This window comes from Phoenix dactylifera, chromosome 11 (assembly GCF_051530095.1).
Source record: "Phoenix dactylifera cultivar Ajwa chromosome 11, Ajwa_hap1_PhDact_Kaust_v1.1, whole genome shotgun sequence".
In the NCBI taxonomy this organism is placed as follows: domain Eukaryota; kingdom Viridiplantae; phylum Streptophyta; class Magnoliopsida; order Arecales; family Arecaceae; genus Phoenix; species Phoenix dactylifera.
The window spans coordinates 21424382-21495559 of NC_143200.1; the positions used below are offsets into that span (position 1 = coordinate 21424382).

Sequence of the window (71178 nt, forward strand, 5' to 3'; positions counted from 1 at the left end):
GGAGTTAGGAGACTTGCCTGAAGGAAGAAATGCTATTGGTTTGAAATGGGTATTTAAAACAAAGTATGATGCTGATGGAAGGATACAAAAGCATAAAGCAAGACTTGTGGCAAAGGGGTACTCACGGCAGCAAGGTATTGATTTTGAAAAAATATTTTCTACGGTTGCTCGATTTGAAACGGTGAGAAATATCTTAGCCTTGGCTGCACAATTACCTTGGTCTGTTTATCAATTTGATATTAAATCTACTTTTTTGAATAGTAAATTGGAAGAGGAAGTTTATATTTCTCAACCTGAAGGCTTCATTATTCATGGTAAGGAAGAGAAAGTGTACAAATTGAAAAAGGCACTCTATGGGTAAAAACACGCTCAATGGGCATGATACAACAAAATTGATTTCTACTTTCGAGAGAATGTGTTTGAAAGAAGTGAGACTGAGCTTACTCTTTATTTAAAGAAGCAAGGTAATACTGATTTGCTTATAGTTTGCCTTTATGTTGATGATATAATCTATTTGGGCTCGTCTAATTCCCTTATAGCTGAATTTAAAGCTAGTATGATGAGGGAGTTTGAAATGTCAAATTTAGGTTTGTTGCATTATTTTCTTAGCCCGGAGGTGAAGCAAGGAAAAGATGGAATATTTATTTCACAAAGAAAGTATGCAACATATCTTCTTAAAAATTTAATATGCTGAATTACAAGATGGCAGCTACTCCCATGAATGTAAATGACAAGTTGCAGCTTGAAGACGAGACAGGAAAGGCAGATACAAGAAACTTCAAAAACTTGGTTGGTGGTTTGATTTATTTAACTCATACTAGGCCTCATGTAGAATTCTCTGTCCGTATGGTTTCCAGATTTATGCATAATCCCACAAAGCAACATTTTGGTGCAGCCAAAAGGATCTTGCGTTACATTGTTGGCACTATAGATTATGGAATCTGGTATTCTCATGTTTCTAATTTCAGATTATTTGGCTTTACTTATAGCGATTGCGCAGGGTCATCTGATGATAGAAGAAGCATTTCAGGAAATATTTTCAGTCATGAATCAGGAGCTATCACTTGGAGTTCAAGAAAACAAGCAACAAGTGTATTATCTTCTTTAGAGGCAGAATATGTGGCAGCAACTTCTTCAGCATGTCAAGCTGCATGGCTAAGGAGACTTCTTGCAGATTTTCATCAAGAACCAAGAGAAGCAACTGTAATCTTTTGTGTCAACAAATCAATAATTTCAATGACTAAAGATCCTGCATTCTATGGAAGAACAAAGCATATTAACATTCGGTTCCATTTTATTCGGGACCTAGCTGCAAATGGATTGATATCCTTAAAGTTCTGTAGTACAAATGAGGAAGTGACAGACATATTCACCAAGTCACTCCTTTGTGAGAAGTATGTATACTTCAGATCACAGTTGGTGTGTACAATTTTGAATCAAGGAAGAGTGTTCAAAATTGATAGTTAGTAGAAAGACTTATCTCTCTGTTAGTTGGTTTCTAGGCAAAACTTATATCTTAGTTTATTTTTAGATGGAACTTATCCCTTAGTTTTCTAGTTTATAATTTTTATCTAATTGTTTAGTGTTTCTGTTGGTTGTAAGCCTATAAAGAAGCATTATCAGTTACGGAGTCCGTCGTAAACGATCCTCTATTTCCTCAGTTTCCAAAAGAATAAAATAAGTCTTCCATTTATATTTGTCAACCATCTGTCACTCCTTCCCAACATAGATGGACGTACTGCCTGAAGACCCCATTGGAGTGGAGCGTTGCCCTGTGATAGAAGTCTCTCATTGAATCCATTCTCGTATGTAAAATTGAACACAGTGCCGTTATTTAGGGGCAGCTACTCCCATGAATGTAAATGACAAGTTGCAGCCTAAAGATGGGACAGAAAAGGCAAGTGCAAGAAACTTCAGAAGCTTGGTTGGTGGTTTGATTTATTTAACTCATACTAAGCATGATGTAGCATTCTTTGTTGATATGGTTTTTAGGTTTATGCATAATTCCACAAAACAACATTTTGGTGCCGCTAAAAGGATCTTGCATTACATTGTTAGCACTATGGATTATGGAATCTGGTATTCTCATGTTCCTAATTTCAGATTATTTGGCTTTACTAATAGCGATTGGGCATAGTCACTTGATGATAGAAGAAGCACTTCAGAAAACATTTTCAGTCCTGGATTAAGAGCTATTACTTGGAGTTCAAGAAAATAAGCAACAACTGCATTATCTTCTTCAGAAGCAGAATATGTGGCAGCAACTTCTTCAGCATGTCAAGTTGTATGGCTAAGGGGATTTTTTGCATATCTTCATCAAGAACCAAGAGAAGCAACTGAAATCTTTTATGACAAGAAATCAACAATTTCAATGACTAAAAATCCTGCATTCTATGGAAGAATAAAGCATATTGACATTTGGTTCTATTTCATTCACGACTTAGTTGCAAATGGATTGATAACCTTAAAGTTCTGTAGCGTAAATGAGCAAGTGACAAATATATTCACAAAGTCACTCCCTTATAAGAAGTATGCATACTTCAGATCACAGATTGGTGTGTGTAATTTTGAATCAAGAGAGAGTATTCAAAACTGGTTCAAAATTAATAGTTACTAGAAAGACTTATTTCTCTGTTAGTTGGTTACTAGGTGAAATTTATTTCTTTGCTAGTTTATTTTTAGATGAGACTTATTTCTTAGTTTTCTGGTTTATGATTTTTATCTGATTGTTTAGTGTTTTCGTTGGTTGTAAGTAGGTAAAAAGGCATTATCAGTTTTGAAGTCCGTGCGCTATAAATAATTCTTTGTTTCCTCTGTTTCCAAAAAAAAATAAAAATAAAACAAGTCTTCCGTTCATATTTGTTATCCATTTGTTATCCATCTTTCACTCCTTCTTCCCAACATCGATGGACGTACTGCCTGAAGACCCCATCGGAGTGGAGCGTTGCCCTGTGATAGAAGTCTCTCATTGAATCCATTCTCGGATGTAAAATTGAACACTGCCATTATTTAGGGGAAGGTAGACGAGCTTCGTTCCCTTTCCGACAGTGTCGCTGGCCCGGTTTAAGAATCGTATTCAAGTCCAAAATGGGATGGCAGCGAGATAAAGCACTAGATTACCGTCATTCTAGAAGCTGAGCTCGAACCTTCCAGTGGTGTAAGGCATCGGAGGGCTTGTCTGTAAGGATCCGTGCGGGCGTGTATTTAGTCCCACATCGGTTATTCGCTGGATAGATCTTGGGTATTTATACAGGATCAAGAAACCCAAATAATACCTTCCGTCTAGCCATTTTGGGTGAGATCCTGAGTTGTTACAAATGGTATCAGAGCAGACCCGGCCCATAACTTATGTGGACTAGGGGACACTGCAGCACAGATTCATTGGGGTTGATCACGAACCGTTCGTGGTGTTTGTGATTAGATTTGAATGGATTTGAACCCTTAGCCTGACGAGGACGTCAGGACTTGAATGGGGGAAGTATATGAGGATCCGTGCGAGCGTGTGTTTAGTCCCACATCGGTTATTCGCTTGGTAGATCTTGGGTACTTATACAGGATCAAGGAACCCAAATAATACCTTACGGCTAGCCATTTTGGGTGAGGTCCTGGATTGTTACATTGTCAAAGCTCTACCATCGACCTAAGGCATCAGCGCTTGCAAGCACAAAGATTCTGATACTAAGCATTGCATCCTAGGTGGCATCGGTGGTGCCGGCGTTCCACACCTCCTGCCTTGAGCGAGAAATGCCCTCGGCGGTCAGCTCCATTGGGTGGTCCACATTCAGATGCAAGATCATGGTTCTGTTTGCAATCTTCTCGAAGAGGCTGCTACTGGTTTCGAGGGGATAAAATCCAAAGGGCAACTCCGCTGGAGGGCGAGTGCCAGGAGTTGTTTTGGCATAGGAGAGAGGGAGGAGCCCAAGCTTATACCTGAGCATAAGAAGGGCTGATTGAAGCAAGTAGCAGAAATGGTGGAACTGGGAAGAGGATGCCACAGCGGGAAGTATGATTTGCCGTAGGATTGTTTTCCAGCCGGAGATTTTTAGGACCGTAGCTGGCTCTCAACATTGGAAGAATCTTGGGACACTATGATGTGATTTGACCTTTCTTAATTTTCTCCTGTATTAACTTGGCGTCAAGCCGAAAACGATTTGTGGAATTAGTGGCGGGCAGCCCTGGTATTTGCTCCATCGTTTCTTCATGGCATCTCGACTAGAAACATTAATTAACTAGGTAGACCAGAAATATTAACTACGTACCGTGTGGTCATTTCGTTCGTAGTATGTCATGGACCAAAGTCCTCCAACCATTATATATATATATATATATATATATTATTGAAAGTGGGTGGAAACCATCCAGGGAGAAGTCTTCCGATGAGTCTTCACATCCGAGAGGTCTTTTCACATTCTTTTGCCCGTATTCGGACCTAGACTAAGTCTTCCGTTAGCATCCTAGTTGAAGTATTCATTGAAAGGTTCATATTTGGATCTTGAGCTGCAAATGGTCCATTTTCACCAACTTCTCTTGCCTGTATTTAGATCTAGGCCTTAAAGTCTCCCGTTAGCCATCGAAGTTTCTTTCAGCCGGTGAAGTATTCATGGAGAGGTTTATATTTGGATCTTGAGCTGCAGATGGTCCCCAGTAATGACGTAATCTGTCCCATCGAGAGGTTTCCATACTATCTGGTATCTAGTTTCCTGTTTGAAGGCATATGCTTGAGCCACGTTGGCGAAGTGTGGCCTTTGCATCATGCGATTCAGTATGCTCCAGCTTTGATCGGTCCTAGGAAGCTTTGTTAACTTGAACCTAAAAGATCTTGCTTTCAGATCATCCTCCGGTGTTTTACACCATGGTCGATGATCATGATGCTGCAGCTTCATGCGGATGCATAAGCCTTTCTTCATCTCTTTGTCCTTTGGTTCTAGCCGGATTTGATATTTCAGAACATGAGGCACGCTATGCTGCCATAATTAACAAACTCATACGGTAAAGCATGTTTATGTGCATGGTTCTGTGCTACCAAAAAAAAATGTGCATGGTTCTCACTGAGGAAATGGCTGATGAAGTATGCACGTACTTGTATGTTGAGGAAATAACCTATTTCTTTTTTGTTTGGATGTGTAAAAGTCTTTTCTCCCTTTCCTCGGTTTTACTTTGGATGTGAGAAACTAGAAATAATGTCCTTACCATAAACAATGGTCTCATACATGCACCATGATGGTCCACCTAAGCGTTAGTCTTGGTATTGATGATGCTTTTTTTTCGGTAAATCAGAAAAAAAAACATTATTCTAATACAAATACATCTATGAAGATTAGAACGTAAGATATTCAAAAATAGTTCCCATAATATATATAGTTCTGTTACGGGGGAACTTAGCCGCCACTCCCCACGTGACCGGCACGCGCACCCAGGAAGACTACGGCAGTCCCTTGATCCAGTAATCCGACCCCGAGTCGGATATCTTCGGCTCCGCAGCCTGACCCCGAGTCGGCTGCCCCTTGATCCAGCTGTCCGACCCCAAGTCGGATATCTTCGGCTTCGCAGCCCGACCCCGAGTCGGCTGCCCCTTGATCCAGCAGTCCGACCCCGAGTCGGATGTCTTCAGCTTCGCAGCCCGACCCCGAGTCGGCTGCCCCTTGATCCAGCAGTCCGACCCCGAGTCGGTAATCTCTCGACAACGACAGGCTGTTCCCCTGAAGCACGCCGCGGCCCTCTGCTCCACTACTCCCTGCAACGGTCGTATCCGGCGCTGCTCCACGATCCCCTGTAACAGCCGTACAAAGCGGAGCTCCACTACGCCCTGTCATGGCCGTACCCAGCGCTGCCCCACGACGCCCTGTAACGGCCATATCAGTGGCAGCTCCATCGTGCTACACGATGACCAACCCCCCAGAAGGACCCCCCAGCCTGGTATATATGCGGCTGGGGGGAGAAGGGGGGAGGTAAGAAAAAGGTTTTCCAGAGCATTCTCTTACTTGCTACTGCTATCTCTCCTTCTCCTTCAATCCTCTCTGACTTGATCGTCGGAGGGCCCCCACTACCCCAGTGGTGGTGCGAGGCTTGCTTGCAGGTTTCCCGGTGGAAGGTGGAGCGCAACCAACCCAACTCCAAGGGAACCCCGTTCACACCGCTGTGCCAATCGTTCTCGGTTTGGACCACCAGCAACAGTTGGCGCTAGAGGAAGGGCCGGATCTCAGAGCGATCGTAATGGCACGGCGAGGTGGTCGTGGAGCTTCCAACGCTTCCGGTCGCGGGGCCTCTCGCGCCTCCGGCCGGGAGGCCGCCGCATCTCCAACGCGCTCTCAGCAACACTCCACCGCCCTACCGCCTATTCAAACGGTCGAAGCCGCTCAGTTCGACCAGCTAGCCCAGCAGGTTCGCACCCTCGCGGAGGCGGTGCAGAATCTGCAGGGTGTGATGTCCCGGGCGCCGCAGCGGGCTCAGGAGCCGCTGCTGCCTGAGCGTTCGCCTGCTCTCCTCAACCCGCGCTCCTTCCTCTCCCATGGGGAGGAGCGCCGGCGCGAGAAGGATTCTCGAGCGCGTTCCATGCTGCCGGGACCTTCTCATCGGAGCTGCGCGGGGTACGAGAGGCGGACCCGGGCGCATTCCCAGACCCCCCAGTCCTCGAGGAACCCGCGCTCCAGTCGGTCTCCCTCCTGCCGCTCCTTGTCTCCCGCCCACCGGTCGCGCTCCCTGGACCGGCGGGTGGACGATCTCCACCGACAACTCCAAGTCCTGAAGGGCCATTCCAAAGATCCCTTCGCCGACTTGGAGATCTCCTCCCAGCCGGCGCTAGCCTCGAGGATCCTGCGGACCCCGAATCCGCCGGGGTTCAAGATGCCGGCGATCGAGCCCTATGACGGGGCAGCGGACCCGCGGGATCACGTCGAGAGTTTCAGGACCCTTATGCTCCTCCACGGAGCATCAGATCCTCTCCTCTGCAAGGCTTTCCCAGCAACCCTCCGTGGCCCGGCAAGGGCGTGGTTCGCCGGCCTGGAGGCTAACTCAATCCAGTCCTTCGACCAGTTCACTCGCCTCTTCATCACTCATTTCGCCGTCAGTAGCCGGCGGCGACTGGTCTCCGACTCCCTCTTTGATGTTCGGCAAAATGAGGGAGAAAGCCTGCGGGATTATCTCACTCGCTTCAACAAGGCTACGCTGGAGGTCCGGAACCTGAGCCAGGAGGTAGCTCTTTCAGCCCTGAAGCGCGGCTTCCGGAAGGGCAGACTCACCTTCTCCCTGGACAAACGCCTGCCGAGGAGCTTCCCGGAGCTGTTGTCCCGGGCGAACCAGTATGCGGACGCCGAGGAGGCGGCCGCCCACCGGAGCAAGGAGGCCGCCGAGATCCCTCCAAAGCTTGGGAAGAAAAGGCGAAAAGAGGCACGCCAGAGGAGGAGCCCGACGCCCCAGCGTCGGCGCAGAAGCCCGTCGCCGGCGAGGAACCACGGCGCCCCACGCCCTCGTTCTCCGCCCCGACGTTTCAACCGGTACACCCCTCTCCTGACTCCCCGGGCCCAGATCCTTATGGAGATCAAGGGACGGGAGGACCTCCCGGCCCCGAGACAGATGCGGAAGATCCCTGGGAGGAGGCCCTTCCGGGCGTACTGTGAGTACCACCGGGACCACGGCCACGACACCGAAGACTGCTTCCAGCTTCGGGACGAGATCGAGGCTCTCATCCGCCGGGGGCGTCTCGGACGATATGTGAACGACCGACGTCCCCCCGCGGACCCGCGTCCAGCCGACCCGGCTCCTCCGGAGCCTCGGGAGCAGAATCGACCCGTTGCGGGCGTGATCCACACTATCACTGAGGGCTGCTCACGGCCCGTGAGGAACGCAGGGGGCTCGGCGGAAGCGTCAGGGACGGCCATCGTAAAGAGGCAGAGGGTCGGTAATGTAATCACCTTTTCTGATGAGGATGTAAAGGGGGTTCAGACTCCCCACGATGACGCCATGGTGATCTCCCTCACTATGGCAAACTATGATGTAAGGCGTGTTCTTGTTGATAGTGGAAGCTCAGCTGATATTTTGTTTTACGAGGCCTTCCAAAAAATGAGCTTGACCAGACAATTGTTGCACAAAACATCCACCCCCCTCATCGGATTCACTGGTGACGCTGTCCCGGCCGAAGGAGTCGTTGAGCTGCCTGTGACTGCGGGCGTTGCACCCGCAGAAGCCACGGTGCGACTCGGGTTCTTGGTCGTCCGTGTTCCCTCGGCCTACAACGCTATCCTCGGACGACCTGGACTGAACGCCCTCCGTGCGGTGGTCTCTACGTACCACTTGCTCATGCGGTTCCCCACGGCGGCTGGGATCGGAGAGGTCCGAGGTGACCAACCGACCGCACGGCAATGTTTCCTAGCGACTTTCAAAGGGAAGAAGCCCGTGGAAGCCCTAAGCGTCGAGTCCCTTGATGCCAGAGACGAGGTGGCCTTGCGGCAGGGGGAGCCAGCCGAGGGTGTGGTCGAAGTTCCCCTCGAGGAAGGCCGCCCAGACCGGACGGTCCGGGTCGGCGCCAATCTCGACTCGGGAGCTCGGGCCCGGTTGGTGGAATTCCTCCGAGCCAATGCCGATGTATTTGCCTGGTCGGCGGCCGATGTACCCGGGATCGACCCGAAGGTCATTTCTCACGCCCTCAACGTCGACCCGACCCACCGACCAGTAAAGCAAAAGAAGAGACACTGTGCCCCGGATCGGATCCGGGTGGTCGACCAGGAGGTAGACAAGCTCTTGGAGGCAGGATTCATAAGGGAGGTGAGTTACCCCGAGTGGCTGGCAAATGTCGTACTTGTCCGGAAGGCGAGCGGGAAGTGGAGGATGTGCGTCGACTACACCGACCTGAACAAGGCATGCCCCAAGGATAGCTTTCCGCTTCCGCGGATAGACCAACTGGTCGACGCGACTTCCGGATATCAGCTGCTGTCTTTCATGGACGCCTTCTCCGGCTACAACCAGATAATGATGGCCCCACAGGACGAGGAGAAAACTGCTTTTATAACAGACCGGGGGCTGTACTGCTACAAGGTGATGCCTTTCGGTCTGAAGAATGCTGGCGCCACTTACCAGCGCCTCGTCAACAAAATCTTTAAAGAGCAAATCGGCCGGAACATGGAGGTGTACGTGGACGATATGCTGGTGAAGAGCCGCCATGCAGATCAGCACATCGCGGACCTGGAGGAGACTTTCACCACCTTGCGGAAGTTTCGCATGAAGCTGAACCCAGCGAAGTACGCCTTCGGCGCTTCGGCCGGGAGGTTCCTTGGTTTCATTGTCAACCAGCGGGGTATCGAAGTAAACTCGGACAAAATCAAGGCTATCCAAGGTATGTCCCCCCCGACCAAAGTGAAGGAGGTTCAGGAGCTCGCTGGAAGGGTTGCCGCGCTCGGACGATTTGTGGCAAAATCGGCCGAACGCTGCCAACCATTCTTCAAGGTGTTGAAACGCCCGAAAGACTTCCTCTGGACGGCCGAATGTCAAGCAGCGTTCGACCAACTCAAGGAATATCTGGCGTCTCCTCCCCTGCTGTCCAAGCCGCAAGAAGGGGAGATGCTCTACCTCTATCTGGCGGTCTCCCCAACCGCGGTCAGTGCGGTGCTGGTTCGAGAAGAGGCAAAGCTCCAGAAGCCCGTGTACTACATCAGCCGGGTCCTACGGGATGCCGAGACGCGGTACACGAAGGCTGAAAAGATCGCCTTCGCGCTGCTGACCGCGACCAGGAGGCTTCGCCCCTATTTCCAGGCCCATTCGGTCACTCTCTTAACCGACCAACCATTACGACAGATCCTCAGCAACCCCGAGAATGCGGGACGGCTGGTGAAGTGGGCAGTAGAACTCGGTGAGTTCGACATCCGCTACCAGCCTCGACCCGCCATCAAGGCCCAGGTGCTCGCGGACTTCCTCGCTGAGTGCACGGTGCAGGAGGCGGAACCTAGACCGCCGGAAACGCCCAGCCTCGACCTCCCGATCTGGACGCTTCACATCGATGGGTCGTCGAACCCCGAAGGAGGAGGGGCCGGGCTGGTCCTTACCAGTCCTGATGGAGTGATAGCCGAGTATGCCTTGAGGTTTGGATTTCCAGTGACCAACAACGAGGCGGAGTACGAGGCCCTAGTCGCGGGACTCAAACTCACCAAGGAGCTCGGCATCCGGCGTCTGAAGGTCTTCACCGACTCCCAGCTAGTGGTCGGGCAGGTCCGTGGGGAGTTCGAGGCCCGGAGCCCGACCATGCAGAACTATGTCCGGAAGGTGCAAGCGCTCATTCCCGACCTCGGCAGCGTCGACTTCCAGCAGGTCCCCAGAAGCGAAAACGCCAGGGCCGACAGGTTGTCCCGCTTGGTGGGCGCAGAGGCGCGCAACTTGTCGAGGGCGATCTACCTAGAGACCCTGGATGCGCCGAGCATCGGCGAGGCTGGAGCGGTGATGGCGATTGATTCGGAGCCGTCTTGGATGGATCCGCTCGTCGCCTACCTCGCCGAAGGGATCCTCCCTGAAGACGAAGAGCAAGCTCGGCGACTTGTCAAGAAGTCCGCCCACTACGTACTCTATGAAGGGAGGCTGTATCGGACCTCGTTCACCGCCCCCCTTTTAAGATGCCTCCGCCCCTCGGAGGCGGTCTACGTCCTCGGCGAAGTCCACGAGGGCATCTGCGGATCGCACTTGGGGGCTAGGTCCTTAGCGCACAAGATCATGAGGCAAGGCTATTATTGGCCTACCTTGTTGGAGGACTCGAAGGATCACGTGCGGAAATGCGACGCCTGCCAGTGCCACGCCAACGTCCAGAGAGTCCCTTCTGTCCCCTTGGCCCCGATCACCGCACCCTGGCCCTTCGCACAGTGGGGAATGGATATCCTCGGACCATTCCCCGTCGCTTCAGCCCAGCGGAAATTTTTGATTGTTGCAATCGACTACTTCACCAAGTGGGTAGAAGCAGAGCCGCTGGCCACTATCACGGAGGCGCAAGTCCGGAAGTTCGTGAAGAAGAACATCGTTGTCCGATTTGGGGTACCTCGGGTCCTCATCTCGGATAATGGTCGACAGTTCGACAACAAGCATTTCCGTGACTTCTGCGAGGAGTTCGGGATCGAGCATCGGTTCACATCTGTGTCGCATCCCCAAACCAACGGTGAGACCGAGGTCACAAATCGGACGATCCTCCAAGGAATTAAGGCGCGAATCGGTCGGACAGGGCAAGCTTGGGTCGAAGAACTCGAGAATGTCCTTTGGGCGTATCGGACCACGCATCGGACCCCTACCGGGGAGACGCCATTCAGCCTAACCTATGGCACGGAAGCGGTCGTCCCCGTGGAGCTCGGACTCCCCTCACCTCGGATGGCCGCGCACCGACCCGAGGTCAATTCGGAGCAGTTCCGAGGGAACCTGGACCTCTTGGAAGAAGCAAGGGAAATGGCGCAGGTTCGGATGGCGATGTATCAACGGAGGGTGGCCCGATATTATAACTCCAAGGTCCGACCGAAACTTTTCAGAATCGGAGATCTGGTGCTAAGGCGAGCCAAAGCATCTCAACCCGCGGAAGGTGGGAAGCTGGCGCCGAATTGGGAAGGCCCGTATAGGGTTCGCTGGGTAAACCGACCTGGCTCCTACCAGTTGGAGGCCCTAGATGGTCGAGAAATTCCAAGGAGCTGGAATTCCGCTAACCTGCGGGTGTATTACCAGTAGAACGACAAAACCAGGAAGACAGTTCGAAGAATGTACAACTCTTTTCATTTCAATAATTCTTGGTTACAACGGTGTGTTCGTGTGATTACAAAGAATTCCCAGGGGGGAATTAGGGAGTAAAGAAAGCAAGGAAGAGGTGGAGACTCTGTGGAGCTGAAGATCTGGGATCCCGAACCCTCCATCCGAAGCAGCTGCAATCCCGCCGGGCGTGGGTGCTTCTCCCCGGAGGCGCCATGGACGCCTCACGCAAAAAGACGAAGAGCCAGCGCGGACGAAGAAGAAGTGGACGAAGAAGAAGTTCCCGCTGCCTCCAGAGGAACGCCACCTCCAAGGGATATCCCGGTCCTCCCCAGGTTAGGGGAGAGAAGGAATACAAGGGAAGAAGAGCGCGAGGAGGCGCGATCCCGGATGGAGCGTCTGGCGTAGAGCTCAATCGGGAGGGGGGACTGAAAGGAGGGGGGATGTGATCCCGGATGAAACGCCTAGAGCGGAGTTCCGCCGGGGAGAACCTCCTTGTTGATCCCAGATGAAACGGCTAGTTGGCGGAAGTCGCGAGGGGCGCGCCTCCCGTTCCTCCAGCAGGGGTTTCCCAACCACACGCCGGAGAGGAGGTCCACGATCCATGGCAACCTGAATACCTTCGGCTTGGCAGACTCCGCCGCACCTGCACTTATATTTATAGCCAAACTGAGGCCCCCCGGTCGTTCCGATGCGGGTGGCTCCAATAAAGGCGGGCGCACCGAATCCGGAGCCGTTCCGGCTCTCGAGGCGTATCCTCCCACGATCTCCTAAGCGTCGTTCTCCTTAATTGCATTCTTTGTGCAGGACACTCCGGGCGGCATGTATCCCTCGGTCCACGTATCTCCGCTCGCGCCCAGGCCGCATCCGCCTCGAAGAACGCGCATATCGCGGCCGCTTAACTGACACTCCTTGCAAGCAGCAACTGGCGGTCCGATTTCTCAGGTAACGCTTCAGTTAGCATTTAATGCCCTTCTGGTGTTCCCCAGGCGACGCTTGGAGAGGAGGAGAAACACGATCGTAGCTGGACACGGAGAAATCCCGTCGAGTGACAAGCGACAGGCGCGCGACCAACGAGCGGAATTTTCCTGAGGCCTAACAACCCTCAGATGCCAGGCTAACCCGATGACCATCCCGGGAGCAGACTAGCCTGAAGCCCCGACCGGTCGCCTCGGCTTGCGCCAGCCTTGGCCGACCAACGAGCGGAATTTCCCGAGGCTCGGCCCTCGGATGCCAGGCTAACCCGATGATCATCCCGGGAGCAGACTAGCCTGAAGCCCCGACCGGTCGCCTCGGCTTGCGCCAGCCTTGGCCGACCAACGAGCGGAATTTCCCGAGGCTCGGCCCTCGGATGCCAGGCTAACCCGATGATCATCCCGGGAGCAGACTAGCCTGAAGCCCCGACCGGTCGCCTCGGCTTGCGCCAGCCTTGGCCGACCAACGAGCGGAATTTCTCTGAGGCCTAACAACCCTCAGATGCCAGGCTAACCCGATGACCATCCCGGGAGCAGACTAGCCTGAAGCCCCGACCGGTCGCCTCGGCTTGCGCCAGCCTTGGCCGACCAACGAGCGGAATTTCCCGAGGCTCGGCCCTCGGATGCCAGGCTAACCCGATGACCATCCCGGGAGCAGACTAGCCTGAAGCCCCGACCGGTCGCCTCGGCTTGCGCCAGCCTTGGCCGACCAACGAGCGGAATTTCCCGAGGCTCGGCCCTCGGATGCCAGGCTAACCCGATGATCATCCCGGGAGCAGACTAGCCTGAAGCCCCGACCGGTCGCCTCGGCTTGCGCCAGCCTTGGTCGACCAACGAGCGGAATTTCCCTGAGGCCTAACAACCCTCAGATGCCAGGCTAACCCGATGACCATCCCGGGAGCAGACTAGCCTGAAGCCCCGACCGGTTGCCTCGGCTAGCGCCAGCCTTGGCCGACCAACGAGCGGAATTTTCCGAGGCTCGGCCCTCGGATGCCAGGATAACCCGATGATCATCCCGGGAGCAGACTAGCCTGAAGCCCCGATCGGTCGCCTCGGCTTGCGCCAGCCTTGGCCGACCAACGAGCGGAATTTTCCGAGGCTCGGCCCTCGGATGCCAGGCTAACCCGATGACCATCCCGGGAGCAGACTAGCCTGAAGCCCCGACCGGTCGCCTCGGCTTGCGCCAGCCTTGGCCGACCAACGAGCGGAATTCTCCGAGGCTCGGCCCTCGGATGCCAGGCTAACCCGATGATCATCCCGGGAGCAGACTAGCCTGAAGCCCCGACCGGTCGCCTCGGCTTGCGCCAGCCCTGGCCGACCAACGAGCGGAATTTCCCGAGGCTCGGCCCTCGGATGCCAGGCTAACCCGATGATCATCCCGGGAGCAGACTAGCCTGAAGCCCCGACCGGTCGCCTCGGCTTGCGCCAGCCTTGGCCGACCAACGAGCGGAATTTTCCTGAGGCCTAACCCTCGGATGCCTGGCCTAGCGCCGGACGAATTTCCTGAGGCCTAACCCTCGGATGCCTGGCTTAGCGCCGGAAGAATTTTCTGAGGCCTAACCCTCGGATGCCTGGCCTAGCATCGGAAGAATTTCCTGAGGCCTAACTCTCGGATGCCTGGCTTAGCGCCGGAAGAATTTCCTGAGGCCTAACCCTCGGATGCCTGGCCTAGCGTCGGAAGAATTTTCTGAGGCCTAACCCTCGGATGCCTGGCTTAGCGCCGGAAGAATTTCCTGAGGCCTAACCCTCGGATGCCTGGCTTAGCGCCGGAAGAATTTTCTGAGGCCTAACCCTCGGATGCCTGGCCTAGCGTCGGAAGAATTTCCTGAGGCCTAACCCTCGGATGCCTGGCTTAGCGCCGGAAGAATTTCCTGAGGCCTAACCCTCGGATGCCTGGCTTAGCGCCGGAAGAATCTCCTGGGGCCTAACCCTCGGATGCCTGGCTTAGCGCCGGAAGAATTTCCTGAGGCCTAACCCTCGGATGCCTGGCCTAGCGCCGGAAGAACTTCGAGAGTCAGGAGTCGGCGAGACGCTACCAAGAGTTAAAAAGAGGAAGGATGTCCGCCGAAATCCGCAGACTGCCAGATCAGCGACAACCGCTATACGCCATAAAGGAGGCGGGGAGCTCGAAGCGCGCGCGCCTTTCCGAGGGATGGCGGCAATCTCGAAGCATCACTCCCTTCACCCGTTCCCCTCCTGGTTCCAGGCTCGGAAGTGGGGGGCTACTGTTACGGGGGAACTTAGCCGCCACGCCCCACGTGACCGGCACGCGCACCCAGGAAGACTACGGCAGTCCCTTGATCCAGTAATCCGACCCCGAGTCGGATATCTTCGGCTCCGCAGCCGGACCCCGAGTCGGCTGCCCCTTGATCCAGCAGTCCGACCCCGAGTCGGATGTCTTCGGCTTCGCAGCCCGACCCCGAGTCGGCTGCCCCTTGATCCAGCAGTCCGACCCCGAGTCGGTAATCTCTCGACAACGACAGGCTGTTCTCCTGAAGCACGCCGCGGCCCTCTGCTCCACTACTCCCTGCAACGGTCGTATCCGGCGCTGCTCCACGATCCCCTGTAACAGCCGTACAAAGCGGAGCTCCACTACGCCCTGTCATGGCCGTACCCAGCGCTGCCCCACGACGCCCTGTAACGGCCATGTCAGTGGCAGCTCCATCGTGCTACACGATGACCAACCCCCCAGAAGGACCCCCCAGCCTGGTATATATGCGGCTGGGGGGAGAAGGGGGGAGGTAAGAAAAAGGTTTTCCAGAGCATTCTCTTACTTGCTACTGCTATCTCTCCTTCTCCTTCAATCCTCTCTGACTTGATCGTCGGAGGGCCCCCACTACCCCAGTGGTGGTGCGAGGCTTGCTTGCAGGTTTCCCGGTGGAAGGTGGAGTGCAACCAACCCAACTCCAAGGGAACCCCGTTCACACCGCTGTGCCAATCGTTCTCGGTTTGGACCACCAGCAACAAGTTCCAATATGGTCGGCATTGATAGTGCTTTCACTACCAAGGAAGAGCATGTTTGTCCTTAGTTATTATATGTTCCTTGGCTGATATCCCTCACATACCAGATTAGAAAATTCACCTCTTTGATTAGCCAAGCAGCCAGCGGGAGATGCTACTTTTCCTGTTCAAAATAGCATACTCAGCTCATCTTTTTCTCTGATATAAGCACTGTTTCCTCTTCCAAAATAACCATCCTTTACAACTCATCTCGGATTAACCTGATCCACTTGCACCCTTAGGGCCATGACCTTATCTGCATACACCCATTCCCAGACTGTGCCGATCCAATGGGTTAGCCATCACAATGTATAAGGTGCAACGTTTAGGTACTGAGTTCAAATAAATAAAAAACTGAAAAAAAAACCAGGGCGTACCTCATATTTATAACGATCACTGCTCGTACGCTCTGTCTTGGTTTTCTTGTCCCTGTTTTGGGACTAAGAAGGAATAGCGGGTCCAGGCTTTTAAGCCCAGTCTGCTTATCCCTTGCAAATCTCTACGATAGGGTGTGCAAATCTCTTTCAAAATATCCAATATTTGATCTCTTGCAAAGGATGCAATACCTTTTCGTCTTCAAGATTATTTTCATTTGTTATTTTGATTTTTTATTTTGCTTGCTTTGACTTTAGACGTCTGACATTTCCCACCTCGCTTCTCAATGGTTGAAGGATGGCAATTTCACTGTTATTTTTATTAAAAACCAAACTATTTGGCTACGTTTGTTTCATTAGAACGAGGTTCTATGTTTGAACCTCCAGAGAAATATTTCCTCAAATATTTGACTGAAATTCCATCTTTTAATCTGTCAAGCTATTTATAGCACCACTGTCGTTCCAAGTTTTGAAGCTATTGAAAAATGAAATCACAGACTCAAATTTTTGGTGAAATCAATGCAATTCATCAACCTCCATTAAATGTTGAAGCCTCTTAGAAGAAACTATAGCAGAACCGCATTTCATCAGACTACCAATCAAATAGAAAAACATTAAGATAGCTATAAGGAAGCATAAGAATAAGAAGAAACACTATACTTCTTTCTTCACATCTCCGATTATTTCTTTTTTTCAGAATAAAAATACTCTACTAGTAATTCAATATTAATTCAGGAGCTAAGACACACGTACTTGGTAGAAACTGCTTAATTTTATCACCATAATTTGCATGACATGGACAGTAACTTACTGGATCGAACTGATGTATGAAGAAGGGTCAGGTGGCACAGGGACTGTAGCGGCTCCGTCTAGCATCTGAGCCACCTTCCACATCGTAGGCCTCAGCGATGGCTCCTCTTGGACGCACCAAAGGGCCACCGTCACGAACCTCTCCACCCTCCTCAGGTCGAAGATGGCCTCTTCATCACCCCCCACCACCATGTCCAACCTCCGATTTCTATAGCAAGAATTAACCCAGTTTGTCAGTATCGCGGCCTCATCGTTCTCCACCGCTGGTTCCAAATTCTTCCGGCAGCATACAATCTCCAGCAACATGACGCCGAAGCTATACACATCCACCTTTGCTGTGATCCCCATGTTCTTGAACCACTCCGGTGCAATATACCCTGCGGTCCCTCTGACCGCGATGTCTGCTCGCGTCTGATCAGCCCTCAGAAGTTTTCCAAATTCAAAGTTGGAAATCTTCGCAACAAAATTGTCGTCCAAGAGGATGTTTCGAGGCTGTATGGCACAGTGGATGATTTGACTGCCGCACTCTTCATGCAAGTATAGGAGTCCTCTTGCAATTCCCAAGGCGACCTGGATTCGTTGGTTCCATTTTAGCCGGACATTTCCAAAGAGGAAGCTCCTCAACGGGCCAGTGCTCAGGAACTCGTATACCAGGAATCGCTCGGTTCCTTCGTCGCAGAACCCAAGCAATCGGACCAGATTCTTATGGGAAACCTGGCCAATGGCTTTGACTATATTGATGAACTCCCCCTCCGCGTCTGGCAAGAGATTCTCGATTCTTTTTACTGCCACACGAGTACTAGAATCATCTAGCATGTAGCCCTTGTAAGCTGCACCGGGACCTCCATAATCCAGTTGCTCGCTGAAATTATTGGTGGCTTCTTGGAGCTCTCTGTAGGTGAGAGAACGAAGACCCATCCCTGTCCCACTCGAATTAGGCTGAAGACTGTGAATCCTTTTCTTGTAGGAGTGGAAGGCAAAAAGAAGAAGAGCAGCGACGAGCAAAATGTTGATAAGGGCAGAAGTCCCTAGAAGCAGCCATCCAGTCCTCGTCCAAGACTTCTTATCTTTCCTCTCTCCAATTGGAATAGGAGGTGGGAACTGGGTAGTATTACTTCTGGGTACTTTGATGAGAGACTTCGTCTTGGGAGAGCTGCCCGTCTTTCCATTAGAGAGGGGGGCGTTCATCTTGGTACAATTCCAGTCATTATAAGTGGCAGCGACACAGAAACAATCACTCAAGCATTCCTTTCTGCACTGGTCTTCCTCTATGGGGTAGAGCTGTTCGTATTCGGATAATGGCCAATCCCAACCGATCATCGGTTGGAATTCATAAAGTGCCTCTATCTCCTTCTCATCTGCGTCGCAACTTTGGGCAGCGAAATCCGGCTTGCACCCTTTGTACTTCCTACTTGGATCGAAAAAGGAATACGAAGGTGGGCACTCGCAGTCGGCGTACAGCCCCTCAAAGATGCAGTGGCTGTTGTACCCACAAGCCCCGCCGCCGGTCTTGGCGGTGATTGCTTGGCAGATGTCTGGAGGCTGGATATACACAGGAGTCCAGCTCTCGTTCCAGCTCCCTTTCCTCGTCCCGTTCCTCGGGTGAACGTACTGCCTGAAGACGCCGTCGAAGTCGAGGGTCGCCCTCTGGTAGAAATCCTTCATCTGCTCCATCGTCGCGGAGGTAGAATTGAATATGGTACCATTCTTTTGAGTGAAGTAGATGCTGCCCGACTCATTGAAGACGAGCTTTGATCCATTTCTGACAGTGACGTCGCTCGTCCAGTAAGTATCAGACTGATTGCCCGAAGGAACGGCCGCTGTGTATAACACCAGATTGCCGCCGTCCTGGAAACTGAGCTTAAACCTTCCACTGGAGTAGTCGGTGGCCGTTAGACGAGCCTGGAGCTCAGTCCCCGGATCCAGGACTTGGGAGGGCAAGATGGTGTCAGTAGGAGTGTCGAAGCTCTGCCAATTAACAGAGTCATCAGCGCCGACAAGCACGAAGTTACCGGTATCGAGCATAGCAGCGTAGGAAGCATTGTTGATGGTGGCGTTCCACACCTCCTGGCCACTGTGGTCCTTGAGCAGGAGCTGCCCGTCGGTGGTGAGCTCCGCCGTGGACCCGTATTGCATCGGTTCGTCTCTATTTGCGCACCAGACTACAGTCTTCTCTGCTGTCTTCTCGAACCAGATGGCGAGCAAAAAGAGGTTGCTGTTCTCGAGGGGATGAAACCCAAATGCAAACTCGCCGGAGGGGGAGAGCCAGGAGGTGTTTCGACCGAGGGGGGTGAGCAAGGAGCCCAAGCTTATATTGCGGTGACTTTGAGCGTAAGAAGGGCTAATTAACAGTAGTGGCAGGAGGAGGGGAGCAAGGAATTGGAGGAGAAGAGAAGAAGAGGATGCCATCATTCTCATGAGGGCTACTAGCTTCTAGCTGCGAGACTGCGTCTTATTTGGGGGTTAAAATGGCACCAAGCCTGCTGGTGGAAGAAACATTGGAAAAATTCTTCATGTCCCTTTGCATTGACCTGAAGTCCAGCTCGACATTGACCGGAGGACTTTGTTTCCTGGCATGTGGTTTCCGCGGTGTTGCGGGTCGTTCCTCGCTTGTTCAATGTTTCTTATGCGCGCTGAGCAGTCTACGGAAGAAACCGAGCTTGTGGAACATTTGGAACCTGGACTTGCCTTTTTCCTGTTGAAGATCTGTTCACTAAATTGCACCGGAAGCAAAATTTAAGGAAGGCGAGAGAGAGAGAGAGAGAGAGAGAGAGAGAGAGAGAGAGAGAGGAGGAGTGCATCGATATTATATTTAAATGCTGACATGTGATGAGTAATAAAAACCATGGCTATCTTGGTTGAGATGAGAAGGTAAAAACGAAATTACAAAAAATTAAAATATTAGAGATTTTGGCCATTATATACAAGGCAGCGCATCGATATCTCAGTTATTAAAGTGAAATTGTGCTTAGTTATTATCTTAGCGTATTGATTTGATGTTTATTTATTCAAAAAATATTTAACATAACAGAAAACCTCAAAAGATATACCGATATTATATTTGCTGATATTCTAAAAATATTAGTTTCTATGTATTAAGACGATAAGAGATAAGATTTGAAATATGTAAGTGAGCGTAAGTCTAAACTGATATTTAATTTGAACTACATGGAAATCTTGCTGGCAGATGCCATAAATTTTTGAGAAAAGTTCTAATTTCAACATGGAAAATTGGCCTTGAAATATTCTAAACGGTGCAAAAGTCATGCCATATAATATTATGTAACCTCCTATGACCGTCGTTGAGAGATGGATAGCTATCAAATAATATAGTGCCGTATATGATACGATACAGGTTTGTGGACCGTTGATGAATGTCCATTCATTGATGGCGACTATTAAGAACCGTATGACACTCTGTATGTGGCAGATGCACACCGCATTTGTTGTGCAATGCAAGCTGATGAACAATCATCAAACCTCTAGAACATTGAGACGTGTAAATGTTATTGACCTGTCATGTCCGCTTCAGCTAGGAAGGATCACCGGAGGTTCCCAGTGTTACACGAGTCGTGATTCGTGAAAGGCACTTTTGGCGTACGTTTCCACGAAGCCTTACCTGGACAGCAATACTTTCCGTGATCTATAGTCACAGACCGTCCACGTATAGATAGATGTCTTTATAACGACACCGGCCGAGGACCCACTTTAGCAATGCTAGTATAGATGGATGTCTTTATAACGACACCGGCCGAGGACCCAATTTAGCAATGCTATCCCATTCAAAACGACCATTAATCACGGACCGTTACGTTGAACATGACAAATCATAAGTATTGATGTTGGGGGGGGGGGGGGGGGGGGGGCCATAACTAAAGGTCGATTAGTTTTGGCCACCGGTTGAATCCTCGGTCCGGTCCAGAATCAGCTCGGCCTCGGACTTCGCCAAAAGCTCCACCAACCTCGGATATTCGCTGACCTGCCCCGACTGAGCTCGGAGCGCCCACTTCAGTTGTACGCCCCAACCCTCGAACTCGGGGCGCTCCACCATGCACATCTCGGAACACGGGGCGCTCCACCATGCACATCTCGGAACACGAGGAGCCGAGCTACCCTCAGTACCCATCTAGTCGACCTTGTCAAACACATGATGTGACCTTTCAACAGTTTCGGACTTGCTAACAACTGCACCCATGTATGCACCCACGACCTTCTACGTGGCCGTACATTACAACGCCACAACGCCATGCTTCGATAGCTGGCCCTCGACAGTCAAAGGACAATACCATGACTACTCTAGCCATACTCTATTGTGACTATCAACACCTTACCGTTCTCGAGAACGAACAGCACCACATGCCACCAACCAGCCTTAGCTGTGTGCCATTTAGCTTAGAGCCACGCCCCCTCTCATGATGAGGGCGGACAATGCCTCTGCCACCTGAGCCTTTCCACCGGGACTATAAATAGCCCGATCAGGTAACTTCTAAGGGACTTTTGGCTAGACCAAATTTACCCCACTCTAACTTAATCGTCGGAGGGTCCTCACCAAAAACACCAGTGAGGCTTTGTGCAAGTCCGCCACTGCCGTCGCGTAGGAGGTGGCCTCCGTCTTCTTCCTCCCATATCCGGTAGCTCCTTCGACTCTTCCGACATGGTCACCCGGGGCCAAATTTGAACCACAACAAGTATCAAGCGGACCTTTTCAACCATAATCCGGCCAGTTGCGATCCAGAGCAGCAGAGTGGATTCAAATCTCTTTGGCACAAACTAAGCCTGCCTTCTCTTGCATCAATTTTTTGTAAAGGACCAAGATGGGCGGCAGTGCAGGTCTAATGTCAAGTTGCATCTCTAATCATCACCCCAGCGAATGTGGCCCTATGGGTCTTCTCTTGAGAAAGTTTCCCATGGGTCATGTAACTAAAGTGTAATGTTTGTAGAGTTACAAAACTCTCCCAGTCCATCGGACATCTTAAATCGTGCTGAACAAGCCACTTATTAATTTCTAATCTAATTCGTCCCGAATATTTCCTTTGCTCAAATTCCACTGGAATTATAATTTTTCTTTATCTTAAGGAAAACTGATTTGCTTACAAACAAAAATGAGAATTGGTGGGTGTTTGCACCCCAAAGCACACATACATAACCAACCGCAACTAGGAGTGCAAATGAGCCAAACAACTCGCGAGTTGCACAAGCTCGACTTGACTAAATTATTACTGAGCTCGAGTAATTCGAACAATTTATTAGGTCAAACTTGAGTAGCAAAATATCAGACTCAAAAGCTCGCAAGCTTAGTTGAATATTTGTTTATTAATACTATTTTTGAATTTATAATAAATTATTAATTTAATGCTTAAAATATAATATTTATATATTTTTAGTCTTCTAATTTTTTATTTTTAGCTATATTTTTAAATTATGATTAAGGTTCGAACTTAAGCTTGGTTGATGTTTGAGTCAATTCAAGCCGATTCCAAGTATTATTATTATTATTATTTTATCGAATCGAGTTTGTGCTGGATCAAGCTCGAATCAATTTTTAAACTTTATTATTTTAAATCGAATTTGGTTCGAGCCTTTAGCTACGTTACTTGGCTCAGCTTGATTGCACCATTCCGCGATGGAAAACTTGATGCTCAGCACGTGCTATGGACGTTACTTAGCTCAGCTTAATTTTGGTTCAGAAGCAAACAAAACCCCAGAACGGCGGGACGGGTTTGAAGTCCGCTTGTTCTTCTCGCCTCTCGGCTCTCTTAGAACCCGACTGCGGCTCCCTCTCTTCCCTCCCCTGCCCAGCCCTTGGCTCACATTCTCTCTCCCCTAAATCTCTACAAAGCGCTCGAGAATTTCCCTAACGGAGTTCGAATTCCGATTCTGAAGCGCGGATTGGGCAGTTTCCTGCTTTGATCCGAGGATAATTGCATCGGAGAGACGTGGATATCTCGATCTATATGGGTATTCGCTCCTGTCGAGGCAAGAGATCATCTTTTCCTCTTATTTTGGTCGATCACAGTGGTTTCTAGGGTTTCAGGCCCCTGTTTTACTTTACGGGGTATGTCTGGCCATTGAGTTCGATCCTTCTGATAGCGGCGGTGAGTAGCATTGATCTTTCTATAATGTAAATAGGCGTTTCTAATATATTTAAGTGGTTTTAACTTAGAATGGGTGGAGATATTATTGCATTGTCGTCTTAGAACGAATTTGGTGTGAGAACTTGGAGAACTAGCTCTAGGTAGCCAGTAAGTATAGAAAGATGGAGAAAACTAGGGATTTTCATTTCATTTGTTAGCGATTAGATCCAGGATTTCAAAATTCTTTAACTTCTATATGAAGGTCTGCTCCTTGTTATCTGTCCGCTGGCTAGCTGCTTCTTTCTCCACTGTAAATGAGTTAGCTCCACTTCGGGAAGAATTAGGGTTTAAAGAATACTAATTTTTCTAGCTTGCTGATCAAGTTCAGAAAAATAGCATCCCAAGAAGAATTCCATACTTGTTGTGTAATTTTTTGTTGGCTTTGATGGAAAATCAGGGTCTTCTCATTTGAAGATGTCAGCTGGTGAGAATACTAGTATCTCCTTCGTGATTCAAGGTCTTTGATATCTTGCTTTTTGCTGGAACTATACATTGAGCATTATCACGGGCACATAAAAGAACATTGTTACCGATTCACCAACATGTTAATTTCTGAATTATGCATGCAGGCATCAGCTTTAGAAGCTGCACAGATAAAGATGCTGTATTATATGCTTAAAAATATCTAAAATTTTCATCCATTGACTTAAGAATCTGGCTCATTTCCATTGAATATATCTGTGGAAAGAGATGTCTAGCACCATGATTCATGTGAAGTTCCATGGAATAAAATTGTCTCGGCATTTTGTGTTTACCTTTTTCTTTAAGGAGGGGTTGGGTATAGAATACTTCTGCTACAACTTCTTAAAATATGTCTTCAGGTGTCATGGGAAACTTATTTTGTTGGCCTTATAATATGACCAATATTTTTAATGAAGACATGAGAAATTTGGAGGTCATATAATCATTAACATGCAACGAGGTTTGTTTGAAGCAAAGGATTATTTTGTGGCTGGACTATTTGCTTGTGGCTATATTCCTGTTTCTTCACCCCATATTTAATGTTGAATGTTTTTCTTTTTTGCAAGTGTAACACATTTTTAGCAAATTGATTGCTGTCAGGCCTTGATCTTTTACCATTTATTATTGATGGTCTTGTGACCATGAAAAGTGTACCAATGTCAGTCTATATCAATTTTTAGAGCTTGTAAAATTTTGATTACCATTAACTTTAACCAGATGTGCCTAAAAATTATTGACAAAGGCTTCCACTACACATGTGACATGCCAAGTTTGCCATCACAACTCCTGTGACAATTCTTGTTATGATGGAAGCTATGATTATTAGTCCAAACATGGGCAGCTCAGCTAGAATATCATGCCAACTGATAAAATTACGAAAACTCTGTATCTACTCATACCTCATCTTGTGAAAGTTCTTTTAGATCCTTGTCTGTGGACACATTTTAGAAACATCATTAACTTACACATCTGTAGTCAACAATCTCTTTTCATTTCCTTTATTCATTTGTTCAGCTTATTTTGCAATTTGCAGAATATATATATGTAGCAGCAAATATGTTAATGAAAACCTGGTATATGTGATGTGTCTTAACAGATGTTTGCTAATCATCTGGGTCTTAGAAATTATGTTAGCTCCAGCTTAGAGAAGCAGACTCTTTTGCTTTGTGAAATGGAAAGGTGCAATTAGTTTTTACCCCTTTTCGTGTGATAAAATGTGTGTGTGTGTAGTCGCGCCAGGCTAGATTTGAGCAAATCCTCGAACATCTGCTCAAGCCTACCCAAAACCAGGCTCAGTGGGTTTGGTCAGGGTGACTCAGGCAGGATTTGCTCAGGTCTAGACTGCGGTAAGGAAATCAAATTTAAACAGAGATGGAAATGAACTTGTGGTGGTTACAACCAAAATCAATGGCTGAACTACACTTTGATCTTTTCTGATATGTTGGTATGATTATACAAGAAATTTAAATAGATATAGACTGATCTAATGTTGTTAGTAATACGTACATGAAATGGAGAGGTGTTTTAGGTATCCATATCATTTTTGCATGCCGTTACGGCTCAACGGAAAAGGTTATACAACAGCAATAACCTTCACTGTGTTGTATGGTTCATGATGCTGGGCAAAGAAGAACGTCTTTGCACACAAGTTGAGTACAGCAGTAACAAAAATACTAAGGTGGTTGCATGACAAAACAAGATGGAAAAGCTCAGGGATGGGTACATTTAAAGGAGGCATTAACATCCCACTAGTTGAGGGCCATAATAGAGAATTGCTGATTTGATTGAGACAGTATGGGCATGTCCAAGGAAGATTCAAGGACCTCTGTTAAGAAGAGGGACTTGAATATGTGTCTAAGGATCATGATGATGAGTGAAATCAGATGTAACACTTGATTTGATTTCTTGGTGAAGAAGGGTTCATAAATCAACCCCAATTAGTTGCTACGACTGGTTATATGAGAAAACATATTGCAAGTATTAGTTATTTGCAGCAGTCCAATGCTATTTTAGAATGATTTATTTTTGTGTTTCTTGTATATAATCGCATAATTTGTAAGAGGAAATGACAATTGTTTGCATTTTCTTTCTTTTAAAGAAATAAAAGCTGTCTTGCAATTTTCAACACCGTTGCTTCAAATTCATAATTTGGGAAGGCTAGTCTTGCTGCTTTGCAGTTTCTCCTCTCATGCAAAATAAGACATGCTTTAAAATTGAAATATAGTTTTGATGTTCTCCTAGCCTGGCTTCTCTTGTTGCTAATGTATCTAGTAGGTTAGAACTTGAACCCAGTTATGTGCTTTCAACTAGTTGGCTAACTACTCATCACTATCTTCTGCTTCCATCAGTAGCCTACTCCGCTAGCTTGTGTCTCTCTTGCATTGGTGAGTTTCTATCCTATATGATGTAGTGGTAAATTGTTCCAGACTAAATGGGTCTATGGACTTAGTTTGAGGTGTGTGCGCTCCTACAAGGTATAAAATTATAGCTGTAGGTGGATGACTGTATGCAAATCTTATAGATGTTCCTTATTTATATTATGTCAAGGAAATTTCATTTATTTTGCCAAATCATGCTAATAACATGATTAGACTTTGAAAAACTGTGATTGTGTACCAAAAGGTAAGTCTTTAACAAATAGCTTTTCTATAAAATTTCAGTGGGAGGTGGAGATTCTTCCGCTGAAACTTCTTGTAAATTAGGAAGTGTTTCCTTGAACTGAATTTAAGTTTCATTCGGACAGCAGTATGTGTGCACCTAAACTGGGGGACTCCCCTGGCATATTTGTCACCATGCACTTATGGTTTGAATGAGTCAAAAACAAAAGTGAGAGAAAAAGTGTTGGCATCTAGAGATTACTTGTGGTTCCTCCTTCAGAGAGTGATACAACTAGTCATGCCTCAACAATTCTGGCTCACCAACTGAACACCTGTGAGGTGCAACCATATGCAATGTGTATTCTTCACCTCTTAAAGTCCAAATTACATGATAACCTAAGCGGCTCAAGTATTCAACGTTTTCATGACTACACTTTGTGAACTTTTTATTTTAAATTGTTTATGTTCTGCCACTAAAATATTGATATTTGAAAAGCTATTGTCCTGCTTGAAATGTGGCTGCAGGTACTGATGATGATCTTCCACCATCACGTCAAAATAGGAGCGCAAGAGGAGGGCGTGTGACTGGGAATGGGAGAGTTGCTGTTGGTTTTCTTCCATACACACCGGTTCAGAATGATATGGAGAGTGAAATACATCGACTTGAGCAAGAGGCATACAGTTCAGTTCTTCGGGCATTTAAGGCCCAATCTGATGCCCTTAATTGGGTATTTCCCAATGCATCAACGCTAATAGTTTGACCCTTGCTACTATTGTTTTCTTCCGTTCCTCTTGCCAATACTAATGCGTAATATGTTTCTCCAGGAGAAGGAAAGTCTAATTACCGAACTTAGGAAAGAGTTGAAGTTATCTGATGAGGAACATAGAGAATTGTTAAGCAGGGTCAATGCAGATGACACCATCTGGAGAATAAGGTCCTTTGGTGAATGAGACATCATCCATTGTTCCTTAAATCCCTATTTGTAATGCACAAGTTGAAGTGAGGAAGAACTTCTTTCTGAGGTCTGATTGTTAACATTAATTGTTTGATAAATTTCACAGGCACTGGAGACAGGCAGGTGGGCTCCAATCTAATTTACTAAATAATGCTCAGCCTGTTCATGACCCGGCACCGAGTCCTACTGATTCAGCTTCTCGCAAAAGGCAAAAGACAACGATACCTTCCCAATCTTTGGGTGCATCATCCCCAGTGCTGCACTCCCAACCAGTTGCTGCTTCCCTGCAGCCATCATCATCAGGTGCAAAGTGGAGAACTACAGCAGGAGCCAAGGGCAAGAAGCCAAAACCCGTACAATAATAAGTAGACTAAATATATTTAATTTTGGTAAAAATAATGTGCCATCTCTTTGTTTGATCCTCATATATTTTCGTACAAGTCCTTGCAGTACCCTTTTACAGGTCCAAGTGGAAGGGGCCAGGTAACAAACAGGAGTTCTTCTGGTGCTCTTGCAACAACTGAACATGCTGAACCTGCGGCATATGATCCACTGATTGGGCGGAAGGTCATGACGAGGTGGCCTGAAGATAATAACTTCTATGAGGCTGTTATAACAGATTATAATGCTCGTGAGGTTTGCTTTCCTTTTGTGTTTAGCTCTCATCATTTCTGTTTGGTACTGATATACAGTCATCCTTACCATTTCCAATCACTGTCAGGGTTTACATGCTCTTGTTTATGATATGAACACAATGAATGAAACGTGGGAATGGGTCAATGTCAAAGAGGTGAATTAATTTACTTATCGTAGATGAGACTGAAATTGTTCTGTATATATTTTCTTATTATTTAGTTATTTTAGTGAGGCTTTGTTGTGAATTAGTTTGAAATAGAACACTTTTTTGCTCACTGATGTATTGTTATCACTTTGTGTATGTGCATCATTTTTCCACAAATAAAATTGATGACCTTATTTGTCATATAGATATGCTTTGATCTCTCTGTGCTCTTTATTGTCGCCCAAATTTAAAATCTTTTTGGAACAGAGTGTATGGTGTACTGAGATGTGCTTTATAATATTTTTACGATACTAAAAGTCAGATGCATTTTTAAGGAGTCTGTTTTTGGAAGAATGTAGTGAAGGATCAGCTCCTTTTTATGCAAGAAGACTTTGTTCACTATAATAACTGCAATTCCTCATCTTATGAACCTTTGGTTATATGTAATTATATATTGTATGAGAGTGTTACCTTGCATAGTTGTATCACCTGTAGTCTCATCTCTTATAGCTCTATTAAGGTGTGTCAGCAATGACAAGTGCTAGCCGGTGCCAGAGAAGATAAGTATTACATGAGTATTAGAGAAAAAGATATTCTCTACTGAAGTTTATGCACAAGATTTAATCTATGATGAAAAAATAGTTTATGGAACATAATCAAGAAACTAGCCTGACCTTAAAGCAGGTAATGCACAGGATAGGTTTAGCTGCTGTAATAATAGTCATCAATAAAGATAAATAACAGAGTGATACTCCTTTGAAAATAACAGGGGAGGTCCATATATCAGTATCTAAAAAACCAAAGGAGAAGAAGAAATAAGTTCCCCGGTAGGAAAAGGAAGGTTGAGAATCTCACTGTTGTGCTACTAGGCAAAAACATGTAAAAAGCAGACCACGTGGGACTGGGTATCTGAAAGTGTGAAGGCAAAGGTATGCCTAGGCCACTAAGAAGTATTCGATGCATTAGGGACCATGGGTAAAAGCTTTGCCTGGAGGTACCTGATGTGGAGATTGAAGGGAGTACAGAGGATGAAATGTGGGATTAGAGTGGTAGGTCCTTGAAGGATTAGGGGGCTTTATGGTGGAGGATTTAAAAGGAGGTACACTTCTGGGAACTTGATCATGTGGAGTGGGGCCAATGCTGAATGGAGCGGAACTTTGGCCTGAGACAATCACAAAGATGGGGAGCCTCATCCAATTGTCAGAAGAATGCATACAGGTGAATGGATCGGGATGGCTCTAGTAGCATGTAATATTCAAGGGTTATGCTGAATAAAATGCATCTCTCTATTGATTGAAGAATATAGTCAAATGTACATACAGGGGCATCACGGGAGCCATATGCAACGTATATGAGCATGTCAATTATATGAATGCAAGATTAGATTTACTCTCACACTCTCAAACCTTCTGTGGTGGCACTTGCTGGTTCATTACTCAGTATACAATTTTTGAGGCTTTTAGTGTCCGAGTACATTTGACATGTTAGCTTCAAGGCTTCAACTATGGAGATGAATTCTTGCTTCACAAGTTTCATTTCCAAAATTGTCTATCTTCAGATTTTGTCTGCAAAAGACTGCCCGCTGATCTTTACACCATCAGCCTTATGGATGGTTCTTCCATATTCCTGTGAAAAGAGACTCAGAACCCTGTCTTCAATCGTTTGTTCCATCTTTTATTCTTTAAAAGAGTGGTAGTGTATGGAAACTTTGCCGTACCCTGGATATCCCTCTATGAGGGTTAATGAAACCTTCCATGATGGATGGAGGGTTAACGAAGCCTTCCATACTGTCAAGTTGTTGTGCATATTGCCAGAACTCAATCAACAGATTGGGGAGTTCTAGAATCTTTGTGATGCTATGAGGTTCGATTGTTCATTTGCAACATTCTTCACTGCAAGGTTTAGAAAAATCCATGACAGATGATGATATACTATTAAAGTTCTTGCTGTTTAAAAATAACATCACGAAATCTAGCACTTTCACTGCAGATGGTACTAATCTTGATATTTCACTTGATTTATATGCAATGCTGTGAGGTTCAATTGTTCATTTCCAACATTTTTCAGTGCAAGGTTTGAAAATTTCCATTAAACTTTTTGCCGTTTAAAAATATCACCAGGAAATCTGGCACTTTCACTGCAGATGGTATAATCTTGATATCTTATTAAAATTTTTGCTGTTTAAAAGTATCACACACACGCAAGCACGAACACACCCACACACACATACATACATAGTCTGTATGATGTATATATATGTATTGATGCATGTATATGTTAATGAATGAATGAATGAAAAGAAGATTCCTCCTGAATACATCCGATGGGAAGGTGAGGATCAGGGGCGGCCCGATACATTTGGAGGCCTAAGGCGAATCCAATGAATGAGGCCTTTTTTTTTAATAATAATTTTTTTTAATAAATATAAAATATTTAAAAAATAATATGAAAATAGATAGCTATCAAGTACACTATTTCAACAAAGATACATGAATCTAACAAAAGTAGACAAAAAGTTTTTTCAGTTTAATATAATTTTTGAATGGAAACACAGAAATGTAATTGCCGGGCCATAAAACTGATTAAATAATTGAGATAATGCTGGGCAATACTGTTTACCATGTCAAGCAAGAGCAGGATAAGAAAAGGTCATCCCGTGGCACTTCATGGTCAAGGTAAAAAAAAGAATTTGTCCAGAAGCCTCTCTATAAAAGAAAGTAGGGGCATTATGGGAAATTCACTCCATCTAATTAATAAAAGTCCCGTCCCACCATCTCCCCTTCAAGTGAGTACCCAAGCAGCAACTGCAACATCACAGCACAGCAGCCATTCAACCCCCTCCCTCCTTTTCTCTCTCTACCACCCAAGAGGGGAGAAGAAACCCAGAGGAGAAAATTAAAAGAATCTCCACCCTCCAAGAACTCAAGAAGTCCATCTCCAATCCCTCTATCTTTCTTCCCGATGGCCCAGCTGGATCAGGAGTAATGTGAGGGAAGGAAAACCAAGACTAAAACCAAAAAAGAGAAGGGATGAAAGATAAGAGTGGCTTCAGGCGTGTATCAAGCCAACCAAATCCCTCCTCCTCCTCTCTCTCTCTCCACCCAAAACAAAACTAGTGTCCCCAACTTCCCAAATTGCCTCTCTGCAGGCCAGGAAACTCTCCACCTCCCTTCCGTCAAGGGGGAAGACTCGTAGCCTTCCATCAAGGGGGAAGCTCCTATTCCTGTTTTCACATGGGGCCTTTGCTTCCTTTTGGTCACGCCTCCCGGAGGCCCTCCATTGGCCTGAGGCCTTAGGCGACCGCCTCGGTCGCCTAACGCTCGGGCCGGCACTGGTGAGGATCCAGGCGTCTCAAATCGAGTTGGTCGAGGTGAACCCAGCCCAGGATCTAAGAAGCCTATGGACCGCAATGGGTCCATTCCAGGTGCAGGAAGAGGAAGAGGGTCCTCGAAGAATTATTCAGAAGATTGTTCCTCAGCACAAAATGGCATTGGGAAGAAGGCATTTGATGACATAGAAATACTTCACACACAGACTTTCCTAAAGGAGGTACTTGTGTCTGTTGCGTGCTTGAACAAATCATACAACTAGTGAACTGTCAGAGATGTTTAGTTAATTATTCTCTCTTTTATTTTGTGATTCCATGCAGGTGGAAAGGGTTGTTGGTGCAAGCCACCCAGATCCTCTTGAAATTGAAAAGGCAAAGAAAGTGCTGAAAGTAAGAAAACTACTCATCCAACATTCACTTTCTTAATGCTGTTTGTTTTCATGGCCAAGCATAGGTGTTTGATGTTTTTGCAGGAGCACGAACAATCACTAATTGATGCGATTGCAAGGCTTGCTGATGCATCTGATGGTGAAAGTGGTAAATACATATAGGCCCATATTTTTTACTCACTATAGCTTGTGATGAATCTCCAATTTCAAGTTGGCCTTTAGAATCTGTACAGATTAGAATTCTTCTCAGTTATAGATATCTCGCCATTTCGCAGTATCCTTCCCGCGAACTGTGAACCACATTGCATTGCTAATGTACAATAATTCTCTATTGATAGGCAGTGAAACATAGTGTTACAGCATCTCAAAAATGCACGAGGAATGAAATCTATCTTAAAATCATGATAGCTAAAAGTCATAATATATTAGATGTTCATATTACATTATATGCATAAACTAGGAAATAACAAGAGAATTGTTCTTAACAAGATTATATAATCAGGATAGAATCTTATGAGTATTTTATTGCCTAAAATCACAAGGGAGTGTATTTTGTTGCCTTTCTTTGGAAGCAGATTGCTGCTTCCTTTTTGGACATCATTCCCCTTTGTTTCTTTATGTATGCTACTGAGTGCGGTGAACCTATTAGTAAATCCCATCATCTAGATACATGTCGTAATGTACTAGCCATACAAGGCCCATACCAAATGCTAAACCATCCGTGGCATTTAATCCTTCAGTTTGAAGAGCCATTGGATTGTAACACACCCTTTCCATGAAGCAGAGGAGGGCGAGGACCTCACCTGGAAGATTGATGGAAATGGACCGGGCGTGGAAACACATGCATCACACTAGGAGCCAGCGTAGAGCAAGTTACGATGATGACAAGGTTGGCGAAGCCCAGGGGGGTTCTTATGGTGATCGCATGGCTGGCGACGGTACGACCTCAGACTCTAAGCAAGATGGTGATGGTTGTAACATGCGGCTCGGCAGCTAAATTGGTGACAACCCTGAGGCCATGAAGAGCCCAGAGTGGTACAAGATGGCCTGCTTTAAGAGTCCCCAAGAACATCTCCAGGTAGGCTTATTTTAACTGCTTCAGACCCTTCCCCCTAAGGGCCCGTTTGGTTCGCGGGGAGCATTTTTCCTGCTAGAAATATGATTCCTGGAAAGAAGATTCATAGGAAGAGAATGCCTGAGAATGTTCTTTTGGCATGTTTGGTTAAACATGAAAAAGTGACAGATTTCCAGAGTATCTATGTTTGGTTGACCATCCACTTTCCTGAAAAAATGATGTGTAATTTCTATTATACCCTTAATAAAAATTAGGTCTTTAATGCTGAAGAACCTTTTTGGAAAAAAAATAAAGATTGAGTGATTCCCGCCTTATGAGAAAGTAATTTTTTCATGTTTCTTATGCGAAAGACTTTCCGGAAATCATATTCCCATGAGAATACAACTTTCCCATCTCTCTCCTTTGAAAACTCCAACCAAACAAGAGGCATTTTATTACTTTTCCGTTGACCAAACTTCCCCCCTTCTTTTCCCGCGAACCAAACGAGCCCTAAAATATGCCGGGGGAAGCTGAAATGAACTGTAAAATTATTCGTTCAATAGCTTGTGACGCTGTATATTGTTATTGAGCTGCAGAGTTCATCTCATCTGATAGATCTTTTCCCACATGAATCCAATTGGTAAATGCCCACAATTTTTGAACGAAATTTTGAAAATGCTTGCCACCTGTTTCAAGCCAACTCAGTTTTTAACACCATGCAGTATGTAAGATTTAAGACCCTTATGTAATTTTTTTTTTTTTAACGCAATTGCATGGGACACTTCAAAAATGCATGGAAACAGCATGTTGAAAATACGCCCATTCACACCAGGATGTGGTTACTTCCCTACAATTTCAGAGTCATTCATTGCTTGCATGTGATTTACCTTACCTCCAGAGATCAAACAAATGTGACGATGAGATCAACCATCCAAGCATCATAAGCTGGCCTCTCCATCTGGAAATGCCCTACTCCTTAAAGTAGATGGGTTTCAGCTCGGCAAGCTCTAGATTCCAGCTTATGTTGCAACTGCTTTACAGTCGTGAACGCAGTTTTTGTGGCCATGTTGAAAAGCTTAGGTTTCTTGGACCATAGGATTGCTTCATGATGCCTCCCGGAAAGGATGGATGCTGAACCCGCAAGCGATGCTCCTGTTCAATGGAACAGAGGGTAGAAGCATATAATACCCTTGGACACAAAAAAACAACAACAACAAAAAAAAAAAGGATGCTAGAAGCAGAAGCCTTATGTTAATCACAAGTTCTACATGGCATATTCAGCTCGACATTTGAAGTTTCAGCCAGAACCGATCCGAAACTGATGGAAATTTTTCAACCAGTTTTGGTGCAAACTGATCGAAATTGTTATTTTTTACTCTTTTTTTTCGTTTCACAAGTAAATATGTTTAATGCTTTCTAAAATTCATCAATATAATTTAGCCACACATACTCAAGACTCCAATGAACTAATCCATATTATTTTTGTCAAAACTTTGTTATTGAAATAGGTAAGATGCAATCTTAATGCATGTTTTTAAGTTATAAACAACATTGCAATGTGTGAAAGTGAAGATAATTGTAAGTATCTAGAAAATTTGATGTTATTTTGAAAGGTGCAATATGCAATTAATTTTATAATATTTGTCTTATTGGCTTATGAATGACTGAGTGATATTTGATATTTTACTCAATATAATAGCATATTCTTGTGATATGATTAATGCATTAAGCTTCAATAAAATTCAATTTCACTCAAGAGAATGCAAATAACATATATTATTGACTAAACTGACAAAAAGCTCCCTAATGAAAGGAAATCTAGCAAAATATAGCATCAGGAATCTTCTGCAATAAGTACTGAATTAGGTCCAAACTTAAACACTTAGATAAAAAGCTGAAGGTCTTTTGCTCTTACATAGAACATTAACAGTGAAAATTTCAGCTCAATTGTCTATAATGCAATCAAGTTTGCTTTATCTCCATTTTTTCCATTTCATATCTGTCTTTTATAGCATCTAGTAAAATATGATAACAGAAACTTGACAAGCACTTGCTCCTATTTCTTGGGACTAGACCCCTTCTCCTAATGCCTATATGTTTAATCCATAAAGCTAATTTAACAAGTTGCATGTCTCTCCATTCAAATAAAAAAAGAGAGAGTTGCATGTCTGAGCAACCAATTGCATGACTGACATCAGAGGAATAGCTTGGTGCAAGCATGCAACCTATTCGCCGTTTAGACCAAGCCTCTAAAACTGGACACAATAAGTAAACAAAGCCATGGTGCTCCCCTCATGTAAAACACTATTTGGCATAAAAGACAGTTCACATGCTCTCCACCACTTAGATCTTCCAATAACATTCATCCAAACACACAATCCTGTAAGGAATACTACTATCTTAAGCCACAACAGAAAACAATCATCAAATGTGGAAACACAAACATAAATTACTCGACACAGAAGTATAGAACGCTTGATCTGATACGGAACTACACAACCTAAAGTGAAAGCATAGCACATATTCTTTTCGGCCAAGACTTGACTTCAGTATCACAACCAGTTACATTATGTCTTCTAGAGCCAATTTCTTCTAAATCCATCATAAAACCCAACCTCAAAACCACTGAAAATCCCATCTCATCAAGCAATAAGTCACTCTCTCAAACCCAGAATTCCATCACACAAACCAATCGACCATGCAATCCAGCAAAAAAAAAAGGACACCAAAGAAGCCATATGCCAAAAATCACAAATCCAAGAGCGCCCCCCCCCCCCCCCCCCCCCCCCCCCCCCCCCCCCCCTTCTTTTACCATGATAAGTGAGTATGTCAAAGATCACAACATAACAGCCCATAAAACGTAACCGCATGAACTTGCCGTCACATAGACACGAAACCAAACAAAAACACACACACACAGCCAAAAACGGTGTTTCTATATGAAATCTAGACCCAATTCAAAGCTCTCTAGGCATAAAATAGGGCAAAAGAAACAACTTGAATCTCATCAAACCAGCGCAAACTCTCACAAAGATTGAGAGAGAGAGAGAGAGAGAGAGAGAGAGAGAGAGAGAGAGTATACCGGGCTACCAGCGAAGGAGCCGACCAAGATGATCCCACTGGGGAACAGGGTCTCGGAGACCCACTTGCAGGCAGCGACCACGTCTTGGATCTCGGCCGGACGACCTGCCGGCGCCGTGCATGTCGAAGGTCGCCTCCCGGTAACCCTTCTCGGCGAGGCCGAAGAGGCCCTGGAAACCCCCGAGCAGGGTGTAGGTCGCGGACCAGCACGATGGCACGGTGCTCGCCGGACAACGCCATCTTGAAGAGCCGCGCCCGGAGCTTCACGCTGTCGCTCGTCCCCATTCTCCCCCAACACCAATTCACCAAACCGGAGATAAGAGCGCGTGGTGAGGGATGGTCGAGAGGGTGAAATGACCACAGCGTGCTGGCTGGTGATCGGGGAGAGAGAGTGTGTTTGTGGAGGGCTTTAATGGGTGGGGGGGGCAGGTGGATCTTGGCGAAGGGGAAAGAGACACAGACCGGATGACGTCGGAAAGACTAAAAAGCTTCTTGGTCTGGAAGGTTGGGGCCGAGCACATCATACAGAGGGAAAAGAAAGATACGGCTACAGATTGGATACGAGAGGAGAGACAAAGGGGCGGAGATCGAAGTCCTAAAAAAGATTCGACCACAGTAATTGTTGCTGGAATTTGGATCCGAGGGCGACCAATGGGCCAGGAAGGAGGAGCTTCGGTGAGAATCGGAAAGCGGCGGTCCGGCGGCGCACGACGTCCTCCGGAAGACCTGTAAAAAATCGGTGGCCGAGGTTTCCGGCGCCGACCCTCCGATGCTTAAGTCAAAGGGGGCAAGTGTATGAACGAACTGTAGTAGTGAATAGTCGGAATTTCGATCCCCCCTCCTAAAATGGAGAAGTTCCCCTTTTATAGAGGGGGCTGGATTACCTGTGATGCGACGGGGCAAATGATCTGTCGTACAATTGGGCATGCAGTAGAAATTAATGCTCGATCGTGCGAATCAATGCTGTTACTGTAGGAGATTAGGCCAAAGCTCTTAAGTCGTCGTGGAGTCATGCCATCATTCGTAGCCAAGCAGATTTGCCGTAAGAGGCTTGATGTCCGTAGACAACGGAAGCCATACGCTTTAATTGTTGAATAGGCTAAGGGCCTGCAAGGGCCATGCGCTTTGATTGTTGAGTGAACCAGATGCCTGCAGGACCCATACATATTAATGGTTGACGAAGGCAAAGCGTAGTCTTTCGGTCGCGCTGCGGGGGATGTGACCTCAGCGCGCAGGTCGGGCGTCTTCGGATTGGTAGAGCTGTTCGGATGCTTCCTGCTCGGAGGGGGTCTGCTCGGTCGGCCCCTGCTCGGAGGGGGTCTGCTCGGTCGGCCTCTGCTCGAAGGGGGTCTGCTCAGTCGGGCGTGGCGACATATTTTTTCCCCAACAGTGATCAATTGGATACCGGATGAAAGATAGAAGGAGTGAGTAGTCTCCTGCTTTGTGACACCACGCTGATGCTGAGAGATTATAGTAAGACTGCAGACTAGGTTGCATTTTACACTGTGCAGCACTTTAGCGAGGTACTTTGACCACATTGGAGGGCTCTTCCCTCGCACCTGAGCCAAGTTCTAGTTTTTGGTTGGCTGGTGACTAGTAGGATGAGCAGCCGTTATAATAATAATAATTAAAAAAAAAAATGGGGGAGGAAGGTAACCAGGTTCGCACGGAAGGATCGCCTCACGCCAGGGTGGGGAGACATCACCACGCGGATCTCATGGGCCATGGGTCTTGCCCTGGTTGGTTGGCGAAGTCTAAATGAGAGTCGCTAGGATGAAACTGTAATTTCAAAAAATAAAATAATTTTGAAAATTACTTGACAATATAGATCTATTGCATGGCAGAAAATGATGCTTTCAGGTTGTTTTGCGATAATCAACTGCTGCACACTTTAAACGTCAACTTCACAAGTCTGTAATAATTCTTATGCACGGATTTAGAATTTGAAAAGTGGAAAGCAATGAATACCACCTACCACCAAAAACATAGCAACATGGATCCCCTCAGCATGTTTATGTGTCATCATGATACAAAAAGTCAAGTATAGGTGCTCCCGTCATTTGGTTTGACGGGCATGCTGTGGTACATTCTGTCATCATAATCTGAAAATTTTGCCTAGCATACCTCTAGCTATTATGGCCAATCAATATAGCGAGAGTATATTGGTTGGAAGGAATTGAACTCCGAAATGAAAATTGTAACAATCTAGTACCTCATCCAAAAAGACTTTCCGGAAGGTATTGTTTGGATTCCTTGGTCCTGTATAAGTACCCAAGATCTATCCAGCGAATAACCGATATGAGACTAAACACACGCCCGTACGGATCCTCACATACTCTTCCCGTTCAAGCCCTGACGTCCTCGTCAGGCTAAATGTTCAAATCCATTCAAATCTAATCACAAACACCACGATCGGTTCGTGGTTAACCCCAATGGATCCGTGCTGCAGTGTCTCCTAGTCCACATAAGTTATGGACCGGGTCCACTCTGATACCATTAGTAACAACCCAGGACCTCATCCAAAATGGCTAGCCGGAAGGTATTGTTTGGGTTCCTTGATCCTGTATAAGTACTCAAGATCTACCCAGCGAATAACCGATGTGAAACTAAACACACGCCCGCACGGGTCCTCACAAAAATAAAAATAAGTGACTACTATTTTAGCTATTTGGTTGGAGAGTTTCATTTTCCTTCTGATTCTAAGAAGAAATGAAAATCCTCTAATCCCTACTCTTCCTTAATATTCAAATCTTATTCCGATTTCGATTTCGGTCACGACCAAATGCATCGGGAGATATGGCCATTCTGATTCTAATGTTAATCCATTCTAATTCTGGTTCTAATCTCTATCCCTGCCGTGAAACCCTAACTATATCATTAACTTCTCCTCTAAGGATTGAAACTTGCAGAGGCATCGAATAAGCATCAATGGAATCTCAATTATTGTTATCAGGCATGAGGTGTCTGACCTAGGTACATCAAGCCAGTAGGAGAATCCAGTTACATGGGGACTCTTACGTTCCTGCTATGCAGATCTCCATACTTATCCGGAAGAGAGCTTCGGTTCCTAACACCTCTTCTTTACCTGATACGATGGAATTCACGCGAGATTCTCACACAATTAATCCTAACATAGAAAAAGAAAGTGAAATATCGTGCGCACTTAGGTATTGTAAATTGATATTTCTGCAGTGTAATTGTGGACCAAGGAAAAATAATTAAGTTGGTCTGCTGCTCTCTTGAGCAAGTGCGAGGGCAGAACTGGTTTCTAGGGTGGCTTAATAGCTGCAGAGATTTAGACTAATGAGCTCTGAATAAATTTCCCCACAAGGCTGAGGATACCGGATCTATCTACGTAGCACATTTCATTGTTGAACTTGACATGCCAAAGGTTTGAGGCTTGGATGTCAGCCTACCATGGGTAAGTTTTCCTTTCAACGTACTCATAATTTGACAAATCTAGCAGAGAGCATTTCTCTGAACACAGATCCGGCAACGGCACTATAGACAACAATATCTGCTTCTTAGCATGTGGTTCGGCATGGGAATTTTAGGCTTTTGGCTCGAGCATTTGGGATCTGTTCACAAGTTAGATTGCTCGATAAAATGGATCATCATCAAATGGCCGCATCTCAAAAAGATTTCACTGATTGGTGGTTTCTAGGCTATACAAAACATATTTATTCAATACTGTCCCCATCTGCATTTAATCCGTTTTAATGGAGAAGTTTAGCAGTACATGATATCTCGCAAGTTCGGTGGGTCATACGTTTTGTAATTTACTGGTTTGGATAGTTTTCTAGCTTTTCATTCGGATTAAATGAAAAATTATAAGAAAAAAAAATATTTCAGATTCACTGCTGTGAACTTGAAGGGAAAGTTGCAGTTATATTGTACTGGTTCTGCCAGCAATTTACCAAGGCTACCAACAAGCAGGAAGAATTAGATATTTGTTTGCTACACTTGTGTTAAGATCTAATGCGTGTTTTCTGTAGGTGGTTGTGAAGGGGGAGCCAAGATTCTACCTGTTTGTCTGCTGGAGGATCTGATGCTCAAATTTTATTGGATTTCTGCTCTTGGAAGTAGATCATGCTGACATGCAAAGGTAAGCTCTTATTTTAATGTATTTTCAAAGATGTGCTCTTATTTTTAGCTTTTGTTAGCTTGGTTGACCAATTGGTTTATTTAAGAAATGTATGAATGGATATAATTGCGTATAGATGCAGATATGTGGCTTAGTATTTTCTGAGATCAGCTTGGGAATTAGCCGAGCATGTATTTTGTCGGTAGAGAGCACAGGGTCGTAATGACCGAGCTCAGGAGTTTGCTTAATTGATTACTACAATGGACTTAGGCAGCAAAGCTAGGTTGAAGCCGAACCGATCCCAGTCTTCAGATCATGTGAAAATAAAATGGCAAACATGAATTCACATAGATCAGGTAATCACGAACTTGTGTACAAATTTTTCCTGGTCGTAACTCACCCAATTGGGCAACGATGGCCAGGCTTGTCGCTCCCTCCAACCCAATTTGAAGCCAGGAACGAATTTTTCTTGGATCTATTCCAATTGAATTTGCCAACCCCCAATGCTATCTGATTCATGTTTGGATTTAAAAGACCCGCCTTGTCCTTCTATCATTTTAAGCAGTTCAGTTTGATAGTACTCTGAGGTGGTCTTCGGTTGCAGAATAAATTGGGGTGGGGGGGAGACGGGCTTCGAGCACCGGTGAAAGAATGAGGCGGAAGGAATAGGCTGCATTTAATGTACATTAAACTCTGCAATAATTTTGATTTTATCTCAAACATTAAATTCCCTTTTTCACTTTTTTTAAGTATTAATAGAGTGGATAAGAGCAAAATAATAATTAAAAAATAGGGACAAATTTATTCTGCACCATTTTGATGGAATAGACTTAAAAGCTGTAATCGTATAAGCATAAATTATAGTTATTTACAAATTACAGAGATAGCTTAGTTTGGAGAGCATAATTTGATTCTTGATCAGCACGATATATTTGTTTCTAGTTTGCTAAATTTCAGAAGATAAATAATTTCATACTATTATTTTCTAATACAGAATTTATTACTTTTATTTTTTTCCAAATTTGATAGATTAAATGATTTCATGCTATTATTGAATTTATTATTTTTTTCAAATTTTGATAAGCTAAAAGGTTCCATGCTATTATTAGCAAATTTTGAATATTCCCCGGTCAGCAGTGATGATAAACATGGAAATGCAAGTATTATTATAAAAAATAATCATGATTTGCGTGCAAGAGGATATAAAAGGATCCTACGTTGATGTATATCGTGGTGTCTCAGTTGGCTCATATGATGTGGGACCAAGTCAGAAGCAACAAGAAGGTCCAAATGTCCGACTTCTAATATAATTCGATTGCTGGATCATAAATCAATATACATGAACAGAGTGGTCTCGTTAACACATCAGCATTGCAGCGTTGGTAGGTTCATGCATTTCAATCCATGATCCAAGGGTCTGTAGCTGCACGGGACCATCAAATGGTCTCGTCACCGTCAAACCCAACTCTTTTGAGAAAACAAAAACTAATTTCAAACACGATAATGATGAGTGGAGATTACAGTCATCTATCAAAATAGTTCGAAGAATTCGAGTTTCATCTAATTGCATGTCAATATATACAGTGATAGAAAAAATGTTAGATATCTCCACCTCTTCGGATTAGACTGACTTTCTTGGTATTAGCCTCGGTAAACAACTTCGATGAAAACTGAGAACCATTTCAAATAAAAATCAGCAGTTACGACAACACCGTAGTTAATGCACAATTACGTACATATTGCTCACGAGACAGTTTTTACGTTGTAAACATGCAGTTGACTGTTAAAGAGATGGTCTGAAGATTCTCAAATCAGCTCATTGAGAAATTCTATTCGATAAAATTTTTCTTCCATAATGTTGTTTCACCATTTTAACTTTTTGCAGGTTATCCTCAAAGGAACAAGTTCTTTTATATCTTAGGTCATTTTATTCGGTTCGATTTTTACCGGCCTCACATCAACCTGGAATTCAGCGAAAACATATAATACTGCGCCATGGTGCAAGTTGAGCTCAGTATTTTTCCCCAGGCCATAGCTTTGATTGTCTGTGCTTTTGGACATGATCCCCCACAAAGATCACGAAAACGCCACAAATAGCATCATCTTTAGCTGTCCGTTGACGGCGCTCTCACTACAATTTGTGAAAGATTTAGCCAGAAGGAGAAATAATGAAAAAAAAAAAAGACAAGAGAGGCCCAAAAATAAACAATAATAATAACATGAGACCGTTACAACTAAGCCCCCAGTAGGGTACTTAATTTACACCGAGAGTGCGGCCGACCGCCCTCACTTCCTTCCCCGCTTCCTCGAAGACGCCAGCGGAGGCTTGGCACGCGCTGCCTCCGCCTCCTCCCTTGCCTTCTTCGCCGGCGGCGGTGTAGGCGGAGCCGCAGCCCTCTTCGGCGGTCTCCCCACGCTCCTCTTCGCCGGAGCGCTCGGCTCCGACGCTTTCTTCGAGTGGTTCGAGCCGCCTCCCTGGCGAGACCTCTGGTCCTTCCGGCCATCTCCTTTTACCCCCTTCTTCTGTTCCGCCGCTCTTCCACTGCCCCCGGAGGACGATCCCTTCAGCTTCTCCAGCAACGTCCCGTTGGCCGAGGGCGAACTCCGCTTCATCCGGTTCAAGAAGCTCACGGCGCTTCGCTTGGAGGCTGCGGCCGCCCCGCCGCCGCTCTTCTTCTCCGCCTTAACCGCCTGTTCCGCCGCGGTGGTCTCCACAGGCTTGGATCTACGGCTCGGAGCGGGAACGGAGTTCAGGCTCTTCCCCACCGCCGCACCTCCACCCCCTCCTGCTCTGTTTCCGCCGCGGTTCTTATTCGTCCTCAAGCCTCTTGTCGCGGATCTTTCTTTGTTATTACTCTTCTTAGCGCTGAGGTTCTGCTCTTCGTTCTCCCGCTCCTTTCGATCCGAATCATGCTTCTCGTCCCTCTCCTCCTTCTTGGCCTTGGTGGAGATGAAGCTACGCTTCCGGCACGCAGTTACGGGAGCTGGGGAGGCGGACTTCTCAAATAACGAGCCGGCCAGGTCCGGATCCTTTTTAAACTTCGGCTGATGAGGAGGAGGCAGCGATAGCGGCGCGGGCTCCACCGCATTAGGCAGTCGGTCCGGCTTCCGAATTGTGGCTGCCATCTCCTTGGCGACAAGCTGGCGGAGATGGACGGCGGCGGTGGACTCCGGAGAGTGCTTGGGGTAGAAGACGATGGCGTTGTTGCAGAGGAGCAGCAGGTCGCGGAAGAACTCCACGCTAGTATACACCCTTCCGCCTCCGCGCTCCATCTTCGCTCGCACCATCTCCAGGTCCACGTGTTGACGAATTACACTCCGATATCGACCGGTTTCCTAGAAAAATTTATATAAATAATATTATATATTTAATTAGTTACCCCGAGAAAAACAAAATATTACGATACAATAAGCCAATATATATGGTAAACAATAGTGAGAATTCCAAAACTCGTGTAAAATTATAACACCACCGCTACTAGGACGGTTCAAATGTACGGCTGGAGTGCCATCACCCGAAATCAGGGACCCAGTGGGTGAACGGTGACCACACGCCATCAGTTTCAGATTTCTGACGGACAAAAAAGAAAGCTCCCTAGAGAAAACAAAAACTCATGAGATCTCAAGGCGAGAAAGAAAAAAAAAATGATGGGACTGTCCCGATCACGATCAAAGTCACGTAACCATTCGGTTCGACCGTTCGATCACAACCCTCGCCAACCCCGCGATTGATTGTGAATTGGCCATGTCCCAACCAAATAAAAAAAAAATCCCCGCTCGTTTTCGTTTTCCGTAAGGGCTCGACGCGACCGTTGCAACACATTCCGTTCTAGAATGACTCGACAATGTAAATAATAAAACGCGACGGACTTGATTGGTCGTGGCGACAACTCCGCCACTAACTTGATTTCTGCCACGTAGACATGTTTATCTGTAAACTGGATAAGAAGAATAAGAGGCCGACTATTCGGCGGGGGATCACCTTTACAAGTGTCACGGAGATTATCATCCTCTTAACGCTAATCTCAAATATGAATAGATTCAAATAATAAAAATATGAATAGTTATATGTATCTGCAATCTGGCTATTATGATTCAAATAACAAAAATGATATAGTTCCAATTTACCATCCCTAAAATCTCACCTGACAACGCAGTTAGTCAATCAGATGACAATACGTATCCAATAAAATTAATAATCAACCAAATTTTTAAATAATCAATATGATCAATTACAGCTTTGCATGATTTTTATGTGCTCCAAAAGAAATATCACAAACGACAAGCAGACAAGAAAAATGTCACGACACACCTGAAAAAGAATATCTTAATTATCTCGATCAGCGAATATGAAAAAAACTCAACTACTCACCTATGAACCGCACGATCATAATCATGCATATTCATATCTCCTCTTTAAATACTAAGCATGAAACCTTCTAAATCTAAAGCAAAACCTGAATATCATATTCTGATACTTTTATCTCTCTTTTATCTATTTTCTCTCGAAATTTTATCTGACTTAAATATCGATAAGATTCCTCAACTAGACACATTCTGACGATCTTCTAATCATTTTTGTTGCCGGTAAATCCTAAATCAAACTGAATGAGGTTGGAGCACTGCTCAGCTTACTCTGAGATCGGTGAGAATCAAACTGAATGAGGTTGGATGAGACCGATGTGAGAAAAAAACTGGTCACCTTCGAGGATAACATGTAAGAAGTTTACTTACCGAAAAGTTTTCAGTGAATGATCCACTAATGCCTAAGTCAGAATAATAGACTGATTCTATGGAAAGAAGAAAATTTGTTGGAAGGAGTCTCCAAACGAGCTTACCCGAGAATCCTCCTAGTCACCTTTTTATATAGGATAATATATTGATTCATTACCTAATTTGACGTAACGTAACTTAACCATATAGTAACGGTCGGCTACACGTTAATGACGTGTTAACCGTCCCACGTGAGCAGCACGTTAGTGGCAAATACGTTGATCACGTATTAACTGCAGCGTCACCATAGCTGCTGGTCTTTATTAGTGCGAGCAGACTGGCATCTCGATTTTTACCGAATTATTCATCTCAGTTAATGTTCTTCACCTCAGTTAATGTACACAGGTCAAGAAGGCCGGTCTAACCCAAGATCAAAATATCTAATATTTTTTATGATTGTAGAATGGCTCTACATCGTGTTATACACCTCTAGCTCAATTGGGCAGAGCGACACTCATATGTTAGATTGGGTTTTGAGCGGCAACAAATGACAATCGAGACATCAATAAGACAATATGCCATTTGTTGCCTCAAAGAAGATTACGAGATCGTAGGTTCAAATGTTCAGATATCGCGGCTAAATCCAACTTTCTAAGCTGCTCTCACTTTGTTCCTCGGAAAGTGGAAACCACAACTTATGCCCACGCTAGCGGCAGTGCCCGACAACGGAGTACAGTGAACTTTATTTTAGTGATAGGGATTCCTATATACCGGATAAAGCACGCGAGAAATTGAAATTACCTGGCTCTCGAGCCGACGCTCGAAAACGGAACCATACTTGTTCGACCGGATAATCTCGAAGAAGGACGCCAACGGCTGTGATTCAGCGGCGATCCGCTTGGCGATGAGGGAGTCCTCCTGCTCGTCGCCGCCGCCGCTACAGCCGGTAACCACCTTCCTCCGCCATCCCCTCCGCCGTCTCGACAGGCTGGCGGAGCTCTGGACGTCGCTGCTCTCTTTCTGACCCTCATCCTCCGCCTCGCCGCCCTTCGACTCGGCCACCGACTCGCCTGACTCCCCCCTCTGCGGCCGCGGTAGGTCGGCCTCTGCCGCCACCGCCGCCGCCGCGCCCTTCGCTATCGTGTCCGAGCTCCCGTTGTAGGATCCCTCGCCGGAGGCCTTCTCGCCCCCACCGGCGGCCGGATCGGCTTCCCCTCCGCAGGATCCAGGCTCCACCTCCGGCTTTCCGGGTTTCTCCTCCTCCTCCTTCAGATCGGTCGAGTTGGACTGCTTGCACGACCTGCTGGAATCTCTGCCACAGATCCGATTTCCGGGTAACGACCCCGGCGTAGATTCCGGTGATCCGCCGTCTATTTTCTCGTCATCCTTCCGATCATTTTCTCGCTCGCCGGATCTCGCCTCCCGCAAGCTTCGTTCGCGCTCTTCTTTGAGCTTTTTTACTTTTATTTTCAAAGACCTAATAGAATAAAGAAAATAACTAATCATATCAATATATCAAACGTTGTAAGCCCCAAACCGTCGGATTTCCATCCAACAGTATATAAAAAGATAAGCCAAAAAACAGCTAGAAATAGAAAGAAAGCGAGGAATGGATTTCTTTACACGATCGAAACATCGTATCGTTCGACCTCCCGCCGGAGCTCGGCCACGCGGAGCTTCCGGAGCTCCTCGAGCCAGGGGACTTCCGCCGCCGCCGAGTCATCGCCACCGCCGCCGTCGTCGTCGCCGCCGTCGATGCCGTCGGCGAAGCGGCGTTGAAGGTCGCGGTAACGCTGGCGGCAGCTCTGCGGGGTGAGGAGATGGGCGAAGGGGCTGCGGGCCTGGAACTCCATGGCGACGGAGTCCCAGCTCCGGGTGCCATGTCGGTTAACGGCGCAGGCGAGGAGGAGCTCCTCCCACGTCCCCCAGATCTCTCGCTCCAGATCGCTGGATCTCGCCATCGATGAGTCTCATCAAGCTGCCTCAATCGTCACCTCAGGTACGCGCCCTAGGGTTTTCACCCCCTCTCTTCTCCCCGTTTCTAGCTTTTCATTTCGTTTCTTATTTTATTTTTTCCCTTTTTTATAGTTTTATGATATATTTTTTTTTCTTCCCTCCCCGTTCTCTTCTACCCGTTCTCTCCCTTGTTTGGGGCGTATATAAGGTTTTGGTATCGAGCACGCAAGTCCATTGAGCCAGCCATTTCTTTTATTCTTACGCCAAAATTACTCCCCTTTTTTATAGATAATTCGTAATTACGCGATTGACCGGGGGTTTTAAGTAAGCCAAAGAGCTGAATGGGGACGGAATGACGAAATTGCCCCTGTTCGTGTTTCTTTTACTTGTCGTTTTATTTTGGGTTTCGTAGAAGAAATGCGATTTAATTCGGGGGAAGGAGTGGGACGCGAGACCGCTTCTTCCAGCGATCCACATCAGGTGACGGTATAGAACACAGAAGAGCTGAGGCATCAAATCAAAGTTCGACCTGTGGAGGGGCTCCGATTACGTGGCTCGCTGAAAATTACGGATGCCGAAGTTTATATTGTGCGTTATCGTGTTTCGTGAGGCGGTGCGGCGGGTTTTATGAGCGAAAAATGAGGAAGCCGGGTGGTCCAAATGCGGCACTTGGGTGAGGCCCCATGTCAAGCATGCTTGTACGCCTAACAATTCTAAATATTATATTTCGATATTTGTACTTGATCAAAATCGACTAAGTTGGTGCCATAAATTTTCCTGTTTGAAGCCATTATGGGAGTTAAAGACATTAGTTCAGAGGCGATGTTTTCATTAGTTTTTACATTCTTAACTATCCTTTTATCATAGATGTGAATATTTCTGATCCCACATAGCAAGATATTACTGAAGCTCAAAATATTTGTCTTTTAAAGGTATTACATAAAAATGTATAGTAAATTTATCTTTTAGAGTTATCTTTAGAAATATATTATTGTGGATAACATATAGAGGAGGCAATAAATACAATTGCCCTATATTAATAATTTCTACTGAGTGTATCAGATCCTATAGTCAAGGAGAGTATTATGTTTGTTCTTGGAAAAAGCTATTTATCGAGTGAAAAAAGAAAAAAATGTTCGATCATTATAGATTTTTATAAAACAAAAAATAATAATAATAAAATAAATAGTTAAGTAGGGATTTTTGAAAGATTAAAGTGGCTACTTCTAAATAGCCATGCAAGCATTGTATTAATTTTCCATATAAAACTCTTTTTTTGTAGAAATTTTGCCATAAGAAAGTTGTCCAGAAGCACCAGCAATCGTGGATTGTAGGTAAAATTGAGCTATAGTAAATTACACATGCTAATAAAACATACGTCCCTACACCAAGCTTTATAATACCAGTGATTCATGAGCAGGGGTAAAAAAAGGTTTATAAAGAATCAAATCGGCTTATTCTAAATCAGCTACGTGGGAAGTAGTCTGTTTGCCATGTGAAAGCTGACAAAATATACCAAGACTTTATCAATGACAAGTAAAAGTCAATTATAGTAAGGTACTAGCAACCTACATGGGAAGCAATCACCTCATTTTCACGACCAAGGTGGTGAAAAATTCCAGTGAAGTAGCAGTTTAAAATGGGTTACGTTGGCTATCCAAACAAGGCACGTAATTCTACCACCACCACCAAAAAAGCCACATAATTATCATCGCGTGGGTACGTTTAGCATGTCACCAAATACACTGCATTCAATCCTGAAGCGAACAAAGTCAATTTCTTAACAGATCGAGCCATATTTTATCAAATCTTTTAAATGGAAATTTGTATTTTTTCTAATATTTTAATGAAAGAAGCCCATAATTAGTGAGCTACATGATAAGAGTTTGTCCTCTTGATAAAGGTGAGAGATTTCAAGTTTCTAATACAACCACCAAGACACTTTATTAGTTTGGTAAGTTGGCATTTTTATGAAAACCAATGACACTATCAAGCATTGGTTTGTATCATTTGATATCTTCAATAGACTATTATTGACAAATACATAAATTGCATATAGTAGAACAAGAAAAGAGACATTAACCGTTCACTTCCTTTAAATAAATCAAATTATGTAAACCATGGCATATCGTACCAGTACAGAGCTGTTGATGATAATATAAAAGATTGTTCTAGCTAGTGGAGAAGATTCTGATGCCAGAATTTTCATCCTCCATTGGCTCCTTTTATTGTGGGTTACAACAGTATCCAACGTTGGCTAGCAGGGATCTAATGTCCCAAGGCCTATTAACCCAACAACCCAAGGACAAATAGTACCCATATCCATTCTACTTGCTCCCCGTCAAAGATCCTATCGTGGCTCTTTTTGGTAGCCGATGCGGAGTTAGAGACTGTTGCAATTGAGCCTGGCTTGTTGGGATTGAGGTTATATAGCTCACGTGAAAGTGCTCACCTTCCTCCATATGAATCCACCATAGGAACGCTCGAACTTCCATCGTTCATCCACCTGCATAAATCTCTAGGCGACCTGTGGATGATCCAGTATTGGTTGATTTAGAAAGGTGAATCTTTCTTTCATGCGAAAGATGCACCCTTATCCTAGCTTAGTGATGCAGGCCGAACCTATCTTAGGCTCAAACTAGGATTAAAAGGATGCAAAGTTGATTTGATAGCACCTCTTATATTGTTAGAACCCATCCGATGATACAAGACTTTCATCCAAAGGAAATTAACCATCAGACGGATCTGATGGTGGTAAGGCTTCCAAAAGCCCTTCCATTGAAGGAACCAAGTCCAGCCCCAACTTGTCAAAATTCAATAGTGCATGGTACACCACCCGAATCTATCAAGTCTAATCTAGATAGCTGTTACGCCTCTGACCTGAAATCGTGAGCTGGGGATCGCGGCAACCGCCATATACTCATAGAAAACTCTCCCCACAAACATGTAAGGCATTTCATCATGATATCATAATCAAATCAGGCGGCAAAAATAATTATGACGTTCAAATTCTAATTAATTTAATCAAAGTCTTACAAAACCGATAAATATTCTAAAGTCTTGCATCAATTTTAAAGTAAAATCTAGTCTAAATAAAGATATCAAAATCTTATCTCTAATCGCTGTCCAATGATAAATCTCCGAGTCAAACTAATTTTTAAGATATGTAAAAACAGTAAAAAATCATATAATGAATTAGACATGCCAGTAAGCAATAAACACTTTAGCTAGATAAATCATGCAATAAGCTAAATAATCATTAACAAAAAAATAGGCATATGAAATTCATCAATTTAAACCAAATCCAGAGATGCAACATTATTGAAATATTATGCATGCTAAATTCAATTTTTCTCAAAATCCAAATATCGTTCATAAATTATTTTTTTTTCAAATCATCAAATTCAACTCGACAATTAAAAACTATGACCATATCAAAGTACTACTATATGACCTCAATGGCAAGGTATCGAAACACTAACGTACAATCCCTACCGACCGGGTTGATAAATTCGGCGCTTCGATATGCTAATGCATGCTTGAATCCATTCAATGACAACGGATCGCTGCCCTTGACCACATCCTATCTATGACCGTTGTGTCCAATCTAATATGTTAATTTCCATACATTCTGATTCATCAAGCCCACTTGTTAGTCATGAAACCCAGAATTTATGAAAGCATCTCTTGCAACTTCAAGTACAAATTTTGATAAAGTAACTGAAGATATAAAATCCCGAATATTCTCTTTATGTTTTCCGATTCATTCATTTCCTTTTGATTCCACTACAGCTTGGTTGATAGGGATAATCAATGCAATCCCAAATATAGCGTGACAGTGTACCTTCTAATATATAATACATACAAGGTTTCAGCCCAACGGAAAAGTCGATTCAAATTTTCTCATGGTATCCAGGCCTTCGATCCGTTCAGATCCGGCAGCGTCTGCTTGAGAGATGAAAACCTTCGCGGACGATGAAAAATGTGGTCTAATAAATGACTTCCATCACAAAAACATAAATTTTGTACACATCAAACTCGCCAACAAACGACTGTACAAGACCGCAGCACAATAAGGCTAGCCTTAGAAACTTTATAAACATATTATTTTGCATATAACGCACGCCACGGACTACGCCAAAACGCAAGCACCCAACTCTTAATCTAACTCGTCCAAACTACGAACTGCTTTCAGATTTTTCCGGCGCCCATCAAAGCCTTCTTCAGCTCCTCGCTCACCTCGTCCGCCGCCACTTTCCCGGAGCTCTCCTGCGACATCCCATCGGTCCGGCGGTCCCTCTTCCCCGCCGCCGCCTTATTCCCGCCCTTCCCAACGTCAGCGCTGCCGGAGACCTGACCTCCGGCTACCGGCGCCACCTTCCCGCTGCCGATCTCAGCCCGAAGCTCCTCCACGGCCTTTCTCAGCAGCCCGTTCTCAGCCTGCAGCGTCTCCAGCTGCCGCCTCACCGACAGGCACGCCTCTGCCACGTCGCCGCCGGCGACGGCATCCTTCTCCTTCGACTTCCCAACGTCCAACGCTACGTGTTCGATCGAGATCTTGTTCATCACAAGCAGCGGGAGCTTGCTGAGCGAGATCCCGCCCGCCGGCACCCTCCCCCAGCCAGCGTCCTCCGCGTAAGCCGCGCGGAGCTCCGGCGGCATCCTCAGCCCCCAACGGAACCTCACCGCGGCACGGCTCCGCAGCGGGAGGACGCTCCTCGCGGAGATCTCCGCGCTAGAGAGGAGGCCTTGGATCCCACCGCCTCCGGCGGTGAAATCCGTCAGGAATCCGTTCACCTTCTTCCCGATGTGGCTCCCGTTCTCCGGCCGGAACCCGATGACGGGCGTCTCGACCCCGTCCACCGATCCCTCCCTGTCGGCATCGAGGGCGATCTTCCTCCCGACAGGGGGAGCGATGACGGCGGAGCCGGTGGTTTTCTTGATGCTGAAGTCGCCGAGGCGCGGTTTGAAGATGATGGAGAAGGTGGGGGCGCCGGCGACGGCGCCGGCGCCGAGGAGGTTGAACTCGGCAGTCATCGCCATAGGAACGCCACAGGGGGAGCCGAAGGCGCCGATCCCGGTCTTGACGACGAGGCTGAAGGGGTTCCAGGAGTCATAGGGGCGATAGGAGACGCGGAAGCAGGGGCCGTAGTCGAAGGCGGTTGCGAGGTCGAGGCGGAGCTCCCGGGACTCGCCGGCGGAAACCCCGGAGAGGAAGGGGAGGCCGAGGATGCTGATGGGGATCTTGGCCCTCACGAGGGGCTTCTGGTCCTCCCGAAACCTGATGGAGGCCTTCATGGCGTCCTCCTCGGCTTAGGGTTTCAGAGCTCGACTTCGAAGCCCTCGATCGATCGAAAAGGAAAAATTCGGGTTCTAGGCCACCATGGATGGATCGAAGAGGGGGAATTCGAGTTCGGGAGAGTTTAGGGTTTTAATAATTGGGGATGGGAGTGGGAAAGCGAAGGCGATAATTTCTAGCTGAGATTACGGGATGCGTTTTTTGATTCGAAGGGCGGGCGAGTTGGGTCTATCGCACTGTGCACCGAGTTCAGGCCAGAGGCGAGCCGGTGATGGCTCGGAAAAGCACTGAGAATAGCCCTCCGCTGTCTCTGAAATTACGACTACAGCCTGTATTGTGATGGATATCCGTACGCCTTTTTAAAACTGTATCTGCGCTGGGCCGGCCTTGACTCATCCCTGCTGGGGAGCGCTTTCCGTGAGCTCGAGGAAGAAGGTGCTTCGGGGAAAGGTGGCACGAGATAACTGTTGCAACATACATTTTATTTTTAATCGAGATTTATCGCTCTTATGAGATCTTCTCTTGTTGCTAAAAAGTTCATTTGCTGAAAAGTTTCTGATAGGGGATCTTCGATGTTTAAGTTAAAATAGTAGAGCAACGGCATGGAAGAGAGAAAATCTATAGAATGGAATTTTTAAATGAACTTACTTGAGGTTCCCCGCGCTACCCATTAATATAGGATAAAACACAGGTCCTTTACCTAATTTAGCGTGACATACTGATATGTCCTAACTGTATGGTAACGGTTGCTTGTTTACAACGTAGTAATCATCCGATTATGCATTAACTATGGGTCACCATGACTGCTGGTTTTTATTAGCATGAATTAGGTGGCACTTTAGTCTTCTCTGAATTTATTCACCTCTATTAGGCAATGCAATCATGCTGATTATGCATTAACTGTATGTCGCCACAACTATTGGTCTTTATTAGCACGAGCAAGGTGGCACTTCAATTTTTATCGAATTTATTCAATATTTTTCCCATCAACTTCATGAAATGGTTGGTTTGGTGGCATGTAGCAAGAAGATCAAATAAATAGGCACGCCGCGAGGGCATAAAATAAATAGGCATGCTAGATCTACTGGTGTGTGTGCAAGCCTTCCTCACCTACACGAGGGAGGACTGCCACATGATTTATAATCCATGTAATCACCGATTAAGCTGGTGAATCCTTGTTCTCCAGGTAAACGAGACGACTATTTTAATTTCCTGCTGCCTTAACGTTTTGTTTCTTTCTAACCCACGGCAGCATCATCTTCCAAGCTACTTCTTCCGCCAACCGAAATTCAACCCGACGAAGCTCGGTGGGCTGGCTCTAAATCCGACCCGACGAGACTGGATGGCTAAGTTGAAATAGCGAGCAGCAGTTGGTTGGTTTTTGGTCTGCACGAACTAGAAGATTCGCTCAAAACGGAGAATCCAAACTGTAGATAGAAGGAAGAAACATTAAAAGTTGCATAGCGGAGATCTAAGAGTACAAGCTAAGTGGTGGAGTAGGAGCAAAAGGCATACCTGGACCTCTGATAGCTCGGGACACCTGGGGTTCTCTTTCTGCTTCGGCAGCTTCTCAGATGGTGTTCTTCACCTGGGAACCCCCACCCCCGAGTTTCCTCAAGGTCAACTTCGATGGATCGGTTTTGGATGGAGGCGCGCGAGGTGGTGCGGGCTTTGTGATACGGGACCCGCACTCCAGAGTCGTGGCTGCAGGGGGCTGTCAGCTGTTCGGCATGTCGGTCCCCGGGGCAGAGTTACGAGCTGCCTGGGCCGGCCTTCGATATGCGAGGCAGGCTTTGCAGGCTGGCTCGATTGTGTTGGAGGGCGACTCAGCCACAGTCATCAGTTGGATTCAGAAGGGGCTGAGGGGTGAGGGCTCAGACCACCCCTTGGTTCGGGACATTGGGATGATGTGTGGGGTTGGGGTGGCCATTCAGGCCAAGCATGTATTTCGAGAAGCCAATGGGGCAGCCGACTGGGTGGCTGCCTTCGCGGCTCATCACTCAGGATACACCCTGTGGGTGGGGGAGGGGGAGTTGCCTCTGGCTCTCCGTGAGTTAGTATTTTTTGACTTTATTGGGTGTATTCGTACACGTCTTGTATGAAAACCCGCTTTTAGCCAAAAAAAAAAAAAAAGGCATACCTGGACGCCTTTCAAATCCAATAAATATAGCCATATAGGAGCGAAGCATAGAACCATTTTTCAGAAAGAACCACTACCAGTAAACATGCGTATGGTGATGGAGATTTCCGTCACTATACCGTGTTTTCGCTTACTAATACGGAATTTCTGATGGGAGCTTCCGTCACTAAATTGGTTATAAAAACACGCGTCACTAAATTCTTAGTGACGGTGACGATTCGGTCACTAAACCCCGTGATAGAACCGCCGTCACTAAGCTGTTACAAATCCAAAAATTAAATATTTAAAAAATTATGTATTTTCCGTCACTAACCAGACCTTGAGTTAGTGACAAAGATAACTTGGTCACTAATTTATCACAGAATTCGGTCACAAGTTTGGTTACTGATCTGTCACAATCTTCGGTGATAGATTTAGTCGTCACAAACATAGTCACAAATTGTGTCACTAAATTTGTCATTAGTTCCGTCACTGACCTAGTGATAAGATTGCCGTCACTAATTTGTCACAATTCACTCAGCAAATTCAATTTTTAATAACCAAAATCATGTTACTAAGTTTATGGCTGCTCGTCACAATACTTGGTAAACAATTCAGTAACCAAATTTGGTCACTAATCACATTCCAATAATCTGGTACATTTGGTATATTGATTGGCTCATAATAATAATAATAATAATAATAATAATAATAATAATATCAGTAATAGCAGAGGCATTTAACATTATGCAAAAGTCATTTAACATGTCATTCAAAATAGGTATCAACATGTCCTAAATCCATCAAAATCAAAGTCTTAAAGTATATCATAGAGATCAACAGAGATTTCCTTCCTCCTAGGAATGCAAAGACCTATCATCTAAGGCAAAAGCAATCATAATGAAGCATGATCAGCAGAACCAGAATCACCATTACTCCCCTGATCTGCATACCTTGGTCCAAAGCTAATCTCTTCTCTCATCTTTTGGAGAATCTCCTCTTGCCATTTTTTCTTTTCGTGCTCAAGAATACCTAGAAAGTCTTCACGCATGTACAGCTCTGGATCTTGATTTGTAGAAGTGGAAGAGGATGATGATTGCCCAATAATTCTAGTGAGATTCTCCATGGGACTAAAGCCATATATAGACATAGCCATGAGTTGGGACACCAGTTGCCTCAAACCATAAGTCATAATTATGTGGTGGAGCAGCTGAGGTGGAGGCATCACCATATTTTTTGGAGTATTCAGCTGAATACTTTATCTGCCAGTTGATTTGAAAGAAGAGAAAAACATGATGCTGGATCAAATAAGAAATAAACATGAGCAAGCTCAATAATATTTATGAATTATAAAAAAATTATACTTACCATGACAGCTTCACTTCTCTTTTCCACATATCCTCTCATGCCTTGTTTTGTCTTCTGCGTCCGATTAAAAGATTCAACTATTGTTGGCTCCCTACCGAACTTTATTTTTTACAAAAGAGAAAAGAACAAATCCATTAACATATAATGGGCTGATTTGAGATGACTGAACAATAATATGAAAATTATTATAGAAATCTAATTGAATAAAGATGTGTACCAGTCGTTCGTCATGATTGACAAATGCAATTGATCCTCCACAATGTTTAGAGTGATGGTGTGCGTGCAGAGGGCTAAGCATGAATTTCAGAAAATTTTTATGCGGAAAGAACGGGTTAAACATTTTAACTCATAACATGCTTGATATTTTAGATATTTTAACTCTGGTATCAATCGAAGACAGTCTTTAACTGCACATCGCATATGGCGCGGGCTCAGTCCCAATACATAGGGTGACACCCGCGCGTGCCTATCAAAGCACTCATCACATGAGCCCCCGGGTGGAGAGCCACGCTTCGTCACACAATCACGTGTGAGAGTTCCTAGGAATCGGATAGTCTCCACTAATCCTTTGCTTTGACACCAAATATCACAAAGCCCTCATATTCCGAGGATTGTGTGATTCAAATAAATATGCATAAATCACAACTTCTTGTGATTTGAAGATTGAGATCATATCTCAACCATAAAAGAGATCAGATCTCTTACCTTTAGAAGGAGGTTCCTTTAAGGATGCTTCGCAGCCGCACAAGCATCCGGCCTCGATGACTCGTCCATGCAAAGCTCCGGAATGATCAGCTTCCTGGGGAGTGCTAGCTCGCAGGGAGGCAGAAGGTTGGCTGAAAGGGAGAAGAAGGAAGAAGATGGACCTTCACAGCTCAAGAACTCCTTCTTGGGCTTTCACCTTCAGAACTACTCTCTCCTCTCACTCTCTTTCTCTGGTGCTCTTGATGTAAAGAAGAAGGAAGAGGGGTGGCCTATTTATAGGCCAAGAAGAAGGTAAGGTGTCCCTATGAGGTGTCCTGCCAGGACACATGTCACACATGCAAGAAAAAAAGGTGTCCTGCTCTGCCACGTGTCACGCATGCAAAGGGATGAGGTAGCCTGGAGGGCGATGCCATGGATGACCTCATGAGGCAGATGAGGACTTGGATGACATCAGGAGGAGTGTGAGGTGTCCAGGCCCGCCACATGTCACACATGCAAGCAAAAGAGGTGTTCTGCTCCGCCACGTGTCACGCATGCAAGCAAAAGAGGTGTCCTGCTCCGCCACGTGTCACGCATGCAAAGGGGTGAGGTGGCCTGGAGGGCGATCACTGCTTTGTGTAATGAAATATGATTTTGTCACACAGGTCTTTAAATGTTCATGACTGTATGATATACTATTAACAGGACGATAGTATTATCGGGCGTAGGTCATTGTGTATCATATTTGTTGGTTGTCTTCCAAACCAAAGAGTATAGAGATACTAGTATGGTATATAGGTGAATGGTAGTGTACGTTCACTGAACGTGACCAATTGACGGACTCTCTCTTGTCAAGAGTTGTTCCGAGTGGATATGGGTATATGTATCCTTTAGAACTGAGATTGCAACCGGTGGCTTGCAAGCAACTCATTGTACTTTGGTGCCGGACTACCTGGATTTCTAATCCAGCGACGAAAGGTTTCTGGATCCAGTCAAGTACTTGTGGTAGTCAGTTGCAGATCAAGATGGGATTGACCTCCCTTAGAAATAAGGGTGAATGCCTTGTGTTTTCAATTAAGTAGTACCCTGGCCAGAAAAAGTCAAATCACTATCACTTGACTTATTGAATTGAAACATATTTCTGGACGGATCGTTTCAGGGTAGACAGACTCTAAACCCATCTTGGGCATTTTCTGGTCAAGAGGATGAATTATGCGGTAACCATAGTCCATAGGTTCTAGAATGTTGTTTTGCATCTATTCGGCCTATCCGGTCGTCGGATCCCATTGCTAGATGGTTACTTCAATTAGTGCAGGAAGTGTTATTGTATTACCGGCTTAGGTTCGAACCTGTGAGGTCACATGCTTAGAAGTTTCTGGATTGATCAAATGGCTGATTGACGATTAAGAATCGTCTAGAGGTTAAATAGTCAATGTGATTGACTGATTGCCCTAAGCAATTGCTGCTTGGAGAAGTTAATTGGTGATTGGATCACTGATTAGACTCAATTTGATTGAGTAATAGAGATTGGGCTTAATCAAATTCAAATATGATTTGAAATTGGTAAAACCGTAATTGACACTAAAATTGGTTTGGTGAAAATATCTAATTTGCCCCCAACCAAATTAGATTTGGCTTGAGTCAAATTGGATTAAAATCAATTATGATCCTAGTATGACTAGGACTTCCTTCCCTATGTGGGACCCCTATACTGTATGTGGGACCCACGTCCTGCCTAGGTGGGACCCACATACTGTATATGGGACCCACATCCTGCTTAGGTGGGACCCACATACTATATGTGGGACCCACATAGAGATGCTACCATTCTTCATAGTGTTTCTATTTTTCTTGTTGGCTTCTGATTTCTTCTTCCATTATGGGAAAATCCAAATATCAATTAGCTTATTCCAATTTTCTCTAGAGATCCAATTGGGGGGTTTATCATGGGTTCTATTTAAATCTCCTTTTGATTCCACAAGCTTTTGGCTTTTGACCCTTCCTAATGAGGTTGTCAACCGTCGCTGACAATACTTGTTCCAAACTTGATGCATATAATGCAATTGTCTTGGAAGAATTGTATGTATCTCCTAACAATATATAGGTCGCAAGCAATCAGACTTACTAATTGGCATGTGTAACAAGGGCAAAAGTTAATGATAAGAAATATAAATTAATTACATCAAATGTTGACGAACGTGCAATAATTACCCAAACGTGCGGGACAAGATGTAACGGCCAGGTTTCCTACAACAAAGCTGATAATTGCCCAAATTAACGACCAAAGGGCGACAGTTGAAAAAAAAACTTACAAACTATTGTAAAAGTTCTTCGGAGTTGAGCTGTTCGGATAAGATAAAAATTTACCACAGCACCGATCGGTACTGTACCGTACTGATACCGATCTGGTACTTATATTGTATCGATACTCGATACGCCTCGCTGTCTCGTATCGTATTATGTATCAACACTTTAATATAATGATACCATTACAAGATCTGATATCTAGATGGAAAATCTTGGATGGGATAATGACAATAAAATGGTAATGGCAGCCGCTTCTAGAATTTGGTTAATGTTGTAAATACTATTTGTGAATGATCATCATATGTTAGCATATAGAAGTTTTTATTACTATGTAGGTTGCCAAAGAGTATGAAAATAGTATAAGAAATCATTTCTTTATTAGGAGACGTTTCAAGAACTATACAAGGATATAACTTTTTTATTATGTGGCATACGTTTTCTTGTCTACATGATATAGCAAGGCATTCTAACTAGATTTCTTCTTATGAATTGGTACAAGTAAATTTGCTAAGAGGAATAGTTCTCGTTGATTCAAGTTGCACATCCACGACCTCCTCGTATGTCAGCCTGCTACTCCATCATTGCCACCTTCGTCTGCTTCGAGCATTCTTGCTCATGGAAAATCATCCCAAGGCGAGTGCAATACCTAAATTTTAGCAGGAGTATTTAGCTATACTGGAGGAGGAAACTGATCGGTACCTCCAAATTTTGGAGAAGATACAAAGAAGAATATCCAACTTGCTAATGAGTATTCGTATTCCACGTATCCAACAGAGGCGTTAGTATTTTCAGTGCGTAGCTAGGCTTCAAGAATCGAGACATATTAAAGGCTATAAAAGTTTTCAAGAGCAGCAGAGATTACCCTGAGATGTTTACTTCTCTTGGGGAGGACCGGAGAGTGGCTTGGTTGAGAGAGGCAATTGACGAGCTGGAATTTGCATTCTTATTGTGGATTTTACTTGGATTGTTTGGCTTCCTTCCAAATATCTTATTAGATGCTAATTATTAAGTTGATCCGTTGGTGTTCTTACTTTGAAAGGTACATCAATTTTGTTTTAATTTAATAGTCTGCACCCAAATATAGAAAAGTTCCTCATAAAATTTTTGTTATATGTAATAAGCATAGCATCGACTTATAAGCATGAATTAATGAGCTAACCCTCATAAAATAGTTAAGTAGATTTTCTATGTCTTCTTCCTTCGATATAATCTTTCCACATGGATTTAACAATTTGGTCTCACTTAATATTTCCGAAAATGTGCTGGTTGTTCATTACTTCCAATTTTCATGTCTTCACCATACTCTTGATCACCATCAGATAGATTAACAAATTTATTAGGATCAATATACTAGTATTGTTGCTAATCCATCTGGCATCACCATAATGAGTACATATAAAATTATGTAGCACATAAGACACCACTACCATGTCAATTTGTGAGTTCATGAGATGATACAAGGCTACCTTTAATATCACATATCATGTTGTGAATTATAATATATCATATAATATATAAATTGTATTATACTTGATATAATTAGTATTAAAAATAATAATAGTAATTATTCTTACATATTATAATCTCTCATAATATAAATGTCAAAGTGTCTAGCATAGCACACTAAAGTACTATATTAATAACTTTATCGAATCATTGATGACAATAAATTGTATTACATCACAAGATTATTATTTTTTTTCTCTAAAAGAGGGATCATATTGAACAATTCCCGTTGCTTTGATGTGACCAACCACAAACAGCTACTTCCGCAATATGTAGGAATGCAGCATTCTGGCACAGATACGTGGTTGCAATTATACATTAGATATAGCAAATCATACGCTACCTTGCAGCAAGTGAGACTGCAGCAGATTCAATCACATGGAGACTGAACTTGCCTTTTATAGCCTGCTACTTTGAATGTAAAACCTTTTCCGGCAACTTCAGATTTCTAAATGAAAGATCATACATTGAGGTGGATGAGAACGCATACAGGTACTCAGATGGACATCTCGAGAGGGCGGGTGAGTTTTAAGGTAACCATATTTACGAGAAAGCAAATTGAGCAACAGACTGGATTGCATCATATATGGCTACTGATAGAGTGGACATCATCCAGGAGAACCTGTCCTCCACCCCTCAACTTCAAGATATCTTTGTATTCGGACTTCTCAGGATGTATTTGCACTAGGGTGATTTAAGCCACCAGCCTCATCAAAAGAAAGAAAGAAAGAAAGAGAGTATATATTGGCTCCACAACAATAAGATATTTGAGCTTGCCATCGGTTAACCATAGAGAGCATCTCATAGTTGATTAGTTACATGGCTTTAACAACTTTAGCAAACAGGCCAACAACTTTCAGCACAGTTGACTAGAGATCCAGGGTTCAAATCCTGGATACCGCTCAAAAACACATTAGCAAACAAAAACAATGTGCTTTTCTAAGAACCTAATGATAGCATCTATCACCCACCTCATTGCTACATGGACAAGCTGAAGATATTCAATGAAGATTGAAGATTCTAAGAACACAAGAAACATGACTGTTTAGAAGTATAGCTTGATTTTGGGAGTACTCAAAATAATAGCCAAAAGAAGCAACCAAACACAGCACTTGCCATGACTCCTCTCCTACACTACCTTCTCATACGAAGCTACTGACAAAAACTTGTTTTTGGAATCCTGTTCATCTGAAGAATGTAAGTACTTGTCATCTTAGTAAGACAAAAATCAAAACCCAACTCTTTATTCATTGCGGACAGCCTCCGGACAGGAACTAAAATGGAACCTCAGCACCAATTTAAGCACCTGATCAATATGCCCCTGCCATCTACACTGCTAGTGTTGGGCTGTCTGTGGCAAGTCCCATGGTGTTTAATCCATTGTCAACATAAACCACCGAGCCAGTTATTGCTGAAGCTAAAGGAGATACCAGGAATGCTGCTGCATTGCCAACTTCATCTGCACCATTTTCCCAAATGAGAATGAGTATTGCTGGAACTACTAGGGGGCAAAGAACAAGAGTTACGGTAGGATAAAAATCTCATAATTTTTTTACCTGCTGACAATTCTTTCTGCAATGGTGCATTGGTGTAAGAATATTCTATCATCTTCTCGATGAACCCAATGGCTTTTGCAGCACGGCTTCCCAAGGGACCTGATATTATGTTTCAATTTTGGAATGTAAATCAAACAACACAGTAGCAGAAAGCTTGTGCATGAAAAGATTGTATCACAGGGTCAACACCACCAAAATATAAAGTATAACCAAAACCCTTCAACAATATTGATAAGGCTACTTATCCATCCATTGCATCAAGGATTTATATTCATAACACGATCAAATTTTACCAGGCAGATTGATTGAGGCTGTCCAGTAGTTTTCTTTTGACAACTGCCATATGAAAAATTTCTTAGACAAGATATACATACCTGCAGATATTGTATTCACTCTAATCTTGCACTTCCTCCCCGCTTCAAAAGCTAGCACCTGCATAACCAAAAAGTATGCATTAAAACCAGTCACAGATCAAAACAGCAAGCAGTAAAATATGAATGTGAACCATCTGAATAGGGCATGGGAATCTTGTGCAGTACTCTGGTATCACTCTCTAGTGCTGCTTTTGCTGAACTCATGCCTCCACCATACCTGCAAAGTTACATTTAAAAGCTAAATATCTAGCCATGAAAGACATATATTCAATACCTTAACTGCTTCAGTGAAGAGAGTTTACCCAGGAATGGTCCTTTCAGAAGCAATGTATGTTAAGGAGATTGAAGCACCACCTGCAGTAAATACAATCATTGATTCTTAATTTTGCACTACATCATCCAGCAAAAGAGTGAGCAGGTAAAGATTGCTATGCTGACAATTGGGTTTAGGCCCCAATAATTAGCCCCCAATTTCAGATAAATCGGCCAGCACTAATCGTGATGATTGTAAATAATCAATAAAATAAGGAGAAGGACCTAATCCAGGCAGTCATTTACCTATAAATATTGCATAATATGGAATTCAAGAAGCATGGCAGACCATAACAACAGACAAAGAAGGGGGAAAAAAACCCACTATAACAAACCTGGATTCATAATTGGAAGGAAGTGCTTAAGCAGTGATACAAAAGAATAACTTGATGCAGATATAGCAGCAAGGTATCCCTTTCTAGATGTCTCCAAGAGAGGCTTGGTGACCTGCATATGCGGAACCATACAAACATAAACAACCAACACTCCAAATGAAAAGAAGAAATGTGACATATTGTACCTCTGGTCCATTTGCTAGTGAATGCACAAGAATGTCTATGCTTCCAAAATCATTCTTGACAGATTCAGCTGCTTCCTACAAAAGAGAGAGCTTGCATAATGAGAAGCTGACAAAATTGAAATTCTTCTATGATATGAGGCATTTGGACGACCTGGGAAACCTAATTATAGAGCAGTCAAGGAGAATGAAGATGTGTGGTTGTAAAATGACAGAAAAGAACTAAGCATAGCATGAACATATCTAAAGAATTGAAACAAGGATGTATTACCCCACCTTCACAGTCCAATTTGAGGCACTTGAATAACGTTTGTTTGTTCTAACCTGTACAGAACAATACAAAGCAGACATTGTAGCCAACCAACCAGACAATGGAGTGGAACAGGGAAGGGGGAGGAGGCGACAAAACAAAATAAAATAAAATGATCCTTTTCCCATCTCACATCATCAGGAACATCCTCAGGAGTATCATAAACAGCATCCAATGGGTATACTTTGATGATCTCCATAAGAGAACCATTGGGCAACCTGCAACAAGAGTAACATCAGCTATCCTACAATGTGGAATCAATGGCCTCACCAACTCGTGTTATCACTCAAGGGGGAGATCTAACTATTGAATAAAAAGGAGAGCTAGGTACACACCGGCGTGACTCATCGAATTTGCCACGTCTTAAGCTAGTCTCAAAAATGTTAAGTGCCTGCAAGAGGTAGAGTTCTCAACAAGAAGTCAAACAATAAGGGCCAGTTCATTACCTCCTATAGTCACAAAGATAACAGAATGCAGATCACATACAGGCACCCATGTACCAACGAGAATTTCTGCACCGGCAGCAGCAAGAGCCTTAGCAATTGCCCAACCATAGCCATTATCATCAGCTACACCAGCAATAAATGCCCTTTTACCTGAAGAAAAAGAATACCATGCAGAATTGTAATCCAAATTGTTTGCCATTCATCTTGCTATGCAAAATCATCTTTATGTACCATGATTAAAAATAACATTGTCAGAGTACAGCAAGGTTGCAAATCAAGAATTAAAAAAGCAAGAATATTGTTGAGACAACACATTCTTAAACTGTCCAAGCTAAGCAGGAATACAAAAGATAACTTCAGATACTTTGGATGAAGACAACAAATGAAACCAAAACTGAGAAAAGATAAAAGAGGACATCTGATGGATAAGATTTGCATTATTTATATACATGGTGATTAAACACAGCTAATAATGAACAATTGAAATAATTTAAACCAGCCATCTGAAACACAGATCCTATAATTGTGTGACTATATTCTCAGTCTTCAAGATCAAGTCTGTTAGCATCCATTAGATGCTTATGAACGGAAGTGAATGAAGTAAATATGCTTAATGACAAAGTGTATATACTCGACTATGTAGTAGTTTTGTTTGATAATAATTTAGTCTGCCAAGATTATGCAATTCTATTGCTTATTCGAAAGTTTAAAACAACAGCCAGTAGCATCCACATAAAGAACAAGCGACCTTATAATGAAATTAAAGCTTTGAGAAGGGTACAGGATATTAGGTTTATCAGGATATCCCTAACCAGCAGGACTTCAACAAACATCATTACAAAATCATCAACATATACCTTTCCCTTCTATTATAACAGTGAACAACACACCTCCTTGACATGAATCTGAAAGGCTTATAAAAATTCCCTAATTATCCTTTCTGGAATTTTTCCTTGATATTAATTTCAGTATAAGGTCACAGATTGTGCTATTTGAATACTCCTATTGTCAAGAATGGAGTTAAGGGGAAAGTATCCTAATCAAGATATCGCAACCCACAACAGAGGAGAAGCCTCCGATGAGTTAGGAACTGCAACATACATAAGAGATGCAAGTCATCAGCAGTTCTCTTCTTAAAGCAGGTTAAATAAGGCACTGAAGTGCTTCAGTACTTATCTTCCAAAAATGTGAGATAACAGTATGGAATTATTTGTATGACATCAAACTGGCCTACATTGATGTGCTGTGTCATCTTTTAGGTAATTAAGAGATTGTGATCATAGGATGAGCAGCTCAAAGATGAGCAAGTTATGTGGATGGTGACAAAGCAAAGATAGGATTAGAAATTTAGTACAATGAAACTTAGAAATTGTATTTCTAGAAACTAAAGTAAAGAATAGATCGAGATGAGCCTTAAAGGGACAAGGGCTTAACTCTGCGCAGATGGGATGGAAAGTAGCACAGGACATAAGAAGCATGTGTAGAGGTGGTCTAGTGAGAATTTGGAAAACTTTTCTTAGTGGAGATTGTAGCCTTTAAAAGAGTCCATAATAGAAGAAATAAATAAGGCACATATATAAATGTACTAATGTATTTAACTACTATGAGAGACCAGTTGCAAAATAGACAAAAAAACATATGGATGACAATAGGACCCACGGCTCTGGAATTTTCAGCATCTAGAAGAACTTAAGACAATAAGTTTGTGCACCAAAATGTATTTTGACCTGTATGGATTGCACTAAGTTATTATTCCCTGAAAATCTATTGCGGAATTTCCAAGTAGAAGACACAAGTTATGGTTCGAAATTTCAACTCATTAAGGACCGCATCCAACTAAAGTTGGAAGGGAAATCTCTATGGGCTTTAATAACAGAAGTAGATTGAGTGTCTCAAGCATCTCTCATTTGGAAAACTTGGCACCAGATAGGAACCAATGTTGCAGATGGATACATAAAGTGAACCCAACAGAATGGAATAGGAAAGATACTGATGCCAGTGTTTGTGAAAATAAAACAGGTGTGATTGGCAAAAGAAAAAAAAAAGCATTCATAAAGCTGATCAGAAAGTTGAAAACTTGGACTAGGATTTAACCATTATGGTTTTGGAATATTCAAGTAGAAACACACAAATGTGTTCTGGTTACCTAAAACATCCACGAAGAAAGCATTCTAAATTAAAACAAACAACCAAATAACTAAGAAACTTTATTTTCTCTTCCCTAGTAGTTTTTGATGTCTCAAAAAGCCATTGAAATATTTTTGTCAGCTTATATGACCTAGAATATAATCCTTACGGAGGAATTGTAAGAATATCAATCATAATAGAGTCATGGTCTTCCCGCCACAACTTACTGCAGAAAACCATGCTTGTCAACCCTATGGGGCTCCTTGATTAGCATTCAGGAGAATTCATCCACAATGTGTAAACAATGAAGAATTCACTAATCCAATTAATCAGATCAGGAAAATACTTTGTCTAGCATTGCAATTAAAATATATATATATAGGAGGATAGGCAATCATGGAATGAGAATGGGAGAGCAGATATTCATAAGTTGAAAGGTCCAAGGGAGCTGCAGTAGCATATCATTGGTGATGAGTTCTGTATATACGGTGAAGAGCATTTGGTATGTGTTAGAACAAAGGCAGAAAGTAGAATTCTCTCCAGCTCTTCTCCAATATTTTATGCTCTTCATAGAATAATCACTTCTTCTTAGAAAAAGCATAGAATTTATGAGAAATGAAGAAAAAGAGGAAAAGTCTGCTAATAGAGGGGAGAGAGAGACAAGTCACTAGGCAAAATTCAAAGCAATACCACGTTAATAGCAAACACGTTTGCATCAATATCACAGGAAAATCCTAGCAGACTCAGAAATACTAAAAGCAATTTATTAAAGAGATCAACAATTTAATAAGACTTGAATTTTTCCAAAGACGGGTGCATAATATTACACATTTCTCAGATTTTTCGTTTTCAGTATTTTTTACCCTGCTACATTTTTTGTGAAAGAAGAAGAAAAAGACTATGCGATGTGATGACAAGGACGTAGGGGAGTGAGTAAAATGAAGAGCAGCAAGAGACAGCAAAAATGATGGATTCTTTTTTGGTGATAAAGATAATGGATTCTTAACTAGGCATTTAAGGTTGAATCAAAGAGTTTGAGATGAAGACCCTAATAACACATTTTCACTTTTATATGATTTGGGTCACGTAAACGGTCAAGATTAGCATGTTACATGAATCATATAATACATTCACTGAATTATCATCTCATTAATTGTTAAGTAAATATGAGGGAAAGAGGAATCGCAAAGAGTGTATGGTTCAGTTAAAATATAATCATAAACATCAAGCCTTTTATCCCATTGATTGCAACTTTCAATTAGATAAATCTAAATATTCGCATTAAACTGTTTATACAAAGCTGCTCGAAAAATCCAATTTGGAGGAGGCATTGCAAGTTTGATTCCAAAAATATTTTCCAATCAAGAATATACCAAATATTCATAAAAATTTTAAAGTGTATGCTAAGGGAAGGCAAGACCGTGTAAATTAAGCCATGCAGAAAAGTAAATAAAATATAGCAAAAATATCTACTTGAATATAAGAAAACATAACAAAAATATCTACTTGAATATAAGAAACTAAGTAAATTACAAACAGATCATTTACCTCTCAGATCAATAGGCAATCCTGAAGCAACCCCTTTCTCACTTTCACCGGACATGGCCCTCGTAATGACATTAGTAAACTTCAAAGGAGCAGACACGAAGGTTTTGCAAAGAGGTTTAACAGAGGAGATATAAGAAGAGCTTGCAAATTTAGCTTGGCTTGCTCCCTTTAGATCCACCCCTAAAATTGCTGCACTTGACAAGAACAATCTACGAGAAGAAGAGGTGCAGGGCCTCATTGCTGCCATCTGCAGACCTCCAGCTGTCATTGTTGCCATCTTCTATCAGAAAGGTTCTGACTGCAAAACTGTGATTTTGCACAAAAATCTGCTGTAAGAAAAACGAAGAACAACCTATGTTTTCCCTGACAATTCAACAAGAGTGACCCACTGGAAAAACATCAATAGAAAAAGAAAACGGTATATATTATCAATGAAAAGAAATATCCAATTATCAGGAAAAAAAAATATATATGCGAACATATTATATAGAAACCAAAATCTGAAAGAACTTTAGAACAAAACACCGAGCCCTTAGGATTATAAAGAAAAGTAGCCTACTACCTTTATGAATCAACTAATACTAAAATCTTAGAAAATTTACGTTAAGTTGAATGCACCACTTTACCCGAAACACCAATTCCTAATGCCCAAGGAAAATGCAAAACCAATGTTTAAGATTGAGAAAATTTCTGGAAGGGAAAAAATCACTTGTGATTCGCACTGGAATTGCAAGCGTACCACAAGTGAAATTATGTAGAATGTGAAAATTGTTCAAATGTTGAACTAAGCACCATTTTGCTGATACACAAAAACATCTGGAATTTCAGAGAATTCAAGAAATTCTCATTCGTGCCCAAATTATAGATCAGGTTGCCATGTAATTAAATTCTTCGTCATTAAACATCAAAAACTCACAGTTTTCAAGAACTTCTTCTTCGGATTTGATCCAAAGGAAAAACCCGAGAAAAGAACAAGAAGTAAGAACAGGCTCGAATCCGTTTGGAAATAGAAACCAAGTACCCCCACTAATTCCCAGAAAATACGAACAAGGCCTAATTACCAGTGTTTGAAAAATGATACAGATTAACTCAAAACCGCATTTTTTTTCCGAAATCCAAATAAAAAACACGAAATAAAAGCCATCAATATTTTTTTAAAAATAATCCTGCTACATTCCCATAAGAGGCCTTACCTCTCCAACGAAGCCGCTCCCAAACGGGGTCCTCTCCTCCGATCTGGCTCAGAAATAAGAGAGAACGCCCTCCCTTCCTCGTTGCTATCGATGCCCAGCTCTCTCGAACCCCCGAGGTCTCAAAGCAAGGGAAGGAACAACAGAGGGGATTTAAAGAATCGATTTCGATGAGACCGAGGTGCAAGCGCTTTGGAGAGGTCGAGCGAGCGAGCGCACCCCTGTCCGTAGCTAGGGTTAGGGTTTAGCGGGGGCCTTGGATTCGAAGGATTGGGGCCGGGCTGGACCGAGCTCGGTCTACGTGGGTGTCACGCGGAAAACGGCAGCGAAGAAAGAGAGGAAGGGTGGGCACTTGAATGCCGAGATGCTGCGTCGCTCCGGGGATTTGCCGGTAGAGGCTGACACTAGAATCCCATGGAGGGTTAGTCGGTAATTGAAACGTGTCATGTCGGAAAGGATAAATATTTTTTCGCCTTTTAAAACATGAAAAATAGCATTTTGCCCCTCCGTGTCCGAGGCTGCTTGCTCATCAGCGTAGGTTCGAGCGCTCACTAAGGATGGTAGTGGGTTTCAGCAGAAAAAAAAAAAAAAAAAAAAAAAAAAAGAAGAAGAAGAAGAAGAAGAAGAAGGAGGAGGAGGAGGAGGATGGTAGTGGATCAAATAATATCCATCTAAATTTATTTTTATATTCAAAACTATTCGAATATGGATCGAAATCTATACATCCGACTAATATTCGTATTCGTATTCAAATTCATCCGATCCGTATCCAAAAATTTGGTTCTATTTATAATCTTGCTTAAGTTTATATAGTACTTTCGAACTTTTACGAAAAATAAATGATTATATTAATATGTTATTAACTTGATTTATCATCCACTTAATAATATATTTGATATTATGGTCATAGAATTTAATTATTCGATTTATATCTATATTTATATTCATACTTTTGGTATCCAATTTGCATCCATATCTATTTAAAACAAATATAGATATAAGTTTTTGTATCCGACTAACATCCATATCCATATTTGTATTCGTCAAATAAAATAAATATAAATATAAATATGCTGGTACCTGATCCAAGTTCAACTTTAAAGTCCATAGAGACCTCTTGAATGGAGAAACCTTTCTCTTGACATGGAAGTGCCTATGGCTGCATATACACACGCGGGCAAAGCACTCTTTGTTGAAACAAAACAATTTGTTTGGTTCAAGTATGCCAGCCACACTAATGGTGAAGCCTCTTATTTTAGGTACCTAAATTATAATCATGCTTATGTCAAGATAAATGGTTTAGGAGGGCTAGGGCGAAACTACTTGAGTTCATCTAGCCAAGAGTTGCTTATTTCTATTTAATCAATGTTACAAAGCAAGGCATGCAACTTAACATTATCTTCTACATATTTTTGCATAACAATTAATGATTTTATAGTTTTAAAATTTTACTCAAAATAAGGCATGCAACCTTGCTTTTCAATTAAAGCTACTCATACTAAATAGTAAATAGCAATGCTAAAATAACTGATAGCTCTCTCTCTCTCTCTCCCCGAGAAATAATTGTTATAGAATAAGGTTGGCCAATATGTCGGTATAGGAGTCAGGCATCTGATACCCTTACCATTTTTGTTTAGGCTTTAACCTTGTTTTACAATGGCTGTCTTTCGGTGTTGCTTAATGCAATACTATTACTCATTGCAAAATATTTTATAATGCCTAAGAAAGTTCAATTAGGCACATGACATGGATCAAACATGATGCTCTATTAATTTATTTTACTGGCATTTCCTATTTGCCACCAACAGTTGATTGGTATCAAACTATCAATTTTAAGAAGAATGAGCGTGTAAGTGTTTAGTAGATGTATAAGGTTTCTGCGATACTATTATTCAAGTATAACGCATTTATGTTATTAACTGCTATAATAATTATGAAGATTGCTATTTATCTCTACATATGTAATATTTATCTCTACATGATGTTTCTGCGACATACATCATTGTAGTATCTTGGATCTATTACACTGATGGATGGAGAGAAACAAACATATGTAAGAAAATCAGAGCTACATGGCCACAGTAAGAGGCACTTTTTAAGATAAAATGTTGTTAAACACTTGACACATGCCTTTGAGCTGCTATATATGTTCTTAAATCAGAATGCTCAACAATTAGGCGAGGAGATTGAGCACATGCCGTATATAAAAAGAGGTCAAAGTGATCCGATTGATGCAGGTAAAATGGGAATCCGATTATGCTAATCAGGGACTAAGCAGTAGAAATCAAAATGAGGTGGTGTGGGCATCTGCAACACATATTTGAGGTGATTTCACCGAGTGATAGGATGGAAGATGACTTTGAGAAAGTTTTGGAGGTGGATTCAGAAAGGCTAGCACTGATAATAACATAACCAGTAAAAGAATTGCCACTGAAGAAGGTTTCATGAGAGCTGACCACTAGTCGAACTACATGTTAGTGAAAGGGTGTTTAAACTTTGGAAGACATATCAATTCAATGTATTGTTAGGTCATCTTGTGCCATCTTGATGGCTAATGGTTATTGTAGCCTAGTCCTCACCAATTTTCATTTAATATCCTCTACCTCCCTTTAAACTCCAGATTTCCAGAAAAACAGAAAATGTCATGTTGAGCCTTTTTCTGTAGATATGGATCAAATGATTATGTGGATTTTGTGCAAGCAAAAAATTTTACCCAGAGGTTCCAGACACAGATAAGTGTTATAAAATGTCTAACACTTGAACCTCTGTAAACCCAACTGGGACACTTCCACACAGTGTGGTGGATATTATACATATCCTCATGATAGTATAGAGCACATGATATTTTAATGGGTGAAATATGAACACATCAGGCAAGAACACTGATATTTCCAGAAAGAAGCCCTACTTTAACCCATTCACTACTTCTAATCCAACTGCAAATTGCCAAGCGGATGTAAATCCAAGTCAGCTTTCTAGAATAATAAGTAACTATAGCAGAATTAAAACTGTGTATGTATTATACTGGGCCGCAGTTTAGGTTGAGTGAGCCAGCAGTTGGGCGTTTAATAACTGATTTATTTGATATCTTTTCTTAAAGATTTCATTATAAATTCTCATTT

The 71178-nt window shown here is 43.9% G+C and overlaps 5 protein-coding genes and 1 long non-coding RNA gene across 6 annotated transcripts; 2 read left to right on the plus strand and 4 right to left on the minus strand.

Moving 5' to 3' along the window:
- Positions 1 to 16604: 16604 nt before the first annotated feature.
- Positions 16605 to 19647, minus strand: LOC103697956 (G-type lectin S-receptor-like serine/threonine-protein kinase LECRK2). The gene has a single exon (XM_008779906.6). The coding sequence runs from the start codon at positions 19274 to 19276 to the stop codon at positions 16856 to 16858; it is 2421 nt and encodes an 806-aa protein (XP_008778128.5). The 5' UTR covers positions 19277 to 19647; the 3' UTR covers positions 16605 to 16855.
- Positions 19648 to 22741: 3094 nt separating this feature from the next.
- Positions 22742 to 39914, plus strand: LOC120109331 (protein EMSY-LIKE 3-like). Its single transcript, XM_088707228.2, has 11 exons — positions 22742 to 22953; positions 26577 to 26779; positions 26877 to 26986; positions 27114 to 27360; positions 27449 to 27643; positions 27729 to 27797; positions 30092 to 30118; positions 31122 to 31337; positions 31438 to 31506; positions 31590 to 31653; positions 39636 to 39914. Exons 2-11 carry the CDS (start codon positions 26693 to 26695, stop codon positions 39734 to 39736), a joined length of 1185 nt encoding a protein of 394 aa, XP_088563354.1. The 5' UTR covers positions 22742 to 22953; positions 26577 to 26692; the 3' UTR covers positions 39737 to 39914.
- Positions 39915 to 41916: 2002 nt separating this feature from the next.
- On the minus strand, positions 41917 to 46657 carry LOC103713891 (uncharacterized). The gene is made up of 3 exons (XM_008800945.6): positions 46061 to 46657; positions 45239 to 45914; positions 41917 to 43060 (listed from the first exon to the last, which is right to left on the minus strand). The coding sequence occupies exons 1-3, from the start codon at positions 46396 to 46398 to the stop codon at positions 42011 to 42013; spliced, it is 2064 nt and encodes a 687-aa protein (XP_008799167.3). The 5' UTR covers positions 46399 to 46657; the 3' UTR covers positions 41917 to 42010.
- Positions 46297 to 47179, plus strand: LOC113463197 (uncharacterized). Its single transcript, XR_003387011.4, has 2 exons — positions 46297 to 46436; positions 46682 to 47179. It is a non-coding gene; the product is annotated as an uncharacterized LOC113463197 (long non-coding RNA).
- A 2943-nt stretch (positions 47180 to 50122) lies between these two features.
- On the minus strand, positions 50123 to 52238 carry LOC103713901 (uncharacterized). The gene has a single exon (XM_008800955.6). The coding sequence runs from the start codon at positions 51689 to 51691 to the stop codon at positions 50585 to 50587; it is 1107 nt and encodes a 368-aa protein (XP_008799177.4). The 5' UTR covers positions 51692 to 52238; the 3' UTR covers positions 50123 to 50584.
- An 8182-nt stretch (positions 52239 to 60420) lies between these two features.
- Positions 60421 to 68714, minus strand: LOC103713921 (enoyl-[acyl-carrier-protein] reductase [NADH] 1, chloroplastic-like). Its single transcript, XM_008800975.6, has 13 exons — positions 68060 to 68714; positions 66867 to 67172; positions 63232 to 63341; positions 63081 to 63136; positions 62879 to 62963; positions 62712 to 62759; positions 62439 to 62513; positions 62254 to 62365; positions 61909 to 61960; positions 61772 to 61823; positions 61607 to 61664; positions 61233 to 61331; positions 60421 to 61135 (listed from the first exon to the last, which is right to left on the minus strand). Exons 2-13 carry the CDS (start codon positions 67141 to 67143, stop codon positions 61005 to 61007), a joined length of 1155 nt encoding a protein of 384 aa, XP_008799197.1. The 5' UTR covers positions 67144 to 67172; positions 68060 to 68714; the 3' UTR covers positions 60421 to 61004.
- Between the last annotated feature and the right edge of the window lie 2464 nt (positions 68715 to 71178).

Coding starts and splice junctions, on each gene's coding strand:
- LOC103697956 (XM_008779906.6), bottom strand. CDS start 19,276: ATGAGAATGATGGCATCCTCTTCTTCTCTTCTCCTCCAATTCCTTGCT.
- LOC103713891 (XM_008800945.6), bottom strand. CDS start 46,398: ATGGCGAGATCCAGCGATCTGGAGCGAGAGATCTGGGGGACGTGGGAG. Junction 45,915..46,060: donor CGATACGATGTTTCGATCGT/GTAAAGAAATCC, acceptor TTATTCTATTAG/GTCTTTGAAAATAAAAGTAA. Junction 43,061..45,238: donor AGCGTCGGCTCGAGAGCCAG/GTAATTTCAATT, acceptor AAATTTTTCTAG/GAAACCGGTCGATATCGGAG.
- LOC120109331 (XM_088707228.2), top strand. CDS start 26,693: ATGGAGAGTGAAATACATCGACTTGAGCAAGAGGCATACAGTTCAGTT. Junction 26,987..27,113: donor GACACCATCTGGAGAATAAG/GTCCTTTGGTGA, acceptor TAAATTTCACAG/GCACTGGAGACAGGCAGGTG. Junction 31,338..31,437: donor CACAGACTTTCCTAAAGGAG/GTACTTGTGTCT, acceptor GATTCCATGCAG/GTGGAAAGGGTTGTTGGTGC.
- LOC103713901 (XM_008800955.6), bottom strand. CDS start 51,691: ATGAAGGCCTCCATCAGGTTTCGGGAGGACCAGAAGCCCCTCGTGAGG.
- LOC103713921 (XM_008800975.6), bottom strand. CDS start 67,143: ATGGCAACAATGACAGCTGGAGGTCTGCAGATGGCAGCAATGAGGCCC. Junction 62,514..62,711: donor CCTCAAATTGGACTGTGAAG/GTGGGGTAATAC, acceptor TCTCTTTTGTAG/GAAGCAGCTGAATCTGTCAA. Junction 61,961..62,253: donor CCTTCCAATTATGAATCCAG/GTTTGTTATAGT, acceptor TATTTACTGCAG/GTGGTGCTTCAATCTCCTTA.